A 72,089-nucleotide genomic window follows, 5' to 3' on the forward strand; every position below is an offset into this window, starting at 1 on the left:
AGTTTTTGAAAACAAGACATTATGGGACAAGAAGAGTAGACACAAGAGGGTGTCACCAGAGGAAAGGTGTCTAGGGTGACTTTTCAGTCTCTGGTCGAACACCTCTGGTTAAAAGCTGTTTTATAAGAAAAGAGTAATCACTCTCTTGGCTGTTGACAAAAAGCAGCGAAAAGCAGCAAAAAGCAGTGAATGTATGCATCAACCATATGATGGAAGATAATTTCAGCGCCAATAAAACATTTTCCATCATTGCTGCATTTGCACGAGTTATTAAATCACAAGTTAGTAGGTCAATAGTTTAATTGACCAAGTGTAACAATGATAAGTTCTGTTTTTTTGAAGTACTGCATTGATATTTTATTATCTTAAACTTTATTGTAATGTATGACAACGTGGGTAAAAAGATTGTATCTCACCATGAAAAAGTCATCACATGTATTAATCTTGAATGAAGTGCAAGACTAATACATTAGCTGCAGTAACTTTTCCTTAATTTCTCATCTTACTTGTGTAAAGGGTTCGAGTACCTCTTTCACTGATGGTGAGACAAGTAGCACGTCTAAATGCATTTACAATATGATGGCCGCAGTAAAGCCATTTTGATTTTCCAGAGTGAGAGGCCATAAAATGTAATTACAACATGTTTTACTATTGACTTCAAGACAGAGTCGCAACAGCCAAAGTAATTTCATGCTGCCTGTAAAAACAGTATCCAACAAGAAGGAAGGAAAGGCAGAGTCATGGTTGAGTGGCAGAGGAGAGAAAGTGAGGCATTGATAGCCCTCTGAGGGCTAACCATAGACCCCACACAAGCACTGTATACCAAAACCAGACAAATCTATTTCAGACACATATTAGATAAATATTTATATACCATAAACTGTATCAATAAATCCCTTGGGGAAGGGAAGCTATTCCACAGCATGTCAATAACTGATTTCACCAGCAGATAATCATTTTTCTCTCAATGGTGGAGCTTGATATGACGTCGATACATGCTGTCAGGGTTCATTTTGGCTGTAGCAGTTAGAGAGCGCGACACTGAGAGGATATGGCACCCTTCTATTCAGGTTCATTGATTGGGAGTCAGTGTGTTAGTGGGGGGAGAAGAGCTGGCTGTCATGTCTCATGTCGTGTGCTGTATTAAGCTGCAGGGAGGCTGAGGGCCGCGTGGAAGGTCTTGCAGCTCCATTTGACCGCCGTGATCCAGGGGACACAGGGGAGTCAGGCCTTTTAATTGTCTCATCGAGACTTGGCTGCATGCAAGTAGCCGTGCATACACAGGAGAGGGAGCACAGAAGAGGGTTCATGGGTCTGAAATGGCAAACGCACAACACTACTCTGATACAATGAACATATACAATCAGTCAGGATAAAGATCTCACCCTTGGCGGCATGAAAGGGGGAAGTGAGCAGCTCTCAGGAAAAATCAATACGGAACCGCTCATTTTGGAGGGACATGTGTGTCACAGTCAATAGGAGTTAATAGGCTGGGTTGTTCAGTGAAGACAGGCGGCTTGGGAGAGCAGCCCACTCTGACAGCTTTATACATACTGAATGGCAAGCTGGCTGCATGTAACAGTCACTATGGACACATCAAGTGTGGAATGGAGCCTGATGGGTGCAGGAAAAAGTTAATTATAGAGCTGAAGGTCTTACGCACAGAAGTACAGAATTACCCATCCAGTAATCAGAGCAGACTCATGCAGCTGACCCACAGTATAGCGCACGCCTTTATTCTCTGTTATTAACAATGACTCTAATATACACTGTGGAAGGAAGTATGTTTAAAGATGCCCTTCGGATTGACGTTTAAAGCGGGACCTGCATCCTACTGTGTGGATGACTGAGATGACTCTTGAACAATTCACTATGTAGGTCCTCGTGTTTGGCTGCACACATGAGGGAACAAAGGCAGCAGATAACGGCTAAATGCTATCTTGTGCTCACCTAAAAGGCTTCCCCACAGCATCATGTGTAGATCACTTCCCTGCTCTAATTAAATAGTGTTGCACCAACAGGCTCCTCACAGGTTAATTGGCTCAGAGGATGGATGTGGGACCTTGTGGCAAAACAAACAGAAGCACATTTTTACAGTGTTTTTTAACATATTTTGCATTCAATTGAACAAGATCCAGATAGCCAAACCGCTAATAATAACTTCATTAATTGGGGTCTACAGGTCATGCTGTTTGGCTCCATAAAGAAGGACTCTTTTCTTAATTAGTACCCATTAAGACCTAATTTGGATTATCATCGTCTCTTAATTTCATCCAGCTAATTAATAATTAATTACCATTTCAGTATACAGTAGGGTTCAAATGATCTGCTACATTTGTATTTTACAAATGACAGGTAAACTGAAAGTCATGGATTCAACCTAAAGAAACATCAAAGAAGCTAAACGATTACTGCTCAGTTGAGTTCCTGGGAATTCATTTTGGAGTTGGATGGGAATTGTTTTGGATTGAATGTTATGAAAGTGTAGTTGTATCCTTCTAGCAATGGTTAGGACTCAGACAGGGAAGGAAAGGTGAGGCAGTCACAGCGTACTGAGAAAGACTGAGGAGAGAAGTAAAAGGGTCTTGGCTCCAATTGACATTTCAATAAGTGGAACAGAGCGTTAGCAATCCATTCCCAACTTTTCTGAAACAATTATTGAGATGGTACCTCCAGGCGATGTATGTTCCTGGTCCCCGGAGTCCTGCTGGCTGAAACAGTAATTGACTAAATTGTAGAACACATCGGGGCCATTTACAAATTTGCCAAAAATGAATCGTTTAAAATGAAATGAGGGTGACTCTCAAATTAGCAAGGAGTATGATTGAGATGTGGCTCTGGGAATTAAGAAACATGATTTAGAGCTCTGCATAAAGGAGCATCTGTGAATAGTCCAGTATTACTCACCACCCCGCTCTGACTCGTATTTAAATATCACTGTGGTTTAACAAATGTTCAGTAAAACACGACAATTTATATTTAGATGTTCAATAGTGTGTCCTATAGACAGACAGACAGACAGACAGATAGACAGATAGAGAGAGAGAGAGAGAGACATATTTTATATATGAAATATATATATATATACAGTATATAAATATGTGTGGGTGTGTAAACTCACAAACATATCTCCTTTCTCATGCATCTGACCAACCAAAATGGAACATGGTCTTATACTCATGACATCAAATGTGTGACTGACCTGAAGTGAAAAACAGCGAACACTGAGCCACAAAGCTGTACTGAAACGTTAACATTCAACCACACAGAACATTGTGTTGTAAGAGGAAGTGACTCCAGGCTTTAAGAGGACTAATTTGAGCTCATGAAACACTTGTTTATCTAAAAATAATATTTCTTTATATGTGCACCGTCATAAATCATGTGACACAAATCTCATTGGTTCAAAAGTATTGTGCTGCAAGGTGTTTGGGAAAGTGATCTTAGCTACATTCTACAAGGTGTACTCATTTCTGAAAAACACCAGCAAATTACTCTGACTGTTAAGGGCCTGACAGCTTTGATTGATTGTTGTGCAGACACTGTGTTGATTGTTGCCTGTTGTGCCATTCCTGTGGCTCCCAGCAGCCATTGCTTTCATCTCACCCGGGCTAAACTCTTCCAACCAGTGATGAGTAATTACTAAGTTCATTAGCCACGCTAGTGGCCTAGAGATTTATTAAAACAAGATTTGTCATCAACTCCCTCCGCTGCTTTTAAATATCCGGACTGCATCTGCATGAAGTAGGTAATTATTAGCTTCTCTTTATGAGATTTTCTTTTTTTACAGGTGAAACAGACAAAATGGGAAGACAGTTAAGGTTAAACTAAAAATGCTCTGATGAGTGTTCTTGAAAATATGTGATATCACTATTTGCTTTGTCTTGTCACACAGAGGGTAGTGTCAAAATACCTGTTGTAATGTTGAAACATTTGTATTCAATGGGGCTGTAAGAAACACATTCTTATTACCAATTAATCAACTGACAAATCAGTTGAAAGATATTCAATTTAAAATGATGTAAAACACAGCAAATCAACAGATCTCTGCATCTTAGAAGCTGGAATACGTTGTTTCAGCTCTAATAATTAAAAAAGCGTCGTTGATAATGCAAAACTTTGTTCCATTTTCTCACATTGAAGCGATGATACAACTGTCAGTTGGCTCGTTAGATATGTATGTGAATTCGCTGCTGTCCATTTACAACGTAAACTGTAGGATGGATAGATAGTCAGGTACAATCAAATCAGATGAAAAATGTTTTGGTACAAATGTATGAACAGTACGTGAGATAGTGGAGGCATTCACGAGGACCATGATGTCATGTTCAGGCACCAGCTGTTGGACTGGACTGAAGAATTGTGGGTTGTGTGACTTCAGAGCATTTATGAGAAAAAAACAAATGAAAACTACAACCAGGTAAAATAATTTTAATAAATACCATGGAATCTAAGTTCAAGTTTCTTTCTGCTATTAGGATCAGGGGTGTGTGTGTGGGGGGGGGGGGTCCAGAATCGCCAAATCACCTCTTTTCATTTAAGTTATTGCCGAATACAAGAATGAAAGAAAAGCAAATAACACCTCGGTAAAGACACAATTACACAAACCGTCCTTCAACAAGATATTCCTCCTTAGCTGGTGTGAAGTGAAATAGCCACAAGCTATCTTAGTGCAATGTGTAATTTTTCTTTAATAGGAAAATTGTTACTTATTGATCTGCACTTTGTAAAGCCTTCCAGCAATGCTCCAATCACCACAGCTGTCAAAACCATTGAAATACACCCTGTTCCTTTGCGATTTGATGGCACCCTGGTTCTCATTACTGGCACATTTCCAATGTTAATTACCCTCAACATAACTGCATCTTCCTCAAAAGAGTCTCGTACAGGCCACTCGTGTCCCACCAGAGGACAGCGGGGGGTAAGAGTGATAGGGTGAGTGCGGAGATGCCGTGCTTTGCCTGTCTAGAGCTTGTGTTGAATCTGTGCACCACTGACTCTGGCCATTAGGCTGCATGATGGGCTTTTCTTTTCCAGACCATTTCCCATGGTCAAAATAGCATAAAAACACCATTTTGGTTCAATAGCAAAGACTTCAACTGAATAATCACAAGGGTGAAACTGTAACTATTACAGAGGCACCTCTGGGATAACCATACATAACAGGGGTGTCAAAAACACTGTCGGCTTTCTGGAGGGCAAAGTGTTTAAAGTGTATGCTGTTGGCTCTTGCTCCAACATCTGCTTTTAATTACTCAATTAGTGCAATCATTTAGTCTCCTTGACATTCATCCAAATGGCAAATCATAGCCGGAAGATGTTCTGTTCAAACAGAGCGTTAAGAAGAGTCATGAAAAATGCATACACGATAATGTATATGGATACTTAACTAATTGAACCAATTAAAGGGAGGGAACTGGTTTGAGTGCGAACAGCGCCGGCATTGCCCTCCGGGAAGAAGCTTTGACACTTCTGATCTACAGCCTCCCCTCTCCCTATTCACAGACCTGGGCCTGAGGTCATATTTCAGCAGACAAAAGGTTTTTGACTTCAGTCACACAGCAACAATGAACCAAAAATGTAAAAGCCATGCAGATTGAAGGCTGCACAGAGCATCAGACAGGCCAATCTAGTACAAAGTAAAAGCATATCCAGGCTCTTAAGAAAATGTACATGGTAGAGAGAAGGTAGTTAGATTGACTCTGTCCTCAGAAAACTGGAGAAAATAAATCGCAGGATTCGTTAAAAATCGTATTTTCTATGGAATTCAGTGTCATTGCTACCACTGTGAGATATCCCAAACTGTGACATGCACATTAAAGCGTAATCCCTTCTTGTTTTTCAAGACTTTTGACTATGCTTTAAGCCCCATAGAGACTCCTCTCTCAGATATATGTATATTTCAGCATAGACATACCAACAGATCAACCTGAGGGTTAAATGAATATCTGCTCGGTTTAAGACGAGCTCGCTTACCCCCCCATCCCAAAGTTAAACCGAGTCAATCCCCCCCACCACAAAAAAAAAAAAGAATGATTGTACCCCTGCGGTGGTTTATTTCCTGCATGCTATGGATGCATAAATAAACATAGGCATAAATACACAGAGGACACTGACTGGGACTAGCTGGCCAAGTGGGGCAGCTGTTATTAAAAGGGCTATTTATCACTGTCACCCCTCTCAGGTTCCATCCCTCTCTGCCCTCCAGCGATGTCACTAGGCCGCACAGGAACAATGTGGCTCATCCAACCAAACCTACCCCCTCGATCATATATACACAAACACACACGTGGTTGGAGTCACAGCTCTACACACACACACACACACAAAGTAAACATGTATAGCTTTGACCTGCTTGCATATGTATATTGTGTGAATAAACTGGGATCGACTTCTCATTTGATGACTTGGCTGAAACAAACACAAAAATACAAGAACCTCGCTCCTTTCGAATTACATCAAATATCTACAACACAGCTACACTGCGCATGCCGTTCATTTTCCGCTCTGTTACTTTATTGATTGTGGCCACAATTATCCACTTTTCTGAAGCACTGCATTAAGTGAATTCCCCGTTTGTTGGACAATAAGTACAGAAGGTTGGCTAAGTCATGCTATTCCTCAGCCTAAGGGGACAGTCTACTTCTCCAGCACCCTCATCATCATTAGCAAGCCCAGATAAAAACACACCTCAATTAGTCCACCTCTGCTGGGGGAGCCACATCAAGTGAGGCAGACGCTTCCAACTGACCAATGCCATAACTTCACTTACAGCAGCTCTTGCCGTGTCCAGACTGAGGGCAAAAGATTACATTATTGAACGATCACCATATGCTTAAAGGTTTCAGCATTCGAAGGGAGCCTTAAAGCAAATGTTCAGTCTGTGTCTTGCAGTAAAACTGAATACCCTGAGGTACAGCAGTGTACCTTATACGTACAATGCAACAACAGCATGTTATACTGTAGATATGCAGTCAGCAAGGACTTTAAAAGAACCTCTTGCTGGAGTTATATTTTCACATTGCGTATCAAAGTTACATTAGAAAATGGACACGTTAATGAGCATTTGACATAACATGTAGAGTACATTATAATATGGCTGCAACTAACGCTTATTTCATTATCGATGAACCTGGCGGATATTTGTTCGAATACCTAATTCACAGTATTGAAACTTTCAAAAAATGACTTCCCAGAGCCTGAGATCTTCAAATGTGAAGCAGAAATTTCCCATTTGAGAAGCTAGAAACTGAGAAATTGTAGCATTTCTTTTCACTACTTTTTTTTCCCTATATGACTGAAATGATTCAACCTTTATCAAAATAGTTGCAAATTATTTTTCTGTCAATTGACTAACCACTTAATCAACCAATCGTTTCAGCTCTACATTATGTTCTTTCTTTAGGAGTTCTTGTCTCCATCTTCCGAGCACCAACCAGCTTTTTAATTCTGAACTCCCTCCTTTTTCTCATCTAAGCACTACAGCACCTATAAACCTCTCACACGCAGCAATCCACTCACGATTAATGAAGTGCTTACTTAACCAATTTAAACCCTTAATTCCTATTAATTCAACATAATAGCCACCCTCTCCGCCAGAATTAACAACACTCCAGCAGAAACTTACAAATCTCTGCAGGCCAGAAAGAGTCCACCCAGCAAATCCCATATTCTTTGATAAATATGTAACAGTATGTATATCACTGTTAAAATGCATAACCCTCATGTAAGACCCCTATCAAGTCTGCTTTACACCTGTATTACATTTCTCCCTCAATCAGCAGCTTTTCTGAGACACCGGCCTCCCACGAGGAGCAGAAACCATTACAAGGGGCTGCAGCTCATTTGCAGAAAGATTGGAGATCATGCTGCATACAAAAGTATGTGAAGCATTTCCCAGAACAAAATTGATTTATTCCATTTCTATGTTTGTATGCAGCATCAGTATCAGTGTATTTAATGTAAATCCCCCGTCTGGCATCGAGTTGCTGTGTAGGTTGCTCCTTGTTGTGCAAGTAAGAAGCAGGGCAATCAAATAACACAAGGGGCCTGCTCTGGTGCAACATTTAGGCACTTGCAGTATTTTTCATATAAGATATTTTATCGGGAACCAAATGATAAAACATGCATTTAGTATAACAAATCATATCGATCAAACAAAACCATGCACAATGCCCTTTTTCTGATCCACTGATGCCGCTTGTTTAAGCTACAAAGACATTAGGTTGTTCTTTAGTGAAATAAAAAGGCAAAAGCAAATAAATAAATATTTCTGAGTATTTCAATTTTGACTTAGGAAAAACAGATCAAGCAGAGCCCGTGGCTAGAGGAGCCTGACTGCATGCTGGTGGGGGGTAAAAGACAGCCTGGGGGATGTGGAGGGCGTCTGTTTTTTAATGAGCTGAAACTTTAAATACTGCATAATATATAATAAAAATGGATAGTTCATTTAACTCTCCCGATAAGTCTTTGAAAAACTATTAAAATCCATTCCTCTCTTAATGTCAACAGAGTAAGCATTGAGTATGAATGAAGTGAACATGAAGCCACATCATCAACAAGAAAGAAAAACACAATAATCAACTTGAACTGGAAGAAAAAATGGATTTGGGCATGAAGTTAAGTGCACAAGCTCAAGGGCATCAACTAAGCAATGACAATGATTTATTAAACTATATAAATTTGGATCCACTCTAAGAATACAAAATTAGCATATTTATCATGCTTTAAATGTGAAGTAGAATATGAGCAACCTTGACAAAATTGTCCAGAATTTGTATTTACTGCAACTTAGTTGTAATGTCAGCTGGGAGTGATCTTGAGCCAGAAAAGCCAGAATAGATGACTGACAGACATTTCAGCCACCCACTGACAGTAGCTTTCGCAACGCTGATTGGCACAGCAGGCACAGCGTTTCAACACTTACCCTTCCCCCAACGCGCGCACACACACACACACACACACACACACACACACAACACCTACAAAATATCATGAAGATACAGAAGAGAGAGGGACATAAAGAAAATAATCATGGTGCCCCTCGTCATAAATACGCCATAATAGATTTTTTACAGCTTCAATGCGCTATCACTGATCCAAAAGAGAAAGCAAAAAATTGTGGTTCAAGTGTCAATGACAAAAGGTGAACAATTATTAACCAATTAAAACATCTTTTAACTATAACAAATCAAGACGTAGAGGTCTCTCACTCTGATTAAGTACTACTCTTTCAAAGCTGATCAAAGTGTGCGCATATATGCAACTGGAGAGGTTTCTAGGAGAAAAGTAATGAGCTTCATGATACCGTTGTCACATAGTAATTCAAAAAGTGCCATTTCACTATGAATATTGTGACAATGCTGGCTGACACCTCTGCATTAAGATGTAATTCCAAGTGTGGCCCTTAAAGTGATCTGAGTGATGGCTCTGGTAGAGCAAGCGCAGAGACGATGCTGGTGGCCGATCCAGAGGCTTAATAATGATAACCTCAACAATATTAGCTGCAGGGGTTTGTTCACACAATAATTGTTTCTGCCAAGCCATACATCTATGTGACAGAGAAAGAACTGCTGTGACTTCCCTGCTAAATAATTGATTTAAGAATCGGCTGCATCAACCATTTCAAGAAGATGAACATGGTTTGTGCCATTTTTTATTTTATTTTTTTTGCTTTGAAGAAACTGAGAATTTATTAGCTAATTAGAAGATAATTACAACTCTCTGCAAGTTGATTAGCAATTTCACTGTTGAACATTAACAATTTACAGCAACACTACACTCAATTTCAGCACTTGTTTTGCTTTACTTACCTAAATTCTAAACAGTACAAGTATTTAAAGATTTCACCTTGACACAACTTATTACCAGCTTTCGCATGCAATTAAACTTGCCAAACAGGCATTCATTCTTTGTTCATTACCAGATTAGATGTGTGTTGGGTAATTTAGACCCTTCAATACAGGACTAGACTACCACGGCTATTAAAAGGCATCAATCTCGCACCAAATGCGGATATATTTTGTTAATTTACAGCAGCTCATTTGCAGTCCAGATACCCTAAACCTGCACTTGTGTTGACTGAGGTTCGATGTGTAATGCTAAGCCTCTGCCGGAGCTGAAGGGGTGCCCTCCCCTGCAGTTTAGAGTGACTCAAAGGTGAAGCCCTGAAAACAAATACAATGTACTCACATGCTCCACAGTTTAGATTTCACTGACTCACAGCATCCTGTAAAAGCAGCACACAAAAGCTGCAGTCAGATGCAACCCCACGCAATTGTGTCTGGCTGTATACGGTGGTATCAATGCAGCTCGTGGGTCAAAGGGTCAATGAGTAATTAAGACATGGTTGCCTGAGCATTCCCCATGCACATCTTCAGTCCTGATGAAAGGAGGGGGATTTAAGTGCAGCCTGATACTATGGATCAGATTTCCATAAGTGTGTCTAAATGTTCCGTGTTCGAGGCAATTAGTATGATTAAGAGACAGTGTGGTGTCATCACGCTGTTTTAAGAGGATTTTGCGCATGAATTCTGCATGAGGGTTGAAATTCTTTTACACAACAACAGTTACATTGCTTAGAATACAAATATGCAAATTACTGTTCATGCAGGGATATTAAATATGTTTAATATCTCATTCAGTTATTAGTGTGCGTAATTCAGCAAAGCTAAGCAGTTTTCTTTCTTTTTTTGGAAGAGGAGGTGATGGTGGTGCTAGTATACGTGTTGGTCAGGCCTAAAACTGAATGGAGTATCCCACCATAACACCGCAGAGGAAGGAACATTCAACACATTTTGATATGTACTTTTGTTTTGGATTCAATTACCTTGTAAATGCTCTTGCATAGGACGAGCACGATTTACAAGACACTGGCGAAGAGGCGGTACATCATGGACAGCAGGTCAAAAGGTGCATTGATTTACATGTACAACAAGAAATTATGTGTTAGGTTTCATTGTTGCCAAAAATGAGGAGGCCAAGGACAGAAAATTGAGGTCCCTGATAAATGCTATTAGTAGGAGATGCTGTGGAGTGAGGAAATCAATATGGCAGTTTGTCAACCTGCCTCTCAGAGGGAGCAGGACTCTGCAGCAGAAGTAAGTGTGCCCTGTCAGCAAAGCACATTACTAGAAATCAAAGGCCAGTGAAGGCCCGAAGGAAGGGATGCAGATGTCTCTAAACACAGGCCACACTTTGGTAATTAAAACCTATTTTATCAGACCTGTCTTGTCACTGGTTTTTCTCTAACACTATTGACTATCTGTTGCATGCATAGTGATCACTAATTTACCTTTAAATAAATGAGCCAGGGTTATTTAAGACCCTGTAACACAAAATGAAGCAAAAAGATATGATCACATCAAATCAATTAAATGATTACAATTGGGATCACTTTAATATTAAAGACTTGAGCAATGAAGAAAATGATCTTATTTGAGACGCTGGCTGACTCTTATGACCCGCACAGGTGTTAAGTTCATGTGGCAGGAAAAACATTACAGCCAGTCAGTCAGTCATTTTACACCCTTTAATAGTTGTTGCAAAAAAAATATACTTTTACAATTCATCGACTCTGAAGACATGTGCAACGTTCGCCTCGGAAACATCCAGGAAAACGTGTGTCAAACAGTCCATTCTTTGAGAAATCCTAAACTTTCCATTAAATGTTAATGAAGTCAGCTTTCCGGACAACCACAAAGTATTGTGTATCAGTGTAATAACATGCATTATGGACTTCTCCACTGCAACTCTTCAATCTTAAATAATCAAACAGAAATGAACCTGTGCAATCACACAATAAGAGCACTAGTGACATAAGATGGCCCTTCAGTCAATATGTCCACCAGAACAGTTGAACTGGTTTAAGTACAGCAGCTTGGCAGTCAATAGTCTTTTGAAAATACACAAAAAAATAGTTGTATTCATAGTTTAGTACTGAGCGCCTTCTTCTTCTTTGTAGGCAAAATAGACTGTCACAGGTCCAACACTTGTCTGCACCGTTTCTGTAGCTCCCACCACCATCCAGCAACCAATGCCATAGGCCAAACAGGGGATGCCTGCAGCAAGAGGACACAGTGATTATATGGTAGTGATACATTCTGGATTTTATAGGAATAAGGAAGTGCATTAAATATAATTACTGACCCAGATTAAGAACTTTCAACATGGTGAAAAATGTGTCCTCAAAGTCCAGCTTCTCTGGAGGCGCTTTGGTGCAGTGATACTTTATAAAGGGGAAGCAGCCTGTTCTCAGTATTTGGTAGTTGGATCCCTGGACTCGCCAATTAAAGTTGGACAGTCCAAACTGGTCATTGTGAACCGAGCTGTAGCGGACACAGTAGGACGTCCACGGCGGGAGTTTACGCTGCAGCAGGTGGCAGGTCAGCACCTCTGAGGCAGCTGCCCGCGGGCCTGTCCTGCCAAATGTGCTCGGAAACAGCGCGATCTTCACAAAGACGCTGTGTATCTTCCTCAAAAAACCCTTCATGACTTGTGTGAGAAGTGGAATTATTCACCTTTTTTTTTAAATCACCTGGACTGCATGCAAACTACTCACAAACAGAGCTATGACCAGCCATAGATGAGATCTACATACATTTTAAATCAGCTGATGTACAACAGCAAAACACGCTGTTTATGCACGTCCCTAGCAGCAGTGGGAGAAGGGCACAGGGCAATTTACACGAGCAACTAACGTGAGCTAAAGTTAGCACACAGGACAGTCCCTGTTTGTACGCTACACGATGGCTATTCTGCTAATGCTAGTCCGCTACACGTCCGGATAAACATGCTGAATACACACGATTTGTTTTAACAAGCTGAGAGACCTGTGAAGAGAGCCTCTCTGTTTAACGTGCTGTAGTGTTTGCTCTGACCTGGTGCTCCTGCTAAAGTCATCCGGGTTGGAAACACAGCGCTGCGCAGCTGTTCCTCTTCAACGGAGTTAGCGTAGCTACCACAACCCTGCATTTCATTCATATACATGTACTCACCTGTTCACCGGATATTAGTCATGAGTCCAGTGTGACCTCTCAGCCCGCACTTTACTCACATCAAGACACCATATACAGCAAAACAGCTGGAAATACAATTTAGCTTATAGTTTATAATTTTAGAAATTATTGTCAACTCATTTCAATATGTGTGAATGTAATGAATAATTTGTTTGCTTCTATTCGCATTCTGTCTTCTTTTTATATTTACCATATTTATTAAGATTAGTATGATATGTTTAGTTATCAACTACCATAACCAAATAAACACATTGCAACTTTTACCACCCCTGACCCCACTTGTAATGACTGTTTTTGTTGGTCTCCTGATCACATGAACACCACCAGCACATCCCCATTTAAGTGCAAACATCCACTCAGAGACACTGAAGAACCTTCCGAAATATTTCCAAGGTTCAGTGGTCTGCTGTAGATCAGCACCACGGACAGCAGTCAGCAAACCACCACAACTAAACTAAACTGTCTCCATGTCAGCCAGAATTAATACTGAATATGGGCCACACAAAGGCAAACATGTTAAGTCAAGATGGTATGCTTACACACACACACATACACATTCACATTAAATGATACATACTGTAGACACGTTGTATAAAAGAGAAATCTGGTCATGTGGGTGATCAGTAATGTTTAACTCTTCTTGTGTGTGAATGCAAACATTAATAAAATCAACTCGTCTCAAAACAAATTCTTCTGATATTCTGATAAAGAAATATTCAACTTTATTTATTTCAGATACATATTACATATTGCCAACTAACAGAAGTAGTCTTTTGTAAATCAAGTTACATCCGGTACAAATAACGTTCTCATAAACCGACCAAAGTAGTGTGTGATCACCAGTTCACAGACAAATGAATTAAAGAACATCTCACAAAACAATAACACTAAATAATATACTCAACATACTGATCTATGTCATCTACAAACACAATCATATGCAGTCCATAAACACTACATATTCATTTGATGGCACACTAGTTTAAGCATGATTAATCTTCAATTTCCAAGACAAAATAAAATGGCTTTATATAATTTGAATGAATGAATATTTCATACATTCATGAATGAAGCCTACTCTATACCTGCATAGTTTACTGTATGTCTCTATAAGCATTTTCCAATATTTAACCATATTCAAGCAGTTAAAACGCATTACAAAAACATTTATGAGAAAGGTTCATGACAGATTCTGATGTTTTTCAGGAATTTATTCAGCTCTCTGTGTTTGATCAACGTTAATTCATCTCCAGGGTTTTCATATTCACAGTGCAATTTCACACTAAAGGTGATAAAGACGTGATGGCGTAACTCCGCTAGAGTAAGGCAAGTTTATTACTGAAGCAGCTGTCTTACGCAACCGGTTTATCCTCCGCAGCTCGCATCTTGTTCTGAACAGTCATCTGCAGAACATCTTCTATGTTCTTGATCAGCACCTCCAAAAAAAAAAGTAAGATAAAATAAGTTAAATTACTACTCATCATTATTATTCCACACGACAACAATCTTTCATTTGAAAATACACAACATTCACTTCAGCAAAATCATTCAAGCTGACCAGAGCTGAAGCGAAGATGCAAGTTTCATGATATAGATGAGGAGGAATCGTTAAGTCATTAACACGGTACCTTAAAATTGGTTTCTCCTTGCATTTTAGGGGGCGATATTTCCTGATGAATGACTGACAGATTCCGGGCAAAGGTCACCAGAGCTCCCTGGAGATCCTCAGAGACTGTTCTATTAACGACACCCCAAACAAACGAGTTTACTAACGTGCCCCATGTTGCCAGCTAAGAAACAATCACCGTGTTCATCTGACGGTGGTGGTTAAATGAAACTCTCAGCAGACAACATCTTCACTCTTTAGGGGGATGAGCACAGCTTGATTTAACTGTTACAGCTAAAGGATTTGAGTGATAAATAAGTTAAATAACCCTCTGCGTAACAACTTGTAGAGTTTGTATCAGTTACAAAGCCAGAGGTGGCATCTTAATCCTCTAAAAGAATTATCTTTACTCTCACTCTGGAGAAGTCTCTCATCCACCTTATCCTCTACTCTTTTTTTCATGTGCTTGTCTATTTGAACAGAGAGCTAAAGCAAACTTAAATGTGCTCAGAATTCCTTCTCCTGGCGATTAATACTGTATTTATATGGCTTTGATGCAATAAGGAGTACTCACATCATTCCAAGGGTGCGACGCTCACTGCTGTCGTAAACAGCAAAAAGTGTTCCTTGCTTCCTCTGAAAATGAAGAACCACAAACACACAGTCAAAAGAAAAGCTCCGTCGTCACATAGACTCGAGAAATCGGCAGAACTCGAGAAATCCTCTTTTATATTCCATACATCCTTCTTCCTTGTTAAAACCTGGATCCTGCTTTACCCACAATGCAACTTGGCCGTCAGTTCTATGTGTTGTGCTATCAGCATCACATTTAGCCTTGACCTGTTAGCCTCAAGCAGAGATGAGGAGCCGGATAAAGAGGTTTTCTTTCTGACAGCACAAACCCATAATTGTTCTTGCAAACTTGTAGTCTTTACACCCACTCGTCACTGACTCAAGTGACATCACTCGAGGCAACTATTCAGACTTTGTGTAGCTCCCTCTTTTCCCCATTTGCAGCAGAACTCCCCAAGATCTTTAAACAGACTTTGAGGTGTAAAATTGACGGAGTTACCCTTTAACTCAATCATATACTAAGCAGAAAAATGGACAAGATGTAGATGATATAAAGGTTTTTACCTTAATGTTAAATCCTGTGCCATGAGCTCTGCACACCATAAATAACACATTATGGTACAGCATGGAGAGGTTAGAGTGAAACAAGCGGCTCCCAATAACTGCATAACGATTAACCACAGGAGGCTGTGAAAAAAAAAGAAGCAAGAAAACAAGAAAGAGACAAAAATGTAAGAGGATTGTTGCCATTAGTCTTCCTGTATCTATAACAAGACAAAAGCATTTCATGTATTTACATTTGGAGTTCAAGTATAATAGGTGGTGTGCGTAAAGTGGGTGAAGTAGAGATGGCTGAACCCCATACACATGTCCTTAGGGTCACTGTTGAGGTTGGGGAGTGTGTGTGATTAGTAAACATGATGAGTGTGGGGAACATGTGGTAAACTGTTGGGCCTTTCTTAATTAACTGCGGGGAGGAACAATTAATGTTTAGAAGACATGCCAAATACAAGATGAGCTTATTTGTACGATGCCAATCAAAGAAACCACAGTTTTGGGACTGCAAATGTTTGCATTCAATTTGAGACAAAAGCACGACCAAATGCACAAAAGGACTACTCAACGCACAATACACATCACCACAATAGAGGGGTTCTGAGAATGTGAGTGTCATAAGTAACACTAGAGAGGTTGATTACTTAAAAGTGGCAGGGCTCAAGAGGATAAAAGTGTTCCTGCTATTCTAGCACCTTTGGGAGACAAAAAGAGCAGGCCTAAGCCTCTGTGAGCTCAGGAGATAGCCCATAACTCGCTGTGATGGGTGTGTACTTGTGGTTGTCAAACACAGGACCCTCACACAACAATAAAAGTGTCCAACAGGGATTTAATTGTGTTTGTAATATGCAGGCCCCTAATGATGGCCACTGGTAAAGCCATTAACCACTGCGGTGGCTCAACTGCTGTACTGAAGCACCAGGCTACCGACTAAATGAATGTTTGATAAAATAATACAAGTCGCAGATTAACAAGCGTAAACTCAGGCATACTGCTAATAAAAGGACTCTATTGTTTAAGGCCTGGCACCAGGTTGATGAGGTGTTCAAGCATGCATACACATGCATAATGAAAACGTTATGAATTATTAATGTGTTGATTATTTAGGCCCATCTATCAAAATGATAATGAATTCAGCACCTAAACACCAATTGAGCTCAGTGCGTAATTACATTATTTAGTTGTATTTAACAAAGATGAAGAGGAAACCACTGATCTATCTTTGTGATTACTGTAGTGGTACAATAATATCCTCTTAAGTCTCAGCTTGCTTTAGAACGGGTGGTTTCTTTCTTGTTGAGGACACTGCAAAAGCATACAACTTCAAATACGTAGCATTTAAAATTGACCTTTAGAAAAATGTTACATTATCAAAAATGTCGTTATAAGCAAATATAAAATGGTACTTTGGCTGCAATCTGATGTTCACAGCATTTTTCTTGGATTGGCATTGGCACTTCTAAACAGCCTGTGCGGCAATTCAGCGTTCCTCCCGTCATCATCAGAAGCATCTGGGTCATGGCCAGCTGGTCACTGTATGTGAGGTCCAGATCAATAGCCCACACCTGCAAACAAGACATCGTGAACTCCGTGTCACAGCAGAGACAAACAGACACTATAAACCTAAATTCCAATTTAATCACAAAAATGGAACATCAAAGTATTTCACCCAGCAATCCTTATAAAGAGAAGGGTCAGTACCTTTCAATCTTTACAGTGTTATCCATGTTGAGAGGCAGGGGAAAGGAAAACACGGTTAATGGTGTGTGCTCGACAGATTTAGGTAATTCAGCTGTGGAATGACACGTGCACAAAGTAGATCTTTCCCTGCGTATTTGTACTCAATCTGCCTTGGGCTAGTTTGCTTGGCACAGGTCTGATGAGAAGCTAAGTTCAGATATGTATAGTAAATGGCATCATTATAAGTATATTAAGGGGTCAGGTTTGGTCGTAGCCTTCTGCTTAAACAGGGCTAATTTTCCCAATAATAACCTAATAGCTATGCCCTCTCTTCAAAAGTGGCAAATAAATCATCAGTGAAGGAGTTGTTAATAACTAAGTGGCAGTCGGCTGCCTCCCTTTGCTGTTCCTATTTGTCAAAGTAAACGCTCCTGCCACTGAATGCAAATCGCTGCATGTCTGAACCCTGCAGTCTCTAAACCTGAGCATTTCATCACCACTAACACACGGATATCTCACCATGTACAGTGATTCTCTTATACCCCACATTACATGTTTTATTAAATTCAAATATGTTGTGAGTCATACTTCATAGTCTAGGGCTGCAACTCATTTCATCATTGATTAATCTCACAATTAGTTTCTCTATTAACCATGTTTTCTATTTTTTTTATTTTTTATTGCAAGAAAAGAGATAATACATAGACATAACAACAAGAGGACAACAAGAACAGTGGGATACAAGCCAGCAAACATCCTATAGTCAGTGTATGGGAGAACGGTGTGTGTGCGTGTGTGTGTGTGTGCATGTGCCTGAGCCTTTTGAGATGATGAAATAACCACAAGAAAGTACATAAATGAGGGCAAATTACATAAATTATAAAATAATATCGTCCGGAAAAAGAAAGTGCTTTTAACGTAAACAAAGTCAAGGGCAGTATCGCCCCGTCCACTGGCAGCAAACCACGACCAGGGCACCAGGACAGGATCAGTCAGGCCGGGTCAGCAGAGTTAGATATTATTTAGTTATTTAATTACATATTTTATTTTTTTTGTTTAAAGACTGATCGGTCCAGCTTTGGGTCGCCCCCAGACCTTTTCAGGAGGGGGCTGGCCCAGTGCGGTTTTGAGCCCATTTTTTTTTTTTTAAAGAAACAGCGCCCGTTCTTTTGAGGGGGCTTATCAGTCAGTTATATATACATGTATATAAAATATATATATTTGTGATATATTAACGGCGACCCAGCCTTCCATCCCCATACCACCCGCTCCAGCAGAGGGAACCATCAGAGTGCACCGGATTGAGCTCGAGCCACTGGGGACAGCCATGTTTTTCAACCATGTTTTCAATGAAAAGTCAGAGAATAGTGGAAAATGCTTTCACATTTTCCAAGGTTCCATTTTCTTCCAATGTCTTGTTTCGTCCAACTGACAGTCCAAAACCCAAAAATATGCAGTTTTAAGAAGAAGCCTAATAAAAATTCACAAATCTTCACTTCTGAGGAGCCGTAACCTGATATATTTGCATTTTTTGTTTGAAAAATAATCTAAATTATTAATAAATTATTATGATTGTTGCTGTAGAATAATTAATTAAAAGCTCATTTCAGGTAATTCAGTTAACAATTAATTTTAAAGGGGCCGTACAAATACAAACTAATATTTCCAATGAATCACTTGAAGAAATACTCAAAATAATAAATAATACATTTTAGTATCTAAACACTTGCAGGCTGTGTTGTTCCTGTTTATCAAAAGTTCAGCGGTCTGTTCTGCACTCAGCCACCTTCAGCTACCACTGGACAGACACTATCTCTATGCATCAGGTTCATACCTGGGCCTGAGTGACGGACACACTCCACCGCGCCATTCATTCGACTCACTAAAATCTTACTCAAATGTCTCATTGTCACTCTTAACAAAGCCGTGGGAAATGTAAGCCTGGATTGTACCTGTTTTCTATTGCCTTGCATTTTCATTAAAAACCCTGATGCTGCAGCTGGGGCCCCACCGTTCCACAATGTGAGGAAAGACTGCAAGGGCAAACATATGTGACCCACTTCTTCCCATCAAATAAAGTAGGCAGCTTTTAGCAACAGGTTTGAATCTAAATTGATGTTTAAATCCAGACAGGTTTGCCCATGTGGCTCTCCCCTGTCTGCTCTGTGTGCGGGGAGATGGTTAAGAATCTGTCTTTTAATGTTCCTGCCTCTATTGAAGCACATGCTGTTCATAGCCTGTTCTTAATTATGCTGTCAGTGAAGCCCATTCAATTTTGGGTCAACATTGAAACTGAAAATTAATTGTAAGGCTGTCATTATATTGAGTTAAAGAAAAGAGCAGGTTTGGTTCATAATACATTTGAGAAGTGGTATATTTTCTTTTAGTGTCACTAAAATTACAAATTAGGGATTAAATCAAATCCTAAAATGTAAGATATACAGCGAGATATATATTTTTACGTTTAAATTATTACAATGTGATCAAATCCACAGTCCGTGTAAAGATTACTGAGAAAGAAATCTGTATTTTAAGCCTTAAAGGAATCAATAATACTAATGCACTAAAATAAAAACGTTTTTTTTAGAATATTTGTATAGATGTAGATGTATAAATGTATGTATTTGAGATACAAATTGCATTGTCTGAACACTGCTTTGCTCACACTGTGTTAACATCTAATCCATAAGAGACTACCCTCTAGTGGCAAGCATGCCCTTAGCTAGTGTCTCCAAATCCATTTCTTATACTGAGAATACATTACGCATACAAACCAAAATAAAGGGTTAAACAGTAAAGAGAAAAAAATAGAAGAGATTTATTGAAATGTCCTGAATAAGAGGAATGTGCATTACCATCGGATGTATTTTTAATGAAAGAAAAAAACACATTCAGTGTCCTTATTTTAAAACTGTAAAGTAGCTTGAGTGCTTTCTCCACTCTTTTGCAGCTTTAGTATTTTACAGACCGCATTATAAACAAAGCATTTCATTTTACAGCTCTGGATCAATAAGCAGTCAATGTAGCCACATGTTAGGAGCAGAGGTTAAACCATCATAAACCAGACCATTTCCAATATCATAAATCAAGAAGGTTTCAACGAAACTTAATCCTGACAAATGAGATAAGGCTTCGATGGTGCCTCGCTATAATAACGAGACACATTTCAGCAGCCCACTGCAGGTAAGCAGCCAGGGGTTAAACACTGACAGGGCATCCCCGTGAAGCTGCCAAATCACTTTAGAATGACCTATTGTCTGAAAGATAGGTGCCTCTGAATTTCTCGGCACTGCGAGGTGAAAGGGCAAGCCTTAAATGGTGGAATCAGTGTATCGACACGATAAGACCTGACAGTTTATTAGTTGGCCTTGTGACACATTCGGTCCCTGTGCCCACTGTTTGCCTTGCCTGTTTTCCAAATCCCAGGGGAGCAGTAGGGGAGACACCTATCTGCTCCTTTGGATCCCTGACCCAGCTTTAAAAAGTATTTCTTCCACCAATATGGTGAAATAGAGAGCTTGGGCGCCGCATGCTGCAACAGCCCAGACCATATCTATTGTAGTAGCATGAGCTCACCTTTTGCTCCATGGTGTTGCGGTTCAGAAAGGTAGCCAGGTCCACGGAGACATAACCCACGATAAGTCGCTGTAGACAGGCCTGGCCCACATGCATGCAGAGGGATTGCAAGGTCTCTGGGTGTACAGAGGTCTGAGGAACAGTGGAGCCTATAGCTTCCAGTTGACAGGAGCCCTGAAGCTGGTCTCCACAGGACAGCATGGTCACTTCACCCCCGGGCTCCAGCAGCAGATCCACCGTCAGACAGGTGACACTTTCTGAAGGGGGGTAGGCCTCCACCACACCGCCTGGGTACACAGTGAGAGCAGAGGAATGGCTACAGTACAGACAGCAAAAAATAATACAGCATCTGAACCTCTCCGTTTAATAATCAACAAAAGTAATGTATTAAACTTGTCAGGTCACATAGGCAACATCTGGGAACTAGGGAGGACATAGGAAATGACTGTTAGCATATTACAAAAAGGTTGTATTCACAGGTAAAAAGCCTTCAGAGCCTGACAATAGGTATCTGACCTTGCCTGAGGAAGGTCTTCAGGAAGCAGGCCCAGTTGGGATAGCGGGAGGTTTTGGCAGGCTGGGCGTAACGAGCAAGCCACTCTGGGACTTCATCTAAATATCTAACCAGTACAGACTCCTGCAGAAAGAGAGTTAAGGTGCATTCATTAGGGATCTACTGAAAATGAGTTGGGGACATATCTAAGGACATTATGTTTTGTCAAATACAAGTCCTCGCTACTTTATTTCGTCCCATTATCAAAGCGTTCTAGGTGTCGATTACATCATTGGAAATGCCCTTGTGTTATCCGGATGACTCCAGTGACTGCTTGTTATCCTCGAGACCTTTGGTGGCTGCTTCAATTTCTGTGCGAGTGTCTGATGGATACTGCGGGAGGGTCTATCTGTGAGTGACAGCCTATTATCAGAAGGCCTCAGGAGTCTAATGGCTTTAACTCACAGCCACAGAGACAGCACCTGCCCTCAATAACAACTCTCTCCACTGGGCAGCTGATGAATGCCTAAGCTAACCCCATCTATCTGGGGATCAATCAGGGCTTGACTGGGATCGATATCACTCTTGTTTCTGTAACCGAGAAATGCCATAATGGTTTCACCACTTAATTATGCTGTTAATTTCTAACTTTTGTTTTAGGTGTCTCTTAAACAGTTTGGCAACTCAAGTACACTGTTTCCTCTGACAATGCTGTGATAGTCAAAGTAACAATGACTCATTTTATACCATGTATATATATATATATATATTGTGTTATAAAACTACAATTGAATGCTATGTGTTGACTGCCTGACAGGTCCAAGTGCTGAGTCTTCTTTTAAATACAGGGCTCTGTATGTAATAATGTCTGCATTTGACCATTAGACAGGAATTAAATTTGGTCATACACAATAAAATATGTGAAACCTTCCTGAAAGACAAAGTCTGAATGGAAAATAATGTCTTTGTTGTTCCATCCCGAGCGTTACTTTGTTTTGAGTATACGCTGTCTGGCTTCACTGGAGACAGGACTGGAGATTATGCTGTTGATATTCCAGTCATGTAACAGCCATCATCATATTCAAGTACTGTAAGAGGCGAGGTCAAATGCTACTCAGTGATTCCCCCTATACAAACCATAAAGCACACAATGGTGCGGCAAAAAGTGTAAAGCAACGGTTGTCATTTTCAACGGAAGAGCAAGCTCACCCCAGGACTTTGCCTATGCAGTTCACAGACACAGCAGGACAGGAAGAAAAGGAAAAAAAAGATATTTTGCAATAAATTATTCGGACTTAAACTGCGTACAGTACCCTGTGATGGGATTCATGCTTTGCTTGGTGTCCACATAAAGCCTAGCAATCTGGTCATAAATAAAATAGATGTTAACCTGCCTCTTTGATTGCTATTTCATCTTTCCATTACACGGTGAAACAAGTGAGAAGCTACAGTACGTCTCGGAATACAGCACGGAATAGAGGGATATAATCTGACTAGTGACACATTTTGTATGAATATTTATTTTCTGTAGCATTGTCCCATCTAAGCTACAACCTCAGTCTACGACAACCAACTATAAAATTAATTTGTAATACTAAATTAACATTAAGTTACTCGCTTGTTGACATTCTCCTCATCCCTATGTCTAATTTAACATCTTTGCACAAGGGGAGAAACATTTCCTCTGCTTAAAAAAAATGCACCAAAAGCACTTCTAACCTTTTATGCAGAAAAAGAAAACATAAATCAAACACTTATCAAACATGGCCCAAAAGAAAATGTTTTAAAATATCATTAAATTCAGGTTAATTTAGGCAGAACATTGTATATTTAAACTCTCCCATGCGACTGCACAATATTTAGACAGAAAACATCTGTACAAAATGTTCCTGTGCCTCTTCAGTGGTAGTGATTATCAAATGACCCATTTTGTTGACAAACTTTACCTAAATAAGGTGTAGCTCATGATCTGTTTGTACACAGCGTGGCAAAAAGAAATACTCCATCTGTTGACGCTATTAGGTGTAATTTTTACCCTCTTGTGCCTAATGATGCATGTGCAAGCTGGGTGAGAGCTTAAATGTGTGTGTGTGTGGCCCCCTTCAGGCGTTGCATGGGTGAAGATCTACATGTCTTTAACCTCTCTCTGTGTAAATGCTAAAAGAGGCCTGGGGGCTTTCTGAAGGCGGAATCACTGCGCTGGAGGCTGTGGGCCTCACAATATTCAGAGGAACACACCATCTCCTACCTAGACCTCTGTGGAAGCGAAACCCTCCTCCCTCTTGTTGTTGTTGAACCCTTTTAGGCGTTCTTTTACATAGCCAGAAGGGATCTGATTGTTGGTATTATTCTGAAAGACCACATGGCAATCTTGTGAGTCAGGCTTCTTCATGCTGAGCCCTTCAGAACAAGCAATAATTACAAAAGTATGCACACAGTCTGTGCAGACTGGGGATAAGTACACCATCTAACCTACTTTTCAGGGACAATAAAGGGTACGACACATTCCACTGAACTGTAAAACGTATTTGTATAAAATACACTTCAATCATTCCTTATTTGTTCTTTTTTGGGGTAAACAATGATCTTGGTTTTATTCTTGGTAATTATGGATTAATATTTAAAATGATTCATTTGATCATTTGTGTTGCATTAATAATTAATTAAATAGCTAATATTTTCATAAACATAGCTTTAAACATTTATTGCTTAAATGCTAGTAAATATTCAGTATCTATCCTTTTCACCAGCTGTCACTGCCATTGCAATTAGGTCTACTTCTTTTCGGCAAAGTGGCAAGTTAATAAGTGTTGCGTCTCAAAATATACTGCCATGTTTAAACATCCGTCTACAGTTTCTGCTGAGAGGAGAGGATGGCGAGGAGATACACGGATATAAAATATTCATATGTTTCTATCTAATGAACAACGTTGTTGCTATCTTCAATGTACTCAAGTACAACAGCAGAGGGGCGATGTAATACATTGAGGGGCGAATACATTTTAGAGGAAAACAGTGTCAGAAGAAAAAATCATGCAATGAGGAGCACAGGATGTGGGCTTTGCTTTGATTAAAAGAGGAAGGTGTAGAATAAAGGCCAGTTAAAGTGTTGTGTCCATATGGCCCACAAGCCCCGAGGCTCTTGGCCTACACTGGGGGCCTCGGCACTCTTCCCTCTCCATGGGACCCCAGCTGGTGAAACAAACCCCATTTACTCTCCTGTGCTGCCTCAGCCACCATTATGGACCTTGGCTGTGGCTCAGCCACTCTCTGCCATAATTAACAGCACCAATGCCACAACAATTACAACCCCGCACTGCACATACACTATGAATCAAAGGACGAGCTAATAGGAGCAAAACAGAGTGAGCCATAAGAAGCTTGAGATGACTGCTGTTCTTTCAAATGGAATAAAAAGTAAAATCGTTGTGCTCCAAGCCCACAATCATTAGCCTGTAATTAGTTTACACAAAGCTCCCAGTTAAATGGCAAAATACGGTAATTAACACATGACAGAAAATCAAAGGCTACTTTGTAAGCATATGAGAAATAAGAGCCAGGGGCTGAGAAGCTGTGTACACATTGCATCTGTACCAAATGAATGGTTTGTAAATGATTAACTGTATTATATTTGTTTGAATAGGTCTGCGATTAAATCTGAATTTATTTTTTGAGTGGAAAGCAAATGTAAGATGTAATTCATAGAATAATTACAAAGACACACTTTTAACACTACACACAGTACTTGTAGTATAATCTTCTCTTTACAAATGACCCACACCTCACCAGGGACTGTTATGGACAGGCAGAGACAGAAAGCTCAGTGTTGTGATGCTAGAAGCAAATAAAAGACACCAGTTGCAATCAAAGAATTCAAATGTTTAGAGTCATTTGTTCTTCAATGTACTTTCAAGGCCTTTGTAATAATAATTAATTTAGTTGTGAATCTGTGTGACAATAATCTGCACAAAGTTTATATAAACATGTATAGATAGAGAAGAGATCTGTTGACCAAACTGCCTGTGCTGTGATTTCATTGTGACTGCCAGGTGAGTTAGGAAATGAATACCATTGGACGGGCTGCTGTTCTCCCCAACACATCGACACGAGTTGATGCGTGTGCCTCAGAGAATGGATAATGGCTGTGTGTGTATAAACAGATATTTTATCGATTGATTTAATGTTCTGTGACTCTGGGGACGATGCTCGAAATACTGTACTACAGGGACCAGCATTGTGACTGTTCCGATAAAACGCCCACTCTGGCTAAATGATGGCATCTCTCTGACCCCACTGTGACCTCAGCTTTTATTCGTTCAAAGACAGAAGTGAATCTCACCCGTTTTTTAGCTGTCTCATCACAACAAGGATCACAATCTCCATTTTAATATCTAGCTGTTACTGTAATGTTATCTGTTAAGTATCTAGTTACCATGATAACTTTAAATGGCCGATCCCTCATTGGTATGAGTGTAATAATAAGAGCAATAAAGTTTATTTGTATTGCACTTTTCTAAAACCAGTGCTTTGGGGGGAGACATAAAAACAAGACATAATAGTAAAAAAAACATAAATTTAGGGAGAAGTAATAATGGAAATAAATAAGAACACAATCCAAAATTCAAGCAAATTCAATAAAAAATTGCATAGAATTAAGTGTATAAAAGGTCCTCTAAGAAGTGTTTCTATAGTTTATGAAAGGGAGCGAATGACGTAATCCTCTGAGTGACATCTTTACCTGAATCCCTTCTGTGTTCCATAGCTCGGGACCATAACGATGGCATTCCTGCAGAGCCCAGTTATAGCAGCTAAGATGGCACGTATCACAGAATGCTGTGCCACGGCCTCCATGTTCAGAATCCATCTTGAAGAGCCAGCGGTGCACATCAATATTCTGAGTCATGAGTCTAGCCAGTGTTTCATGAAGCTAAACCAAGAGAGAGAGACATGTGAATTACAAACAAAACAATACAGGCACAGATAAAATACCTCAAGCTGCAATGCAATCTGTGAATGCATGTGTGTTTTGATCTCTGACCTGGTTGAGCGTGTAGATATCTCCTTGACCAGGAGGCACATCAACCTCTGCCTCGGCGAAGATCCTCTTCCCTCCAGATTTGGTGCTGTAGAGCTGTGCAACAGCCGGTTCTGGAGCCAGGATTGGCACTCCTAGCTCATCAGCCACAGCCAGGTCATCCACATGGGCCACCCAACCCACTATATAGGCCTGCTTCCCCTGGATCAGGTGCTTGATGCGCTTCAGGGTGCGTGGACTGTACTTTAGCATCGTGGATAGGCACATGTTACGGGTCTGGAAGAAAAAGACGGGGAAAAAGGATTTCTGCTGCAGCTAAGAGTTCTAAGTGTGTCTTCCAAGGGTTGTTTCTTGACCTGATTTATCACTGTGTACACACAACAGATCTATTATTGTAATAGCCAGCAGGGTTTTAACCTCTCCTGTATTCCAGCAGGTTGAATTGATAAAAGCTGCCTGTGGGAGGCCTCCCCTATCCTTCACATCTTTAATGTGTGCTAGCAATGAGCTCCTTGGGAATATAACTAATTACTTCACATCTGTATTTATTTGATCCACATGGAATTATCCCTTCTGTCAGTGGCAGAATGCGCTGCCAGCCATGGGTAGCAGTGATTCATCTCAGCAACACGTCTGGCACAGTTTAACAACAAAACAGCAGGAAAATCAATAGACAGAAATGAAGAAGACCACGTCATGTTGCACATTTAATCTAGTGCCAAAGGATATAAAAAGATGGATAGAATGGCTGGATGTAAAAAGACAATACAATACAATACCTCCATTTTATTCTATTGAGGTAATCAAAACTATTCCGAATTTTTGAAAATGCAGCAGTTAGATAGAATAAACTGATAATAAAACCAATTAATATGGAATTAAATGATTTACTGAACACTAGCTAGAGACCATTACATGTTTTTTAATTAAGTGTTAATATAGCTCTAGTGTGTTTACATTGAAATAACACAGATGTATAATTTCAAAAGCTGTAAAAAGGAAGGCAACATTTTAAACACAGAGTTTAAGACAACTGTATAATAACAACCTCCTCTATTACCCTCTAGAGGAGAATTCACAAACTACAGATGCTTGATGCACCTCTACAGCACAATACAATCGACTCCTCTCAAAAATGGAATGTATCGTCGGGTTTGCTTCTTCAAAGTTGTGTGTTCACAAAATGTAAACGTGATTTATCTTACTGGGAAATAATCCACAGCCTCAGGTGTGAGGATGATGAAGCGTCTGACCGAGGAGGAGGAGGAGGAGGAGGCCGCAGTGGGCCTGGTGTCATCCTCGTTTGAGGCTCCATCACACTTCAGCAGGCTGGTGTAATAGTGCAAAAGGTCCTCTCCGAGATGTCGTGGACATACGTAGATCACCTGCACATTTTCATCTTAAAACATACAAAGACGTGTTTACATTTAAGCAGACAGAGAAAGTGAATGTGTGTATATTAAAGTGAGGTTTTAAGAAAAGCTCCTACCTCTAATCTCACACAGTCTGCTTATTTGGATGTTCTGTAGGATGTCGTATCCCTTCAATTTCATGCGCTGGCTCTGAGAGTATCCTGTCAGAACAAGGTCACAAAAGTCTGAACAAGACTTTCAAAGAGAGATTCATATCATCTCTAACTGGCTTTATTAAAATGTGTAGCTCTGTACAACTACTCTCATGTGTGCCGTACTAGACTTGGGGGAGGGGTAGTTACGTCTAATCACACAGTAGGGCAATCGGATGATTAATTTAGCCTAATAACTAGCAGATGCAGTGTGCTGGGCATCCTGTTGCACCATGTCCAGTCACCGCTGTGCTACATCCAGTGGTACCGCCAGGATTTTACTTTATGTCTGTCTGGATTTCTGCCTGAGAGAGAAATCTCAACTGAATCAAGGTAATTAAATGATTGGATTCATGCTAATTAACAACGATGGGGTTCAACTTTCTAATTATCCTTGCTCACACAGCACTCTCTGTAGCCACCCCAAGTGCAAATAAGGCATTCCATCTGCTAGTAATTAGCCTTAATAATTTCAGACAATCGCTCAATGATTTACAATGCAGATGCCTGATTACAGTCTGAATGTGAGTGCCATGGTGAAATTAGAACAAGAAGGGATCATAGCTTGCACTCTGTCTAGTGCAAAAACACAAAAGCCTCTTCCTCTTTTGTGTGTGTGTGTGTGTGTGTGTGTGTGTGTGTGTGTGTGTGTGTGTGTGTGTGTGTGTGTGTGTTTTGCACAGCAATAAAATAAGACCTCTTGCAAATATTCAACAAAATGGCTTTTCATTTGCTTAATCTGCAAATTAAATGGCGATAGAGACTAAATTGTTCAGTTCCCTGGCATGGGGACTGTCATCACCCCGTGAGTGCTTTCCTGCAGAGAGTCATTTGAATGAGACAGAGTGCCTCCACCAGGGCCACAGACTGGGGCAGCAGAGTGGTGAGACAGAGGATGGCTGCTGCTAGATCAGATATGTGTGTGTGGGTGTGTGTGTGTGTGCAGCAGGCAGAGAAAGCTACCTAATGAAGGGATGTGGATAATGGTCCTCTTGGAGGACTGGATGTGTTTCCAGTTGGCTGCCAGATGCTGGGGATGGAGAAAAGGAGTGATCAGAGAGGGGCTGCTTGGATGCGTACACACACTGACACACTTACACACTTACACACACACACACACACACAAATCATCATTGCATAGCTAAAACACATCAAGCCAATCTCTCTCTGGGCAAACAGAAGCAAACCAAGCATAAAATACCACCTTAATTAAATTAAGCGTTTACTTTAGAATTATCTTCTCACAATTAATTCAATCAGTAAGGTACATGATGCTACTGCCAGGGGAAGATTTGCAGGCTTAATTACCAGGGTATGAATGTTAAAAGAGTGAGAACATACATTTAGTGCATGTATACACGCACAGCGATGTTAAAACTGAATGAACTTGTAGGCACTAATTAATATTGTGTCAGCAGTCCAAAAGATGTTCATCCCAGATGACAGCACAGACATGACATCTATGCTGAATGGGGAAAAAGATGCAGAACGTTATCTCGAAAAACTGTGCTGTCATACTGCTCTCTTGAAGAGCTAAATAGAAGAAGATCTTTCTCTTTTGAGCTTATGTTTGCAAAGTTCTTCTATGGCAGAAAGAAGTCAGACATTTCTGCAGTAATCTAATGTAGTAAATTGGTCTTTTACAATCTGTTTTGATTTCAAAACCTAAAATCACTAAAAACACATTTTTTGATTTGAATAGTGAAACCATCTATAATATTTACAGCATGTTATTATATATTTAGTTACTGTTATATGTACTGTTCACCATTTTAATGCATTGGTATCTTTTTGCCATTGATCTCTAGCCCTCATAATCACTGTTTCTACATGTTTATTCTTGCGGAAAATACACAAGCTCAAAGTTACATTCAAATATTATGCAGATAATCTAATTTAAATAATAAATGATAATACCTCAGATGGAGGTGCCATGTACTTCAACATTTTGAATTTGTCTTAATCAATTTGATTTAGAAGTCATACATTAAAGTTTAAGTCTAGTTTTGAGAAACAAAGGTGAGCTTTGAAAAGGTAAGCAAGCAATATTAAGCAAGAGAGAGAAATCACACAATGACTATAAGCAACATCACCTGGGCTCTGCTGCGAAAATTCTCCAGTTGTCTGAAACGGCGGGCCTGCAGGGCCTTCCTGACACGACGCTTCTGTGTGTGCATCAACCATGAGACAGCGATGGTTTCTACCGCCAACTTGCGCTGGCAGTGGCGCAGGTAGACTGTCCGGGCTAAGTAGCGCCTCCAGCAGGACTGGATGTGGATGGCGGCCACCTCAGTGCCTCCCTCTCCCTTGTAGCGCTGACCTGGGCGTAAGACCAGACCCGATACCTCCTCCGTGTTTTCAAGCACTGAGAGGAGGCCGGTCACTGGAGGAGCCTTTAACCAACCACCTTCCCAAACATGGCTTAACTCCACTAGCCGTTCCCCGCTCACTTTGGCTAGAGGCACAGCAAAGTCCCTGAGCAGCTTTTCCAGGGCCTCCAGAGCATCTGCCACTCTGCTCCAGCACAAGCTAAAGCTCTGCTTGAAGTGAAAGAAATCTGTCGCCATTGGGTTGGTCCGTCCCATTAAGATGGTAAAGTTGTAGTTGCTGATATTTACTGGAACTTGCACAGGTAGATTCTACAGAACACAGGGAAACCTAGACTTTAATAATACAGGTAAATTAATTGAAATATTATCTTTGTTCACCGTCTCTTTCTCTATTCAATTTAACATATATTTAAAACTATTACAGTGATCTTACATGAGGGCTTTTAGGGATAAGACCGTTGGTGCCTTGCATCATACCCCATTGGTCCATGCTGCTGGAGGTTGCGGAGGGAGGCGGAGTCTTGGTGGTCCAGATGGGTGTGCATTCCCTGTCTATTCTTTCGCAGGTCGATCCAGGTTCTGTTTCACATTTTAGCTGCTTGTGACACCTGGACTTCAAGCCTATCAGACCAAAAGTCACAAAGAGAGAAAGGCTCAGCTCTATCAGGGATCAGTCAGTGGCAAACAGTCATCAATGTCAAATCAAGTGGCAGCTGTCCCTACTACACCAGAGTCACTGAGCAGACCTGTCTTAGAAGAGTAGAAATCCTCTCTGGAGTGAAGAGAGGCAGACTTGTGCTGGATCAACATTTGAACCAAACTTGTTTTTGGCACTGTTGAAAACAGAAAATAGAAGATCAACTTTCAAAACATTGGGCTTGTCCTTGTTCATGAAAGTTTCAGACTAGGCAAGATTAAACAAAATAAGAGACAATAATTCGGAAAACAGAATGTTAATATTCCACAAATATCGGACAAACAGCAGCTGACCTGACATGCGCACTCAATGAGCATTTGTCTGTAACAGAGGTGTGGTGTTGATGCTGAGGTGATAAAATGTCTTTTTACCTGTCCCCATGTCCTCTTGAGGCATTGCCAGGCTATTATGGCCCTTTGTGACTGGAAGACTCGCCACAGGGCCAGTGATTATTCTGCGATGTTTTTCCTTAACAGAACAGTTTTATAAGATCAGAAGTTGTACATCTTGGAATAATGAAATCAAAGCAATACTACCAGACCCTGGGCCCTAGCTTCATCTAACTGAATGAAACAGTTACAGGTTGAGAGCTTGAGCATGTTTAAATGAAATGAGAGTTTCTTTCTTTTTGAGAGATGTTGTTGAAAAGTGACGGAGGTAACCAACCATTAATCAGACTCTTGCCAGCTTGGTGATGTAGGAATAAAAATCACTTTCTATCAGAATAATTTTAAAGGAGAGAAGTGGGATAGCTACATGTGTACAAACAATATATTTTCTGTATTCATTAGGAATATAAGACAGCCATAGCTGGAACTGGCAAAGTTGTAAACCGCCCTGTAACCCATCCAACCCGACATCAATTAATCATAAAGTATCTAAGACTAAAGGTTATCTTCACCTTTAAGCAATTCTGTTCTGCTAAAGTTAAATATTTGAATACATAGTATTGTATCATAATAAAACCAGAAGGTGATTTGATGGCCTAGTTTAATATAAACAGATTCAAATGTGTCATTACTCATAAAACACAAAGTTTGTGCTGTGCTGATCCTCCAGACGTGTCACCTAAATGTCCTCTCCTTCGTTCTCCTCAGACCACTGAGCTCTCTGACAGACCACAGGTACTAGCCAGGTGCTGGGAAAATATCCCCTCAAAGGCACACATCTGTTTCAGATGGGGTTGGGAAAAGGTGGCACCTTTTTGTGAAATTGCTAAAATGCAAAAGCTCATTTCCTGGCATGGGTAGGGAGTGGAGAAGAGCTGGCCTGAGTTGCAGAAGGAGGCAGCAGGCAGAGAGCCAGTAGTTAGCAGTTGGGGAAGCTACGGCTGTCTTATTGGCATGCTGGACCAGGTACCCACTACTGTCCTGAGACAGCTGTAAACCAGTAGCCCATAGCACAGCAATCAGGCGCCTGTTTCTTTAGAAGAATGCTGATGTGCTGCAATCTGCTGCTTTCTGCTGTCTGCAGCCAGCACTTCCATCCCTCTTATATCAGAGTGACAGTCTTGGCCGTTATGTCTCATGTCAGGTATAGATTACTAAAAACATATTGGAAAATAAAGTGTGTAAAACATATCTAAAACTAATGCCGACCTTTGCAAAGACTAATTTGTTTGCTGTGACAAGTGCTAGCTGTCATCATTGAGCCAAGTGACCTTTATGTCGCTGCTACTTGAAGCATCTATTAATGCAGACCTGTGCCATCACTCTTTACTCCAGCATAAAGGGTCTGTTATGGGGATTAAGGGAGTAAGCATCAGGGAATAAGGAGCAATGATATCCAATTCATCTTAGTTGTGGCAAAACCTTTTGTAATGCCTCCTAATCAAATCTTTCCCGAGGCATGTGCTGTATGTTACAATTAATATCAACAAAGACTCAAGGCACATGGAATCAATTCTGCTCTAGATCAATCTCACTCTGCAAAGCAAATAGCTGGAGGACATGATATTATTCTGATTATAGTTTGTTATTGTAGTTGATTATAGTCCTTTCCAGCAGTAAGACTGAAGCAGGATGAGGAAATCTGCTCCATAACTAAGAAAACCAAAATAGATCGATAGATGGATGGATGGATGGATGGATAGATGGATAGATGGATGGATAGATGGATAGATACAGTAAAAAACACCCTGTATTTTGAAACTACTTAATCAAACGTCTCTGTAAAGTGTTGTGTTCCTATGGCTAATATGCATGTCACAGAACATATTATACTCCTAATTTACAGCTAAAATGATATTAATCTAGATTTATAGTCAGATTACTTACTGTATTTGTCCTCCTCTTGTGGACATCAGGGAGTGATATCCCACATTTCTGGTGCATAACAGCTCTGTTGTTTGGATGAGCAGGATTACTCAACAAACACTTGGTTAATGCTGACTTGTGCTGATCAAGACAGATAAAGGAAACGTTTCAAAACTTGAGTTAGTTAATATCAACAATTTAAATGTATGTATATTTCTGCTGAGCAGAAAAGTATAATGTGTTTTATTTTTGTCTCATGTGCTGCTCTACCACACCATGTCTACTTCTGTTTGTCTTGTCTGCATTAATGTGTAATACAATAGAATAGTTGCATTTCTAACTGACCTAAGTACAGTATATACTGTAGCTTGTACTCTATACTATTCAGTAAATAAATACATTTCTGTTTCTGAACAAAATGAATAACAATCTACCTTTTCCCCATGTGAAGCCCCTGGAATGTCTTTCCTTTGTGGACGCACATCTTGGATACTCTCCAGGGCAGGTTGCCTGTGTGATGTCATATTTCAGTCTCACAATACACATCATATATAACGTATGCAATTCTGAAGATACTTCTTAAGAGTTCTAGCAACGAGATGGTGGAGAAAAAAAAGTCCTACCGCTGTAAACTATTATACAGTAAACAACACATGTGAGCTTCTCCTTCCTTACCATTTGGGAATCTGTTTCTTCTTTTGCAAGTCTTCAATTCTTGGAAGGACCGGCAGCTGCGTATTCACTGTTTTCAGATAATCATCTGCATGCTTCTATAGTAGTAATATATAAGTATATAAAATAATGTAAAAAATATACGTATAATACTAAATACGTATATAAAACTGTGTATATAATGTATACTATATATATAGCACTGATACATAACATTGAATATATAATATATGTTGAATATATACATCTACACATACACACACATACATATGTGTATATATATATAGTGCTTATTCTGCATGAAGCATCCTCACCCAAATGTTTCTCTCTGTCTTGCCGATGGCAGCGTCCAAGCTCTGAATGTCCAGTGTGTTCCCCCTCTCACTGACAAGAGTACATCTGAGTTTTCTCAAATCCTCTTGAACCTGTAAAATAAGGTTCTGTGATGTTAACCTACATAATGTAGAAATCTGGCCTAAAAATAGACAAGCTTGACACTTGTTATTGCGTATTGGTAGTTTATCTAAATGTAACGAGGTTTAAAAGAAATATAAATGTTAACAGTTTATGAAATATCAGTCAACTTGTTTACCCTAACATATCCGCAAAATCTAGCTAGCTAGTTAGCCTAACCCAGCTAACCTAAATATATATAATTAATACTATATTAAGTAAATAGCTATTAGCTGAGATAGACAACATTACCTGAAATAAAACTGCTCCCAACTTATCTTCATTTTTAAGTTCGTCGGACATGGTATATTGGGTTAATGATAATCCAAAATAATATAATAATATGAAAACATGTGTCACAATATCAAATAGCTAACGTGAACTCCTTTAACCAGTTAGCTACTAACGTCAATCAAACACACAGTACTCGCAACCATGACAACGAGAAGCTAATTTCCGGTGTTAACTTTACCCCGAGTACGAACTGTCGGACAGTACGTCCGTCTGTGGTTAAAACCAACACCACCACTGTCCAACTTTCGTTTAAATAGTCAGGGGGGGAAATCCAACCATGTCACAAATATAATCTTACACTAGCCATTAACGTTAACATATACTCATAATTTATTGGGGAGACGCTTTGCCATTTGCCTGAAAGAGAAATTCAGGGTTTAAAATGTCCTATTACTCTGAAAGGGTTCAGTACAGGAAGCGCATTGAATGTCAATGTTGACGTATTTACACAGTCTATGCATATACACAAAGTAGATTTTAGTATCTATATTGCGAGAATATATTACCTAGTGTAAATGCACATACATGTATCGAAAGGAGTTATTAAATAAGCTCTGTGCCCTGTTTCTTCAGCTTCATACTAACTAATGCTGCACCGGAAGAGACTGTCGCAGCGACTCAGAGTTGAAAGGTCATCAACGTCACGTCAAGCTAGCAGGTGAAGAAGCTTGTCCTATTTATTGTAGAAAATGTCAAATACAGAAGAAGACACGGAGCTGCCTACTCCATGTGTGCTCATCACGAGCTGTGACGGTGGTTTTAAAGAAGAAGAGCTGATAAAACGTAAGTTTAGCTGAACACAACGTCCATGATTTTGAAAACAGGCTAACGCTGAACGAAGCTAACTTACTCTTAGCACAACAGGTGACATTTGGTAGCGCATGCATATTGTTAATACAGGTCGACATCTACGCTGTCCGAGGTTGTCAAGCTAGGATGCATTTTTTTTTGTGGGGCAGGTATAAAAACGACAAAGGTAAGGCTGAAGGAGGTCACGTGCTTCTTATTTCAGCAGCTAGCGTTGATTAACTTAGTGTAACGTAATGTCTCTCTTTGTATGCGTGGTTTATAACGAACGTATTCTTGCCTCTAGAGATCCTCAGTTCGAAGACTTTGCCTGAGCCGATCAAACAAGAAGAAACAGTAGCCTGGTATCCATGGACCATCAACAACAAATATTATACAGCGGACGTCAGGCTATGCGTTGTGCCGAGCACTTTTCACATGTCATCAGAGATTGCCCAGTCCATGCAGGCTTTCATCGCTTATTTTGACAGCACAGTGGTACGTGACCTAAGAATATGCTGCGGTTTGAGAATCTCAACAGTGATGCACTGTGATTAATGTGTATTGCATGTGCATGGTGTTTGCAGAAGGATGGTCTGGAAAAAATACTTCCTTGGATATCAGTGGTGGAAGATCTTGCTCCAGAGGTGCTCATTCTGGTGTGTGAAAGAGTCAGTGAAAATGGTTAGTTCCCCCCTGCTCTTAATGGTGTCTGTTAGCTTGCACAAAGCACTTGAATACGACATTGAAGAGTACAATATGGCGTCTGAAATTCTATTTTGTTTTCAAGGGGTCAGCAGACATGAAGCACAACAGTGGTGTTTGGCTCATGCCTTCGAGCTGGTGGAGCTCAATCCTCAGGAGTTGCCAGATGAGGATGGTGAGTTTTACAGACGGCAGACATTCAAATGACACGGCGTACAGTTATATTTTCATTCTTTATAGTATGCATTGTTTTGTAGTCATTCACACTGTCTTTGTTGCCTTATCAGATGACTTTCCAGAATCCACAGGAGTAAAGAGAATTGTCCAGGCTCTCAATGCCAACGTGTGGACAAGTGTGGAGATGAAGGATGGTGAGATGGCATCACTGATAGTTACCTCCTGCACTTTCCCCTGACTTATTTCATTCAGCTCTGTGCATGAACGGTATGTGACAGAGTATATCTCTATCTGATAGGGCACAATCAGGGCTTCGGTCTGATGAGCAGTTTGGTTGCCGCCAGACACAACAACCCACACAGCTGTCAAGATCCACAGGTCAGTGGCAATTTTGTTGTGATCATTTTCACTTACTTACATCGTACTTTAATTTATAGTTGTGTTTTTTTGATGTGTTGTTACTTCTTTCTTGTGTATCATCAATCCGTTTTCATTTAAACGTGCCAGTTGTTTGACGAGGCATGCTAACGCTAGCTCCTTTTCTGTGGCAGTCTTCCAGCGTGCCAGTAGAGGGTTCACGTGTGAGTGAGGAGACTAACAATACAGGGAGTAGCGCAAACACAGACACACAGGGAGACCAAGTTGTTGGTAAGTGAACAACCCTTGATTCAAAATCTGTTTTTGCTAACCATAACGGATTAAGTATGTTCACCCAAAACATGAATGTCTTGATGATTGGAGGCGACATTTAATGCTCACTTGTGTTCATTCCCTCAGATGCAATGACTGATTTGGACATTCAGGAACTCGCCAACCTCACGGCTGGAGATGCAGATGTGGATAACTTTGAACGTCTCTTTACCAAATTAAAAGAGATGAAAGGTAATTGAGGAATGAAAAGGGAACGCACAACTTTGTCGGCAAAAACTGTTTCAGCCATTTTTTACTTTTACAGCTGATGGCATTTATGATGTTTTTGGTTTTTTTGATTTTCAACCTGCAGACAAAGCTTCTTCATTACCTCATGAGCAGAGAAAGGTTCATGCAGAGAAGGTAAGCGACTGTATTTACCCCTGGTTACAAGACACCAAGGACCTGTATGAACAGTGCATCACAAACCAATAACATTATCTTCACAACCTCGCCTCCTTGTTAGTCAATAAGTTGTGTGGGTGAAACATGTTTAAAGTCTAGTATCGAGGATTTACACTAAATCTACTTTCCAGGTAGCAAAAGCGTTTTGGATGGCCATTGGTGGTGACGATGATGAGATAGACGGGTTGTCATCGGGAGAGGAAAGCTAAAAGCATATACCTGTGACTCAAGTCTTTTCTCCTGGCCCTCCTCCTTTTCCTGGGGCTCCCACAAGATCCGGCGCCCTTGGACATGCTTCGTTCACCTGGAAAGTGGAGATGCTTACAGATGGTACTGTAGGCATAGTCATATTTAGAAACTTTTGATTTTTAAAATGAAATGATTGCAATACTGGCGTCTAGTGAGAAGCCGTTGAGCATTTTGATTGGGGAGATTAGTGATCCCCGGGGTCCCTCTCTCTCTATGAGCCCAGAGTGAACCGCAACACATGGTGTTGCAGGTGGAAAAACTAAAGTTATGTGGGCTTTAATTTAATTTGATGTCCCTTAGGTACAAGTGTCACATATATTTGAAAGTGACATAATGTGCCTTATCCCTGTAAGAGTTGTAAGACGTTTAATGCACATTCTGTTGAATCAACATAAAGACTTGTGATTTCATTTTTTTATGCTCCTTTGTGTGTTTGTGGTGCATTTGTTGTAAACACAAGACTGTTGCACTAGACGGGTACGTACAGGTCATCTAGTGCTTATTAAGAAAAGTATGCAGACAAAAAGATACACACCTGTATGCAGAATAAAATGATCAGTCGCAGTGCTGTATTGGACATTCTGATGTTTTTGAAATATTTTGTCTCCTTTACATTTGTGGAGCAGAAATAAAACATAACAGCTTACAATATGCCATCAAACAAAATACCATAAAGTACGGCCACGTTAGCTTTACAACGGTAGCATTAATTACAGGACAGTAATATTTGACTGCATTCCTGTAAAGGCATTTCTATTTTTCCTGTCGCTGTGTATTGAGTCATGGTTTAAAAGAAATGACTTGAAATCATTTTACTCAGTTGAAATTCCTTAAATCTTCACAGATAAAACAATGGTCATTTGAGAACAAATATTAGGCTACATGGGGAAAAAAAACATGTACATAAGACTTGGAACAGAAAACTAAGAACATCAAGGAACTCAAGTACTGATACAGAACTAGCAACTATACCTAACGCACTGTAGTACACAGTATTTCAGTTTAGCACCTTGTAAATGTTTTAAATAGATTACATGGTGACTTAGTCTTAAGTGCAGGATAAACACGGCTTCATCGGCAATGACAGCGAGCATATTACACATGCCTTATACTGTAGCAATGTACATGTACTATACAGTATTTACTAGACAAGCAATTACCACTAGAACTAAAGCATTACACTGATCAACACAGTCAGTTGGAAGTGCATCATTTACCCACAAGGAGCAGAGTGTACTATTGGGCTACCAGTTGGTAATATGTGACAAGACTTGCATTTATGTTTTTACCCTTTAAGCCATCGATGGTTGAGCCACTGGCGCACCCTTCACACAGAAATCACATGGGTGCCTGAATTCAACCAGTTCACTATGATCACTCACACTGTACGTCGTACTCTTTGTCCCTGTAACAGTAATAGCTGGTGCAGTAATTCTATGCGTCACACTTAAGTTGACCCGCGTTAGAAAAGCCTGCATTGAAGCCCGGCCACGTCTTTCTGTGAATCTACTCATGCCAGAGGTCAGTTGGGTCCACTGTTTCAAGCACTGCATGACTACGAGAAATCACAAGCTATAAATATTTATGTACAATCATATCGAGGCAATAAAAAAAATATATTCCCATGCAGGACAGTATGCAAAAATAACTTAGAAAATGTCTTTCACTGAGCAAAATAGTTCTCATACAAGGGTGCTAATGTCTATATTTTGTTTAAAATAGATAAAATACCAATTATATGATCAATCAGATAATTGACACTTATGGGAAAAGTACGTTGTACTTAAGATATTAATTAAATATATTCTATTTAATCACTACTCAGAATGACATTTTTCATGTTAATTCATGGTTCAATTGATAAATAAGCCTAATTCAGTGATCACACAGAGTGGTACTGGGACACTGAAACAGCAGTGATGACAGCACGTTTGAGCTAATTCATAGAATCTCAAATGTTTTGAAACATGTTAAAAAGGTGACCAAGCTGAAACTGTGCCGTAACTTCAACTTGGGAAGCAAACATTTCAATCAATGACAACACTTGAGCATAGACATGATGTCTGAATGAATAATGAAGAAAATGTGGTTCGTCCCATTGCAAATACCCTGTGGCTGACCGTTGAACACAAAATGTAAAAGTCCTAAAATAACCATCGAATGGAGACATTAAATGGTACTGAGGAAAGTGCTATACATGTGAGGTGAAATGTTAACAGACAGCGAGGGAGGAGAGTGATCTTTTGATTTGATGAATAGTGTCTCCTTCCTTATTATGCTCGACGTTTCCTATGTGGTTTGTGGATACGCGTTTGTGTTTGTGTGGAGGGGAAGCGTGTGCTGCTCCTAGGACACACTGGAGCAGTGGATGCTGGGAGAGCCCATCTGTGTGAGAACCTTGTCCAGCCACTGCAAAGGGCCGTTGAGATGCAGTTCTATCCAGCAGGGGGTGCTGGTCACTGTCTGACGTCTGCAGGGTACAGAGGAGTCTTGATTATAATCAATGCAAAGATACCGCCTGCTTGTCTTAGTTGAATTAGCACCGACACTGAAGCAAACTCGACAGACTATTTCTGAAGTCATTCAAATTTCTATCAAAAATGTTTGGTGCCAGAAATATAACACCAGTGGGATTCCCCTTTGCTAAAAGGGTGTCTGAAATGCATTCACCTCCCACTCCATGTCCCCCTCACGAATGCATGCCTGCTGCATTCTTCCTCTGTTACTCAACCCTCTCTTGCCGACTCACAGCAGCACCCTCCCCCAATCTCCCTCTTTCTCCTCTCCAAGTCTGCTACCGTCTTTGCACAACACCCCTTCATTTGTTTCACCCCTAAAGCTGACGTACATTATCCTGAGCATAAACAGAAAAGCCCTCTCACATTTTCTGAAGCACAACAGTAAATGAAATGTTGACTGATAACTTTAAACCGACAGGGACCATGGCAACAGCACCACCTTGGAAAGCTGAAATACGAGCAGCTAATTGAACACTTAACCATTGATGGGCTTTGTACACAAGTGATGAAAAACAACAACGCAGCAGGTAAAGTATCGCTGTGAGAAGGGAAAAGTACACAGCGTGTCTGGTCTTGGCTGTAAACAGCTTTATTTTTTTATGTGTCTGCAGAATGACGTCTTCTGTTGCTGCCTTTGCTTGTACTGGAAACTAGCTCACTGAAAAATGGCTCCGACATGGCATCTCAAGCACATCATGATATATATTTGTCTTAGTAACTTACGCTGGCACAAACATTTAAACATTAACTGGTTGACCAACGCCTTATACCCTTTGTCACTTAAATACAAATTGTGTTCATGTCAGAAACAAATATAATGCATTGATATAATTTAAGTGTCTTAATTAGTTTGAAATGTATTCATTTACCTGTACTCAGCTCCCCAACCCTTGACAAAACTCATGCGAATGGTGCACATTCTGGTGAGCTGGTAGACGGCCTCAAAGCCCTGGTTGACCGACTGGGCCAGCAGAGCAGCAAACTCCTGGTTGTTGAAGATCTTCAGGTTGCAGCCTGCAAAAAAAAAAAAAGATGACGAGGAGGAGGAGCAGTGAGAACTCAATAGATTTCAGTATCGATGGAGCATTAGATCTCAGTTGTGTGCTGGTCATTTTACCCCTGAAGGCTTCATGTGTTTTGTGTGCATCCTCTCATGCTCACCTGGAGGTATTTTGCAGACAGTGGCGGGATGCCAGCCGTAGCGCTGGTTGCAGTTAGGACTCTGGACAAAGATGGCGCTGTCACTGAGACACTCTGCGAACACCTCTCCTCCAATGTAGTACAACCTCACGCCCCGTCCTGGAGAAGGGAGGGGAAAAAGGGAGACGATTGTCACTCAGCTACCTGCTGATTCTGGCGAGTGCAAATATAAAAAGGTCAAGTTAGATCAGAGCTTATGAAGTCCCTGTGGAATACAATGAGTACCTATGTGTCTGCGTGTGAGCTCTACTGCGGAGTTGCGGTTGACGTTGGACAGCAAGCCCAAACAGAAGCGCTCAGAGTTGGATGGGTCTGTAAATCCATCCACAGTGAGGGAGGGCTGGGAGGCATGGAAGGTCTCTCCTACACGCTGGTTCAGCTCATAGTAGGAGATCGAGCACCAGAAGGCAGACTCGCAGTACGTCACAGGTTGTAGGTCTGTGTGAGCACAGGGTGGGGGTTAGCTGGAGACACATTAGCTGAGATACAAGTTTCAGTGAGGTCCATGAGGAAACCATTAAAGAAATCAAGGGAACAGGTACTGCTTTGTTGTCAAACAAACCATTTGATTGTGAAGATGCACTCCGCTGATAAAAGTTCCCCTTTGATTTCTCTTCAAAAGCTCTTTCCCACGACCCCCAGCCAGGAATGGCTGAGACACGACGTACATATTTATGTTTTTAACAATGACCTCCTGGTGGCTTTCCACATAGATAGAATAACCTGGCAACCGGATATTATTATTATTGCATTACCTTGAGCTGTCTGATACTGGCCTTTCCGCACATGTCGTATGTTGTACAGATTGTAAAAACCCCTGAGGCAGATTTGTAATATTGAGCTATACAAATTGAATTGAATTGACGAAAATGTAATAAGACAGTCATTTTTGGATTACCGACTTGTTCATGTCCATGAGCAAAGACAGAGGAGAGAAATTATACAGATAACATGTCTAATACAGTGCAGCTGCAGAGGAAAGCCATCCTCCTATCAGAGAGCGAGTGAATGAGTAAACAAGGAAGTAAGTTCGGACACTATATTTACAATTAGTAAAATAATTAATTAATGACAGATATTTAAATTTGATATCATATGCCAGTTTGGTGGGTAAAGGCCAGGCTATAAGCAGTATTATACCTTACATATCGTCATTGCTACCAACCAGATAAGTGCACATTATATACCATTTGCTTTTGCTTACCAAGACTACTGTTTGCGGGTGACACAGGATTGGGTGACAGGCTGGGTGAACCTGAAACAGAGCGGTGATAGAAGTTTGGTTCATGATCCAGATACGGCATCATTAGAAGAGTATGGGCTTGAATTGTGTTTGCTTTTATGTGACTCACCTGTGTCCATGCTGAGCTGGTGATCATTTGTCTCACCATCCTCACTCAGATACCCCGGTGGTGGAGTTTCTATAACGTACAAACACAGATTAAGAACACACTCTTAGTCTCATCCTTTCAAAAGGTTTGACATGTTTTTGTAAAGTAATGAATGCTTTACAGCCATTTGTTGTGAGTAAATTTAAGGCCAATCTTGAACTTTACAGGCAGAAATATCAACTCAACCAGCATTTTCATCCAGTCAAGTTCCCCTTTGTTTGAAATGATCCGACAATAACCAAATCGTGAGAATAAAAGTTGACAGACTTTTTACCTCTGTATTCAGAAATAGTGTTTCTCACCAGGAATATAGTTACTCTGGGGCTCAATGCCAGCGGGAAAGTTGGTGTTCTCCGGGATGGATGGACTGTAGTCATCCAGTGGTGGAAACTCTGCAGGGATATCTGTATGGCGTGGGACCAGGACAGGAGGCAAGACTGGAGAGACACACAGATACTTTCATGAAGGACCAGTTCAGTCCTGTATGAAGTACGGAAAAAGCATTATTCTAAACACAGTCATTTGGATCACGTAGCAATTAACGGCACTCACTTGGCGTCTCCACCCTCTGGTAGTGGTAGGGGTTGACGCAGACTTCATCCTTCTTGGTGTGGAAGGCATATTCACAGTGGTCGACAGCCCTCAGCTCATGGTGGGACTGCAGGTCTGGCCAGCGCCACAAGCGACAGTAGATGACATGAGGAAGACCTTTTCTGTGAGAGACCTGGAGACGCCCATCTAAAGATCTGATGGTAGTGGTACATAAAGATTCAATTTCATCAATCACTGTGTTGACCTGCTCTATGCTTCGACTATTACGTTTTTGAATCATAAGATACAACCTGTAACAGGTTATCTTGTTCCATGTGGATCAACATTTACTAAGGGCAGAAACCCAAAGCATTTGACTAACGTCAGACCAGAAAAAAAAATGCGCTTTTTAATGCTTTTTCATTTACCGTTTCAAAATAATGTAAGCATGAAAGAACGTATTTTATGCCAACCTATCGCTCAGCCCACACAGGAGCACCGGTTAGAGAAATATCAGCTGGCTAAACCATCATGACCCCAAACGCCAAATACTCATTTAGGAAAAGAAACAAAATGCTAGCTACAACGTCTTCGGTCTCAGCGATGTCAAAGGCAAAAGTTGTCGAATCGAACCCGCAAAGTGGAGATTTAATTATGATGTGATACAGTCAAACTATGAAGTTAAAATTGTGATTGTATAAAAAGAGAGCGGTGAGACCTTTGCACAAAAAGAGTACGTTACTGTGAAGTGTAAGATCTTATATAATGCATATATATTGGGACTGTAACAGATCCTGGATCGCTCCCCTCACATGGAGTCCAGTGTGGTGATGGCATTTTTCCCCCTTGAACTCCACAACAGTTAAGCTCATTGTTGAGCTGTCAGATTAGAAACATATGGTTCTCATTCTCTACCACGGCTTGGCCTCCTGTGAAGTACGTCACAGAGGACTTGGCTTTCAAGAAAGAAGTTAAAGCTAGCTTGGTGCTAGTTTCAAGGTGACCAACAATGCAACTTACAGTATCAAACCTAAATATCATAATTTCTAATAACAATATACAGTACTAGGCGGATGACATCTCGAAATCTCAACATTACAATTAGACTTATTTTAGCCTCAGAGGGAATACGGTGCATGGCAATCACATTCGAAATTAAATTTTTTTGTTTACTGGGCATGATTAAACTTTAAAAAAAGAATAGATAACCTATTCACTTTTAGATCATTTCATATATAAACAGGCTTTGACAGAGTTTTCATCATAATTTAAAAAGAAGGCATAGCTACCTTAATGCAAAGAAGTTAAATGGGACCGAGAAAAGACACAGTACCAGTGAAGCAGGGTGATACTTAGAATAGTTGAAAACAACATCCAAACACACAGCACAGACCAGCGCGCTTTCAGACTACAGCAGTGACCAACACAAAAGAGATGGGTGGAGACTCATCATCCAGCATTGCCTCTTGTCTCTTTCTTTGAGTCAGCCGTCCCGTGCTTGTGCTGAGATTGGCCTGGACTATGTCCTGACCTGTCTCCCCCGAATTTGCCACGCTGACCATTCTAACACCCAGCTGGACTGAGGCAACACTCTTATTCACCAGAGGAAACAACAACTGTACATCAGCTAGCCAGGGATTCACCGGCATCTCAACACCAACGCAGTACCTCTTATCATGCGACGGTCCTGAGTGAGAGAGAAACCACCAACGGTTAAAGAGTTTGGTCTCAGAGCCAACGTCAGCCAGCACTTTGCATGACGTTACAGAATTAACAAGTGTGTATTGCCCAGTGCACTGATAAAACACTGTGTAAGGGGGGGATCTGGTAGGCTAACATTTTCACTATGCATACCACACACACACTGACAGCTGTTATTCTGTAAACCTACAGTCTCTAAACCCACGGAGATTGAACCACAATCCTAACAGTGGCCCACACCCTCCCTAGAGCCCGGAGCGAATTCTTAAGAATTGAGAAAAGGTTTTTAATGTTGGTTAACATCCACACTCTGACTTCTATACACACACCATGATGAAGGACTCCCAGTTTCATTTGCTGATTTAATATTCCTTGGGAAAAATTAAAACTTTAAAAGGATGCTTAACAATTAAAGAAGTCACTGAGGGTGTATTCTCGCTTCTTCTACACTATTACCAGTAGATCCAAGATCTGTACCTGCCTTATTCACACACACACACAAAAAAAGACTGAATTGCACATTATTTTGGTTCAACATCCAACCAAGTGAAAACATTTGATCGACATTTGTGACTTATTCAGACCACTGAGAATACAACAGTATGTGTGCACAGTTCTGCAGCACACCCCAAAAACTCGACCTCATACAGCAGTAACGTTACTGGTCTCGAGGGATGGGTATCCCACATGGAGAATCCCAAACCGAGCCCTTATTCCAGCTCTCCCAGAGTACACACACACACTCTAGTCTAAACATCCTCTGTGAGTCAGAAAACTGCTTCGCCAAACCACCCCTTCTGCTACTCATCACACGTGTGAACTGTGGACACACTTGTTTATGTAGCACTGACTGTACCGCAGGCGGCTACCATGTCAGCAGGAGAAACGTGCTTAGACAGTCTTTTAAAAGTTGCCCAGGCATTCGAGAAACACTGACTACACAATTATGTTGCTTACATTGCAGTTATAGGTTAACAGTCATGCTAGCTGTGCAAACTAACATCATGTGACACAACCTACTTCAATATAACGCGATGTGTTGATGGGCAGAATCGCATCAAATCTACTTACAATGTCGTTAACTTACATTAATAACACGAACTCAACTACCAAAGACACAACATAGTTTGCTATGTAACGTTTTCGGTATTTGAGACTGATAAAATGCAAATTGTCTGTTACCTATTTACACAACATAATGAAACATGTAAGGTGAAATGCAGGTTAAGTTTGCTTGTTAATGTTAGCCTTACTGTGTAGGATTGTGTTAGCTTAAATGTAGCAGCTAAAGCTACCTATAAATGCAATTAAACCCCTGCATCACACCTTTTATGTCCCCATTAATGCATTTGGTAATGAACCTGTCAATGTTGACAAGCCAACAAAGAAAATTGCTTCACTAACAAAACGCTTTTAATATTAGCTCAATTAACTAGCAAGCTACTTCGCTAACGTTAGCTATCGTTAGCTTGCCGTTTAACTAGCTAACTACGAGGCAGCTAGTTAGCTGTGTTGTTACCTGAGTATGGTTATGCATTTCGTGTTGATATTCTGTGTTGTGATGGCTTTTTCCAACTCCTCCAGCTGTCCCGTCTTTTTCAACTTCTTCACCAGACTCTTGACAGCCTTCTCGCACCATTTCTCCTCTTGCCCGTTCTGCTCTCCCTTCTTCCAGCCAAGGAGCCTCTTCACGATTGGAGGAGTGAACGGCAATATAGACATTTTTTTAAATTCAGCTTAGCGGTTAACAATTAGCTACAGTACACTGATTTAATTCCCAGAATTGCTAACATTACAGTGCTGCCGTTCCTATAACAACAACTGAGTTAGCTAGTTAGCTTAGCTAGATACACTCCCAGACAGACGAGTGGCTGGTCGCTGCCTGGGGGACTTAGCAGCAGCGGCTTGCGTCGCAGGTTAACTCCGACCGGAGTGGAGCAGCTCCTCCGCCAGCCAGGCTGTTTTTCTGCCCCTCCTCCTGCTCCTCGGTCAGCTGGTCTGTCTTCCACCTGTATCAACTGAGTGTGTCAAGAAGACATATCTCTATGTTTCTACACAATGCAATACCACCAGTAATTTAAACATTGTTAAATAGGGGGTAACACACAGCTAATTTCCAAGGCTTTAAGGGTTTTAAAGTCAAGGTAAAACAATTGAACAGTAAATCAACTAAACTATAATGCAGTAATAAAAGTAAACTACATTTACACCACTGGGTTTTGGTAATTTGCTTTTATTATTAATTCAGATGCAGTAGGCCTATGTTTACATTTACAGGTGTATTCATGCTGGCGGGTTATCAGTGATTCAAACCCTGTTTTATGCATCAACTAACTTGTGTCAAACTCAAGAGGCAATATATGGAGAGACATTTTTTTGTAATCAGAGATATGCCATCACTGAAAAGTGATCCAACACTTGCATTTACTGTGTCCATGAATAGAAGACCCCTTAGGAGTAATCCCTTTCATCCCCTCATAAAAGTGATTTGATTTCACCACTGATGCATCTTTCCAGAAATGGACGAGGGAGGTGACTTTGCATTCAGTTGTAGCCTATTTGGGGTTTAATGGTGTTATTGATAAGTGCACCCCATGGCTGCGGCCTCCAGTAAACAGCAGTGTGCCTGTGCTATAAATATCCCCACCCAGAACCAGCCCCCTTTCCTTCTCTCTATTTATAACCTCCATCAATGACTGCTGCCTATTTTTAACCAAGTATTTGGCATGGCCTCCTACTTCCTCCTTAAATAAATAGTATAGCTATCTTGGCAGTGGCCCCTGAAATTAATATTAAAGGACACTTCATGGCTCTTTGTTGAACAGTCAGTTGGTATGTGTGTCCAAAAGTATGCCCTATTCATAGGAATAATCATTGATGAACAGTGAAGGGCTTACGAGTGGGGCAGCAGCTAACGATTATTTTATAATGGATTAATCTGCTGATTGTTTTCTTGATTAATCAATTAATCATTTTGTCTCTAAAATGTCAGAAGATAATATAACTGACAAATAAGGTTGCCTGAAGCCAAGGAGCAGAATTTTCAGTCAGGCATGATTAAATTCAACTGAATGCACTTTACTGATATAATACATTTAATTTATTAATCGGGCTTAATAATGCTGACACATATTGATACATATGGACCAATAAAATGCTGTGTTTGTCAGTCAAATGACAGTGGAGGGTCGAAGTTGTTGCATATGACTCTTTACCAAGAGATTTGTTTAGTGTTTATCTTGAAAATACTGTTTAAGTAATATTGAAGCTGAAATGTCAATGGTAAAGTATTTGGTTTAGGAATAAGGCTGGAGAGCTTTCTTTCTTGTGTACTGAGGATCTGCTTCAGGGCCCGCACCTTTTACTGCTGGGGGACCCGAGCTGGACAGCTGGCGTGAAGAATTTCTGCATGTCTTTGTGTGTGTATGTGTGTAAGTGTGTGTGTGTGAGAGAGCGAGAGCGAGAGAGAGAGAGAGAGAGAGAGAGAGAGAGAGAGAGAGAGAGAGAGAGAGAGAGAGAGAGAGATTGAGAGAGAGAGAGAGAAATGGGGGGCTTGTAGTATGTGTCAGACACCGGGGCAGATGGGCCGCAGCAGGCAGGAGAAGGTCTTAGGGAAAGAGTGAAGAATAATTTTGGACAAAAGGCACGACGGCTGTGAATAAGTAATGACTGCAGACAATCTGATGGATAACAATGGCATTGTGATTGACCACTCAGGGGCTACGTGGGAAACAGGCAGGATGTGGTGCAGGGGCCTGATCAGCTGGGCTGCTGTCACAACAATACTTAGACAAGGATGGAGTAGCAATTAGAATAAATATGCCTTTTGTGTGTCCATATGGGCAAATTGTAGTGCCATTTTAAGTGTTATAAGACCACTGAATTCTTATATAAAGCTTTAAAATGACTAAGAATTGCAATGCAAGTATTCATCCAGTTGTGATCAGAGTTCTGCTAAACACCATTTTTATAGGATAAATGACAGCTTACAGAATTGTATGATTTAAAAAAAGAAAATCGGAGCTCCACAAACCTGTAATTGCCTCAGCAGCTAATTGCAGTGTGTTAGAATCAGACGTGGCTGTTCTGCACAGCCCAGAACGGGTGGGGTCAGGTTCTCCCTGCAATCTCTGCCTCCTTTTTAATCGTTCTTCACACTGCAAGCTGTTATCTGTTACTCGCAGCCATCAATCTCTCCCCAGACGGTGGCACCTCCAAATCTGGGGCAGTAGTGACCTCGCTTCTTTCTCCCTCCTTCTGGCTTGAACCAAAGCACCCTCAAAACCTCTTCCCTTTGGCTTCAGACCCGTGGAGGCGATACACTTTCACGTCCTCCTGTCTTTTTCTCTTGCGTTTGTCTCAAAGGTGCCGGCATGTGTGATCCTTTACTCTTCTCACCTGCAGATATTGGTTGTGGCTGATGGCTTTATCAGGAGAATCCCTCCAGTGAACCATACGACCACATAACGTCTGGGAAATATTGTCAGAGCATCTGGAATAAAGGCCATTTATTGACAACATAACAGTAACATTTACACATGCCGACATGGCAGCTTTTTAATTGGTGAGAACCAATGTATTATTACATTTTATTGTTAGATTACCAACATTTCCAAATGTATTATTACAAGATAATGGTCATCACTAACCAAATACATTTGTCACAACCTGGCATCCCAAAAGTTTTCCTTATTATTGGCTTCTAAAGGATCTATAAAGCATTAGTTCATTATTTATTAACCAATAACATGCCTCATTGTTATTGCCTTATGCCTTATTAGAAAGTGGAACAGAGCATTACCATTAACATTTAGATCCTGTGACCATGCAGTGTTGTTCCCAATTATTCTTTAGAATATTCCTGATATATTTTGCAAAGTTGCAAGTACATTTGTAGCATGTAGGTTGATTTATCACATCAATCCATGACATTCACAAGATGTTACACTGGCTGAAATACAAGTATCAGCAAGATAGATAACATATCACCACCTAGTGGCTAAATGTTATTACTACACCATTTAACTGTCGTACACCAAAACACCAGACTGGGTCTTAAGGACTTTTTATGGCATATCCTTCCTTCCTTCCTTCCTTCCTTCCTTCCTTCCTTCCTTCCTTCCTACCTACCTACCTATCTACCTATCTATCTATCTATCTATTTATCCATCCATCCATCCATCCATCCATCCATCTATCCTGCAGTGGTGGAAGAAGTAGTCAGATCTTTTGCTTGAGTAAAAGTAGCAATGCCACAGTGTAGTGAAAGCGCTAAAGCATAAAAATATACTCAAAGTGACAGAACTAAACAGAATAGATACTTTGAGAATAATGTATATTATATTATTAAATTGTATAGTTATTGATGCATCACGTTACTGTTGCAGCTTGTGGAGCTAATTTCTTCTCCCAATCTATAATAACATATTTATTATATGAATCTGCAAAGTAAAGTACCCAAATAGAGTAAAAAAACGACACTATTTCTTTCTGAGATGTGATGAAGTAGAGGGAAAAAACAGCAGAAAATGTAAATACTCAGTACGAGTACCTCAAAACTGTACTTACAACAGTGCTTGGGCAGATGTACGCAGTTACTTTCAACTAGTTTATTGGGACACTTGAATAGAACAGAGTAATCGATAACGGTATCAGTAACACCTCTGCTTTCATCACCACGACAAGTCAAAATGTGAAAAAGACTTATTATAGAATTAATAGATATTTTCTGAGTTTGGATTATGTGCAAGATGACATTCCGTGAGTGTGTGTGTGTGTGTGTGTGTGTGTGTGTGTGTGTGTGTGTGTGTGTGTGTGTGTGTGTGTGTGTGTGTGTGTGTTGCATTTTTTAGGACTCACTGTGATTATAATTTATTTGTGAATCAGCGCAATTGATTTATATGCTATTCCATAAACACAATTTACAAGATTATTGTGAACAATGGCCCATAACAGCATTAAGTTGATTCAGAGGCTTTGCAAATATATCTCCTCATCTTACATATGGATGGAATGCAGCACTTAGCCATGATTCATTAATTTCACCTCCAGGCTAAAATGGCTTTCTGTTTGGCCTGAACCTCAAGCACTTGGCCCTTAATTTACAAAGGATCTCCTTTTCTGTGACTATTTTATGGGTGGACATTGATATCATAAGTGATAAACACTAGATACCTATTTATCATTTGTTTGTAATTTTTTTGTATTTGGAAAAGAAAGTTTTGGAAATCAAAGCAGATTCCTTTTAACTGACAACAGTGCAGTCACTGTGCAGTTTAAACACAGAGCTTCACAATGATCAGACTTTCATTTTTACAACTTCGTCACCAAAGCTTGTGGAACTTGTCATTTTCTGAGATCTAAATACACTCTGTCACTCACACCAACACCAAAACTAATGATTGTGAAATTAGTTTCAGAGCAATCAGGAGCTCCCCTGCTAAGCCCCACTGTATCCATATGCATGAAATTGCTTGCGTTAATACATGCTATGAATCGTGGGTAATGCAGTGAATAATTCTGACTGCACGCAATAATGCTATCTTCTATTAGATTGGGGAATGTTGTGAAACCGGAGCCCTGTGGCAATATGCTTGTAAATGGCCATGTATGGATAATTAAGCATTACTCTTGAACATTAAAACTTGCTTATTTCAGAGAGCTGCAGGCAATGTTGAGCTCTTATTGGACTCATCACTATTTTTGGTGTTTCCCTATAATGTGTTCTCATTAGTATTAGTATGCGAGCAATTGCAAACTTTCTGATCTCTCTTACTGTATCCTGAAAATGGGTTTTCACTAGTAAAAGTTTATTAACAATACTTTGTTTTCCATTATATACAAAGGCAGGTTCGTTTTTTTTAAACCTCACTAAAATGAGTGATTCTGGGATAGTCAATAGTGCATGAAAATGCATTACACTTATTGCTTTTTATTGTGTACTCTTCTATGTTTTTCTGATCTTCCAAGAGATATAATGGAATATTTAGACAGAAGTATTTGTTTCATAAGGAAAGGGCTGTACATACTGACATGCATCTTAATACGATACTGCATTTGTGTTGCAGAGATGCATTTTACACTTCCAACACGTACCCCTGATATTGTGACCTTCCAACAAGCGACCAACCTTCAGTCCTTTCTGAGCAGAATGACCTGCATTAGCAACAGGAGGCCATGCTTTAAGGAAGTAGATAAACACATTCCTCAGGATTGGACGATGACAGGAGAGACCCGTCCTGTCCCTCAGCTGTTGTGTTTAGGTAAACCTTGTTTGCATCATCTGTGTCCTTTGCTGCAGCCAACCCCATTGTGTCCACACACCATCCAATCCACATGGGGTTTGTTAGAACATGGCAGTGTATCTGAAGGCCCGAACAACTGGGCCTTAATGTGTGTGATGTAGTGAGGTCAGTGACATGACATTAAGATTTGGATAAAAGGCAGCAGCTGAGGCAATAGTTGTTTGTCTTCTTTACTTCTTTTTTTTTTTTAATGAGCATTTGGACTGTTTCTTAGACTCAAAAACGGATGCATACTAGAAGTCACAGATGTGCGGGATAAAAGGGGACGTCTGAAGGGGGGATTAAGACCAAACTGCCTTAATTATGTGTCTAATAAAATTGTGTCTTTAAAAAATCTCCCACACACAACCAGATCACCTCTTCAGTTTTAATTCAGTGGTCAAAATGAAGAATGTCTGTGACACAGAGGGGGGTGCCAGTAAAACGTAATTACACAAAAACAACACTTAAGGCACTTGATCTTGATCAAGTGCCTGAGAAGATACTTTTATGAGAACATCTTTCCCCTGCCTGACTGTAAAATAAAGCTCAAGACATTCACAAGAGGTTATCAAGTCACTGTGAATGTTACAAGAAATATGTCAATTGAATTAAAATAATTTGTGTGAGGCAGTTTTATTTGTATCTTTTAAAATGATTGATACATGGTAGTAAAATGAAATCTTTATAAACCACAAAAAAAGTCTAAAACAGAACAAAGACAAACTTGTCTTTAGAATACAGTTTTCCAGCCACAAGACATTGTGACGTCTCCATCATAGCCCAACTTAATTACTGTCAAAATGCTCTTCAGCAACACCCTGAGGATACCTCAGTACCACCAACATATAGGTATTATATATTATTATTCTAGAACTCCAGGCAGCTTTAGCTTTTCATTCAACTATGAAAATCAGTTGGCATACCTGTGAAACGTTTTGGATTTGTGCAATGTTTCACAGTGAACAACAAGCCTGCATTCATTTTTGTCGTAATGTTACATTATCCATACACGTTAATGCAGCTTAAGTGCAGATTGAGTTAAAAGTAGTACAGTTTTAACAGTAATTTAACAAAATTGAATGCAGACTTAATGTTCACTATGTTCATTGTGATCGATGTATGCTGCTTATTGTTTGCAACAGTGAAAAAGTACATTCAAAAATCTAAGATTTGAAAAGATTTGCAAAATGTTTAACTGTGATGTTAGTACATGAGACCTACAGTAAATGGCCTATTAAAATCAAATCCACTAGTATGGTCTTTTAATGTAATGAATGTCATATATCTGATTTAAGGAGATTGGCCAAAAGCTTACAACTTTGAAGGTTATTCTGAATGGGCTTGAAATATCTACAATATCTTTGGGTTTTGTCTTCATCTCGGTACTACAGTACCTATCACTAAATAAAACAACAGTCTTATTATCCTTGTAATGGGATCGAAGTTTAATGGTGCTGAGAAGATGATTTAATGTGGCCTCAGGAAAAGAAAACAATCAGTCTTGTTGTCATCCCCAGCAATCACCTATTTATCTATTATGCATTTTCACATTGCCTCTGGTCAATCCATTCTTTGCTAAGCTTATGAAGCAGCTTAGTCACACAACATATTTGTTTTAGTGCTGAGGAAAGGGAGATACTTGTTCTAAGTGAGATACAGTCTAATTGTTGGAACATTATTAATGCCAACAAACTGTCAAAAGCACAATCACAGTGTGCCTTAATACAATTCTTTCAAAGTGTATCTAACCTACTTTTTTGCAACAAATGAATGTGTGTATAAAGTTTCAAAAACAGAAGTGAGTGCCGAAGAAAAGTGGTAGAGCAGCAGCGGCAGGGAGAGAGACATGTGCGCCAGGATTACTTTGCTTCATTAAATACACAACATAGCTGTGATGCCTGTGCTCTTTCAAATCCATATGTAAACCATTTCCTCCCGCCTCCTCCTCCTCTCCCTCTCTTAAAACCTCCGGCTCATTAGTGCTGCCTTTATGACATGGCTTTACCTAAATGCCGTGGATTTTTCCATTCCCTCTCTGGCCTATTCTCAGGCAGCACAGGCTCTGCTCGGTAGCTGAAAGAGAGACCGGGAAGACATTTTCCTGTTTCAGCAGCATTCCTCTGTGATTGCTCCTTACTGTGGTTAGCACAAAGACTTGGTTTTACGCGTTTAATGCACTTACAGTAACTGATGAATTTACACCACATAGACTAGAAGTGATGGGGTTCTTTGGTTAGACCTTTGGTCTTTGCTGCATAGGACCCTCACTGTTTGCACACTGACAACTGTAGCAGAAATGGCTCAATACAAATACAGTTATTTTGCTACATGTTTAATCTGCAGTTCCTTAAATGCAGACTTGCAGAAATATTACGTGAACAATGTTGTGAAACAGCTACCAGTCACCTTTGTTACACCAGAACTGGTGTTCCAGACCCAAAAAGACTACAGAAAACTTACCCAAAAATGCAAAAAAACTAATTTGTGTAACAGACAAAACATTTATTTTGTGACCCATTGGAAGAAGCCTGACTCTAGTTCGGACCATTGGACTAAACTACCAAACTGTATGTAAAGTAGATAAAACTCGCTCCATCTCCACCAGTTTCAACAGTAAAATGCTGTGTGCACCTTGATACATCAGTATTAACCCTCTAATAATGTCATATATGATAAAAACAACACTCACTTTTACTTTGATATTCTAAATACATTTCTTCCAATACTACTTCTGTACTTTTACTCAAGTAGGATTTTGAATGAATGACATTTACTCACAATGGAGTATTACACAATGCTGTACTGGTTTTTAGTAAAGGATCTGAGTACTTGTTCCACCACTGCACATGTTGGGCTGAGTGCTCAAACACACCAATAGATAAAGCGTGCACAAACAACACACAGCTTTAGTGGATGTTTGGATGTTTGAAGTGTTTTGGTTTGAAAATAGTTCATTTTGAAAATTCACACTAAAATCTTATTGTACGTTTGTGGCCTCAATACAATAAGAATCCACAAGGTGGCAATGTAACACGGGTTTGAATGGTCTCCAAAAAAGTGAATTTAAAGTGTCCTTTCCTGCAATGGCTGCCTCACTATTGTCACATATTGACATTGATCTGATGAGACATTTACAATCAGCAGACTGCACAATCCATGAGGACATCCTGATTATGTTGCATCTTTTCTGACATTTACTGGCACTGTTTTAGGGTGATCGTCCATGATCATATATGATGATCCCAACATGTCATGTCTCTGATGTTATTATATAAAGTCAAACACATAAAGAGTTTTTAGAGCGAGACAGAGGGCAGGAGAGTAAGAGGCTAAACGCCTGGGCGCCTGAGAGGGGGGTGAATGATCCAGGTTTCCAACTGGCTCCTGTATTTTACAGAGTGGTTTTAGGGTGAGAAGTTTTTTCCTGTTTATCCATTCAATGGAAATAATATCCTGTAAAAAGCCAATAAGTTTCTGTCTTTGAACTCGCTGAGAGTTTTTCTTCCCCACTGGCTTAGGCTCTTTGGTAGAAATGAGGGTGAGCCGCTTGACGAAGGACTTCCCATCAGCCTCCTCCAACCCTCCACACATGTTTCTGATAGACCTCCAAAAGCCCCAGTAATCTAAGGGCAGCTCATTCAGAGAGAAAGACGGAGTGATAAAAACAGCGGTGGGTGAGAAGGAAGAGAAGGAGATATAGGAGAGAAGGAAGGACAAGAAAGCAGGGTGGGATCACTAAAAGGGGAGGGAGGATAAAAAGGTAACATTTTAGAGCATGAAGCTGTTATTTGCTTCAGTAGAACCGGCATAGACTTCCAAAATTAAAATGACAGGGTTGTTTGTTCCACTTGGTCCAATAATGTGCCTTATGTTCATACAGTATATGTTCTTCATAAACTATACACATTGTCAGACTCATGCGTTTTTAATTGCCACGGTTTCTTTTTTGTTGCTCTGAGATGCCAGAGTGCCTCTCACAAACAAAGAGAAACTTTGGAAGCCCAAAAAGTACAAGAGATAGAAAATCTCTAAGTCTGACAAATCCAAACATTCTTTTAACTACAAAATTCCCAAATTTTCTGCAAATAAAATAAAACATTCTCTTTATATTAAAGTGATCCTTTACAAACATCTTTGTGTGCTTCACTGCTTTTTGTAACTTTCTTTAATAAAGGTGCATGTCACCATGTGTTTATACAAGTGTTTATTTGTACAGTATCCCTAATTGTCAAGGGTGAATCAGTCTGTCGGAGGACTCACACCGCCTTATACACCACACACTCTGTAGGTCTTGCTAGTGTCTCAAACACAATGTAATCCTTCATGCTTAATTTCCTCTCGTCCCACATGAATCACCCTGAAACCTGTGTGGACAGACAAGCGAGTGTAAACACCTGTTGTGGTGCGTGTCGCTATTCTAACATGAGAGTAAATGTGAGTGAGTATCAGTGAGTAGTATAGGGGTGGTAATGGAGGGAGGGAGTTTGAAGGGGGAGCTGCTGGCTTGGAGAGAGGAGGGGGATGGACTGTGAAATCAAAAACAGCTGCAGCAGGCTACAAAGAAGCCTCAGCTGGAATAACTCACTCACAAAAGTTACTCTGCTCTCCTGAGTGCAGGCAGATTGGCGCATCCCCAAACTCAAAAGACCAGATCCATCCAGCATCCCTTCTCTCCTGACCGTCTAGCCCTTCTGACAGAAAGGAGCGTACTGCTATAAACACAGTGGCAACAAAGTTGCTTGCACCTAACTTTCTATTTTACATTTTACTGGAAGTTCAGATACCAAATTTGTCTGGCAGAATTTTAGGAAAATATATAGAAATTGCCAAAAAACATCTAGAATATGTCCATGTGATGGAACAGTGCAGCCATACAAAGACATGGAGTCTTATGTTTAAATGTTTCACAAAGTGAAAACATCATATGAAGTCAATGAAGAGCTGGAACAATCTGATACAGGATATTAATGATACGGTCAGACATGATAGATATCGATACTGCAATATAATATCATGCACACCATGAGAGAAGAGGCCAAGTACGTTAAGGGGTTAATCACAAATGTATAACCTTAAATGTTTTGGATCATTTGAGAAAGACTGGCCTCATGTGGAGAATAATTTAAGAATTAAAATGGATCTGCATGCAATCACAACTCACTTGCACTGTGTGCAGATAATAATGTGTGTAATCCAGCACAACAATGCCATAAATATGGATAATTGAAAAATGTCTATTATGGTGTATGAGTTAAACTGCAGTTTTGTTTTGTTTTTGCAACAAAGTGACCCCTCACAGTGTTGCATGATTATACATATTGGATTATAAATTCTGCTGTTATTACTGTGCAAGCAGCATATTTATGTTGTAGCTTGTGGCAATTGAAGCAAATAATTATATAACAGGGCATCGTATTTTATAAACTGCTTTTATTTATTTTTTTGTATGTAAATTCTTAATTTGTAAAGTAATAACTATACTGTAGCTGTCAGAGGAATGCAGTGTTTAAAATAGTTGGGATATACATGTTAATAGGGTGGACAGAACACCATCAATACTAGCTACATGTTCTCACATCTGATACATGCCACAAGGTGTAATATCAGTCACTGCAGCTCACTCTGAGAGTTGCTGGTGACGTCGTGTTAAATGTGAAATAACGTACAGCGCTAATTAAAATACAGTGAGGAGGTGAGAGAGAAATGGCGGCTTAAGTTTGAGAAGGAGAGCGTGCTCATCGAATGCAGGAAAGAGTGAGATTGCAAACACCGATGCACACAAAGCAAACAATAGAGTGACATGGTTGCCTATAGGTAAGAAATGAAGTACGTTATCTTGAGTGTGTTCAGATGTGCATGTGTGCACGAGGACGGAAGTGTGCGTGTGCACATGGCTGTGTTTAGGGCCTAGAGGCTTGTTTAGCTGACCTCAGTGAAAGCAAACCTCATGACAGAAGGTCTGGCATTGTCTGTGTGCCCGGGCTGCTCTGGAGCCAGACGGTCTGCCGGCCGCTAGCTTTGCTTGCTTATAACGGCTGAGAACATCCGATCCCCTTGGGGAGGACAGGAGGGGAGGAGGGAGGAGGGGGAAGGGGGGGGGGGGGCTCTACAGCACCACTCGCCACTTTCCTCTCTGTCTTTATCTCTGCTCTTTAGACAAGGAACAAGCATTAGCCAGGTCATCAACTGGTATGTTTATTATATATGTGCGTGAGTGCAGGCTTGTGTGTGAAAGGGAAGGAAACAACAAGGGGGGTAGATTGAAAAAAGGGGACAAGTTTGGATACAAAGGCTTGAAATGCGAATGGAAAATTTGGTCCGTGAGAGCACAGAACACACACACAGGGAGGAGAAACAGATTTTTCTTGAATTTCATCTGGCCGATCGCAGAAACACATTCCTGTGCAGGTAATCACCGAACGTCTCAGTGTCAAAGTATTTCATTGATGAGCGTGTCCCTCTTTTTTTTCCTTTTATCCAGTTCACTTCCACTAATTCATCTATCACGCAGAGAGAAGGCTGAAGCTTTGTGCTCTGACAGAAACAAATGGTCTTTAATCACCACCAGACGTCCATGTTCAACCATGACAGAACACTTCCACTCCCTCCCCGAGCTGTGTGTTCTCCGTGCCCGTCCAACAAACCCTTCATGGACTCCACACGTGGCCCTCGGGGAGTGTTGGCCATTCTTGAAAAGCCCATGAAGGAAATATGGAAAACAAATTTATGTTTTTAAATTACATAACTTCTGGGTGGAGTATTTTCCCCCCTGAAGTTTCTCAAAATACGTAGTAAGGTCTCATTCTCCGTGCATAGCGTAAGGTGGAATGCAAAAGTGTTGGTTGGGAAGGTAGACGAGCATTACCTCCGCTGCTGCTTCTCTCTGTTCACATGTCAGTGTGGGAACAGGTAGCCATCTCCATGCATGGAAAAATGGAAAACCGAGGCAAGAGGAGGACAAACTCAGATTGGTGGGAGACAGAAAAGAAAAACCTGAAAATAACGAAGGAGGAGATACATGGAACAGTGTAATAGTCACAATATTACAGATATGAACCCACAATCAGGATCAAAGCCTTAGCCAGGTGCACTTTACAAGATGTCAAAAGAGGATCGACCACTTCAAAGGAGACAACTAGAGATTAATTCATTTTTGCTGACAAAGAGACATTAGAAGGAACATGAGAAAAAAAAACACTTTACACTGTCTGCTCAGCACCAAACAGCAGGCGGACAAGTTAGCAACTAGCTGGTGAACATGGTGGAGAATTTAGTTGCTAATGAGAAAGTTATTTCCCTCAGGAGCTGGCGGAGTCCTAAAACAGAGCTAAATTGAATATTGGACTTAAATTCAACACTACTCCAAATGAATGATGTCCCCAATAAATGATTAATGTGGGTGGCACATGATATATTTACTTGCCCTTGTACACTTTATTATGGGGTAAAATAGTGATGGTGTGATGACATTTCTCTACAGCAAAGCTATCTTCTGATCATCTTAAGGAAACAATCATGTTTACCTTGAAATCACAGGCAAAGATATTCAGTCGAAAATTAAATGCTATTATCAAAACCTTATCAAATGGAAGCTGAAATCAATATGTTACTCATTTCTTTTTAAAAAGGGCAGTTCATTTCCCACATTATCGTTTTACTGTATGTCTTTCTTAACGCACACATTTTTCTTTCTCACGAACCAATGATTTATTTTTGTTAACATTTTCATATTGTAAATCCTTAATAGCCAGCAGTTTATCTTACACGCTGGGAACAGCGAGCCCTCATCTGCTGCCCAGATCCCTCAGTGTGTGTCCGGTAGCCGACTCCACACTACACACTTACAACACAGGACAAGGCCCAAACAACACTGCACATCTGGGGCCTCAGCTGGCCACCAGCCACAAGCACTCCCTCCTCCTTCTCCCCTGGTGTACATTACAGCTCACTGTAAACGTACATTTTCATACCTACAACCTGAACCACAACTCATAGGGACGTTCTTTGTGGACAGAGGTCAAACAAAGTTTACACATAACATGTGAAGAAGAACATCATGGCTCAGTGCAAATCCTGGTTTGTTTGAAGGTCATTTCCAAGCAAGAATAGCACTGATATCCAGCTCATCTCAATTCTCACAGGACCCATGTTACTGACATGAACTCAATGCATTCCGGTATGGTGACATGGCAGGTCAATGATCAGATAGCGAGTGACTTCAAAGAGTGCACCAATTCACCACAGACTGTTCATCCTCCAGATCAAATGATCACCCTCACAGCCGTGATTTCATCTGTGGGAACAAACTAAATATCAGTTCTTAAATCAGCATGACGATCTGCAGGCGGCTCATCAAAGTCGCGACGAGGTTGTTCACATCAAACAGAAGCATAAAAGTACTGTATCACATGAGGTGAAGGCCTTTCATTTATTCCAAAGCAAGTGCACCAAATTCTTTGGAGGATGTTTGTTAAGTTAATTCACAAGTAGGACGAGGTAGCCAATAAGGTGGAATTAAACAGATCCTTCACTTAAAGCTGGGGTAGGCAGTTTATTTTTGGCATCATTGGGCAAAAAATACCATAAATACCTTTCATCATATTGTAATTCTAGTGGTCTGAGAGAAAACTAGACTTCTGCGCCTCCTCTTGGCTCTGTTTTAAGGGTTTGTCAAGGAGACTTCCATTTACAGCTTATTTCAGAGAGAAGGCGTTCCTATTGGCTGTTCTATAAATTCAGATGCATGTCCTTGCAGATGGTGAAGCCTGATTCAACGACAAAATATCCTGCAGGAAAAGTTGCTCTTGGCATTGGCAAAAACTGCCTGCACTGCAAAGGAAGACGGATTCCTGACAATATCGGCAAAGTGTTTCAGCAGAGATAGAGAGCATTTGTTGCTAATAGTTTAGCCTTCTGCTAACCATAGCCAGAGGCTCGAGAATTAGAAGAAGGCTAAACTATTGGCAATATTCTCCCCATTTTTTTATTCTTTATTGTAACTAGAGCCAGGAATCACAGTATATCATCTCAAAAGGGTGCACAGGTAGTAATGTGGTTTAATTAGCACTGAGCCTTTCAGCTCTACCAGCTATTGACAGGCTGCAACATAAACGTAGTACCTTGATTGTCAAAAACGTTTCTCAAAATTGTACTTGAGAAAATTTACTTTTCTCTCCACCACTGCAAACATATATAGCCTCAGTATCAGATGACAAGACATTAGGGTAAATACCAGGCAAACTGATTACTGATACAAAGAATTCTTCCTGGCTGTGGTTTTCATTCTGTTTGCTGGCAAAGTCACAACAGTCGTCCCCCTCTTCACAGATACAGACGGAGAGATTGTGTCCCTATTATGTGTGATGATATTAAATATATGGGGAATCTGAAAAATGAATAGTGTTTTCATATCTACAGTATGTCTGCTTCTTAATAAGCTGAAATTAAGTTATTCAGTTTCATACCCAATGCCAGACGCCGAAATAATCTCTTTTGTACATTGTAGAAGAGCCAATTCTGTCCCGACGCTTTTTCCCCTCTCTTCATCTTCCTTTCTAACTGAACAAGGGTTGACAAGTTCTTGTCGTTCCTGGCCGGTTGGAGGGAGACCCAACAAAAGAGCTCTTGTTTGAGACTTACCCCTGTCAGACAGCGCACTTTGATATTAAAAACTCTGCTGAGAGGGGAGAGTTTGAGTAGGGCGGGAAGAGGGGGAGCCGCGAGGGGAAGATGAAAAGGATGAAAACAAACTCCTACTGTCTCCTAAGCCCATGTCTGTAGGTGTAACCTCATAATGGACACACAAATATTTGTCCAGTCAAAACAAAATAAAACAGCTTTTTGACTCCTCATGTAGTAGGTGCGATCAGCCTCAGTCTCTGGTTTGTCCCGCTATAACAACCACCTGCCTATTCTCTTGTATTCTCACACAGCATTCACATTGACACAGCGGGCCTCTCTTTAGACGTGGACAGGCCTCTTAGCCTGGACTGGAGCCATCGCCAGAGGGAAGAAATCCCCTGATACTGTACCTCACCGACTGAGGACGTGCCAAAGACCTGAAATACTATAGCAGATGCCCGGTTGTGCCCAAAAACGTGCGCATGCCAGCAAAAATAAACCAACACCGAGGACCAAATTTACCATGCCCTTAGTTTTACCCTATACCTGACAGTGAGAGCTTGGCATGAGATTTTAAGTCTGTGGCTTTGGATTCATGAATAAAGGACTGATCATTCACATCAGAGCCCTGTGGGACATGAAACACATTACAAAAAAAATATGAATTTCATTACATCTCTCACAAACACATAATTCAAACAGATTCAGGCCTCGTTCAATCAGCAGCCTGTTCTGGGGCGCAGGAGGAATGAACGACGGCAAAGCAGATCAGTCTGAACACTTTCCAAGCTGAAGGGACAAGTTGCAGCATGTCGGCCATTCAGGAAGAAAGCAGAAGCAAGTGTAATGAGGATTTTATTTTTCTTTCTGCTTGCAAGGCGCCTGCTATTATCCTGATTTTGAGAAGCCCTGAGGGCAGTTATTACAGCATTTAAATAAATTCCCCTAAATTGCTTCATTTTGTTCATACAGGCCAAAGAAAAAAAGACTGAATCAATTAGAGGAATGCCAGCGGAGAGAGATGTGCTCAGTGACTGCATTGGTCTGTGTGCTGTTTCATGTTAGACATCCTAACGACAACAACATCCCCGGGTGTCTGATACGGCGGGGCCTACTGTACTGCAGCTGACCTGGCTCTTGTAGCTGGGGGCTCATTTCTGTTAGCAATTCTTTGCCATGTTAATGGTTGTAAGAACATCATCAGACCCGTCAGCTCTGACAGGCTGCCGCCACGCGTACCTGCTGCCACAGGCGAGGGGATGGGCGTTCACATAAATCTGCAGAGGAATCTGTGCGAACCACGCCATCCTGCACAGCAACAAGCTGACAAGAGCAGCAGAGATAACAAAGCAGGCAAGCAGGCAAGCCTTCATCTTAACAGGTAGCAGCCGGAGCGATGGCAGCACAGAGGGAAGAGATGTCAGAAAATGAAAGCATGTCATACATTCAAGTATTTGATCTATATGACGAATTACAGCAGGAGGAACATAAACATCCATGTAGGGGCTCATGCAGCACTAACTAACAGAAGATGTGTACAGCACAGTAACTGGAATAATGACAACAGTACAATGTGAGGTATTTATACCGAATATATCTGTTTTATTCTACTTTGTACTACTCCACTAAATTACAGACATAAATATGGCACTTTTAACCCCAATATATTTATTTGACTGCTGTTGTAGTTACTCGATGCTTCTCAGATTAAGATTTTACATAAAAACACACAACAATCTTATATGATACAGTGCATTTAATAGATTTAACCATTGGTTCATAGCCATGTGAGCCCATCCAGATGACTATGTTAGTTGTTAAAACTTCAACCAGAGAGAGTGATTTTCTCCCCAAACTCATCAGATGATTTGATTTAAATAGCCAGGTCATTTCAGAAAATTTCCCACAAGTTTCAATGGAGGACTTGCTCTTGTAACGCAGTATTTTTAAATGTTGTTTGACTTTTTTATATTAGTAAATGATCTGAATACTCCTTCCACCACTGAGTCAATGTGTGCACTCTCTCCACACTTTCCTAAGTCCTCCATTCCCCGTCTGCCTCCTGTCTGTCTCCTCTCTCTCTCCACCTCTCCCCTGCTCTCTTACAGCCAGGTGCTGACAGTAGTTAGCATTCACAATCTTTCTGTTAAGGCTTTAACAGGAGCCAGATGAAAGACAGCAGCAGATTAAGATGTTAAACAGCCTCATATGGGATGGCACGGGACGAGTGAAGCAGTAGTGGCTGGAGCGCAGTGGAAAGGGAGACAAACAAAAGCCCAGGAATGTCAGATGGAGATCATGTTGCACAGCCCTCGAGGAATAAGACATGTTATTAACACTGGCTGCTCTTGATGACTGCAAAGCCCTCTGGGGATGCTTCTGTTCTCAAGGGACCCCACTAAAGCACAGAGTATCGGGATCGAACATCCATCCGCTGTGCCAAGTTTCTGTATTTCTGTGAAGTTTGATGCAGTCTAATTTGTTGTTCGATAACTCTCGTCCTGGACAAACTCAAAAATGAGTTAAAAATTCAAACGCACTACAAAATTGACTATACTGTTACCATGAAACAACTAATGAATTACTGCTGAGAGGTATTGTGTTGCTGATCCATAGTATGGAGGAGATGAGCCAGCAATTCCTGGCCAGATGTCGCCTCGGTTACTGCAACCATATTGGCAAAGAGGTGAGTATTGAGTGTAAAGTTTCAATGTTCTGGGGTTGCCAAGCCTGACATAAATTCTGTATTGAGATAGCATCATAAATTCTGCTTTTAACATCCAAGACGATGTCATAGCCCATAAAACATTTATGCAGGGTTGGACGTATCTAAGCTTGAGTGTATTTGTAGTTTGATTATTGAAAAAATGTGTCCTTACAGCTAAAGCCTGAGGATGAAGAAACAATCCATGAAGCTCTGAACTCTGAGGTTTATACCAAAGATGTCTTGTAAAGTATATTTGTAAAAAAGAAAGCAACACTTAAATCTAATTAGTGATTCACTTTCCCCCATGGGGCCCAGTTCAGAGTCTGTGAAATAAACACTATTGTTAAGTTAATGAAAACCATTGTATGCGGCTGGATCGGAATTCATATCCCTCTTTCCATTAAAATCACAACAAAATGATTGAAACATTACAAAGACAAGTCACTTTTGTTTAGCAAGGCTTTTGCATTGAAATAAAATGCTGCAGGACAGCAGCCCAGCAGGCACCATGAACAGCTAAAAGCTGCAGCGGTTTCCCCTCTCTGGATTCCTCTGAGTTTCAAGGGCATCCGCTCTGTTCAAATGAGACTAGAAGGAGCCCTGCTTTTTTAATGCTTTTTTGGACTCCCACCCACCCTCTGAGCTGATTGTGAATGGCGTGCGTGGAGTAATGAGTGCTTGGTTTGATTTGGTGAGCCAACTCCTCGCTACATCTGTGTGTTTTTCCCCCTCTATCACACAACGAAACAGCTCACTCCTTTGTTTGCTATGATACGTTTGTGTGTACGTTTGATGATCTGCAATGGAATGCAATATGTTCATTTTGACACATTTAGTTGAAACGAGAAAAAAAAAACAGTCCACCACGTGCATGTGTGCGCACATACACACACACACACACACACACACACACACACACACACATTCCTGGCCCCTCGCTGGCACTCATACACTCAGCAGGTATGTCAGTGTGGAGACAGGCGGTGGTGTGTGCCCCAGGAATGCGAAACCTGACCTCTGTGCTGGAATTTGAGCCTCCTCACTCATCTTCACTCTTCTCAGAGATACGCTCTCATAGCTGGGCCTCACACTGCCCAGCAGAGTACTTAAACTGCTACATAAAGTCATCTCCAACAACTGAAGGGTCGGTTTAAAGTGCTGGCACCGGCTTAATGAAGATCTCACAACACACTGGGGACAAAATAAGCATCAATAGGTCAGCATTAGCAATTCCTGTTTAAAGTATAAAGAACAATTGAAAGGAATAGTTTCACATTTTACGAAAGATGCTTATTTGTTTTCTTACAGATATTTGGATGAGAAAATGATTACCACTTTCATGTCTGTGTATTAAATATGGAGCTACAGCCAGCAGCCATTATCTTAGCTTAGCATAAAGACTGGAAACGAGGGTAAACAGCTAGTCTGGCTCTGTCCAAAGGTAACGAGAGCTGCCTAACACGTTACATTTTGTTTGTCCAATCTGTACAAAAAACTAAGTGGAAAAACTAATTGTGATTATTCGAGGGGTTATATGCTGGACTATTTATTGGCTGCAAGCTTTAACTTCTTGAATTCACAGCTAGTTGCATGGCAACCTCATACTGAATGCACTTCAGGAGCTACAACATGTCAATTTGTGAGCTTTAGAGGTGCTGGTAGGTGGATTATATTTCTTCAGACAGTTTTCAGGCAGTCTTTCCAGTCTTTATGCTTAGCTAAGCTAACTGGTTGTAGCTTCATATATACCGCACCAACAAAACAATGGGAACAATCCTAATTTATTCCTTTAAGCAATTCTGCAAAATAAACAAGACTGATGCAGCTTTGAGAAAGTTGCAGTGGGCAGACAAAGTGTGTGTGAGAGCCATTTATGTGCAGTCTGCATGAGATGGGGCTCTACTGCAGGCAGTAAAACAGAACAAAACAGAACCAGCGACGTGGACATCTCGGCTCCTGAGGAGAGGAGGAAGAAAGCCCACATGGCTAAGCCTAACCGCCTCGGCTGCTCCAACCGCCCAATCAGCCCCAGTCCACAGAACCACCGGCACTGCTGGCCAAACCTCAGACTGGAAGCTTGGAAGGCAAAGCAGTGTGACTGCATTTCCTGAGTCCACCCCATTTAAACTCACAATATGGAACATATTAGGAGCCCTGTAGAAAAAAAAGGGGGCAGCGTTCCTTGGTCTTCTCTTTTACAGCCCCTCGGAAAAAAAAAAAGAAACTCTGTCAGACTTCTAAAAGGACAAACTGGGCCTGTGGAAAAAAGTTGTTGAGTTCTTGGCAAGATCAATGAGCATGACATACTTTAATATATAGGATTACTTCTCAAAACATGTGAGACTCAGTGTTAAGTGAATGTATTTTGTATTACTTAGCAGAAAGTGTAAAACTGATTTGTGATTGGTTCACTCAAAGAGTCACTTAAAAAAGAAAAGAAAACACAGGCAGGCACAACCACAACTAGCACCACTGCATTCATGAGCTATTGCCTCACAATGTAGATAGAAGGAGCTGGAGGGACTTCATTATAGCCCATATAGCCCTCGATTAAAGGACTGTATAAATTATAAACATTTTTCAGACAATATCACACAGAACTCAGCAAACACATATTTTCTTCTCACCAGAGAAATAACGCATGCAGGAAACTTGGTCTCTCCAACAAAAAGGAATATTAAATAATGTAATTCTAGCTGCTTCTGCAGTGAATGAAGTCTCGTCCCTTGGTGCGGGTTAACTGAAAGAGGAATTCTAATTTTCGGCGGAAAAACATCCTAGTTCAGTTTGAGAAACTGAGCGGTGTCACTTGTCACTTGCTTGTGTGCACTTAAAAAAGAGACGCCTCTGTTAAGTCCGTTATGTGCTACAGTGAAGATGGAGTGAGACTTCACTCTGCTGCCCGCTTCAGCCTTTTGCAACAACAAATGCCAATTTGACAACATTTATCAGGGAACTTCTTAAAGTCACGTAAATCAATGAGAAACTGATTTCTTTTTTTTAATTGAACAGGCTAATTCAGATCATCCAGATAATTCAAACAGCCCTAAAACATCTTTAATATCACAGGATGCAACAATAAGGACCACTGTGCTCTCATGATTTGAGTTGGACAAGGGGAGGCAGCAATAGGCTGTTGATAAATGCTGTCAGAATTTAGCCTGAGGGTGTGTGTGTGTGTGTGTGTGTGTGTGTGTGCTCACACTGTGGCATTATTTTAACCTCTGTGGAAACTCACTAAAATAAATCCTTTTCGTACGTCAGAGAGGCCCCTGTGCACCCTGTAATTACCAAAGGGAGGGTGGGAGAGCATCAGGAGGAGGAGCATCAGGACCAGGCTGCTTTTGGCCTCTGAAAAACCACCTAAATGCTTACTCAGTGGTCTGTTCCAGGCTAAGTTAGAGGCCTGCAGCACAGTAGCAGAATTGGGGAGATACAAAACAAAAATGTCACTTAGGAAGCAAGATATATCCACACAGCAAAGCATTTATGAAGTGCTTGTGATGGCTGCAGAGACACAACACACACCTGTGCAGGCAAAGACACATGCAACCCACACCAAAGCACAGACACATCAGTCACGTCGCTTCTCATCCGTCTGTCTTACATTCAGCTTATTAAAGTGGAAAAACACCCAAAAGGAAAAGTCTCCCTTTCTTGGCTTGCTCTGCGTGCCGGCCCATAATCCCCTCTGAGAGCGTGGATCCCCTGTGCGCTGGCAAGTGTCAGCAGGCCCAATAAGTGGCGAGCATGGCAGCTGCAAGGAGCCGTAATTAACACCCTCAGCCAAGGTGAGAAGACTTCCGTAGGACAGTGTTCATGAGAGAGAGAGAGAGAGGAGGGGGGGGGGGGCAGGAAGTGTTTCGGGCACTCTGTGTAATCTCCTTTTGTTTCAAAAGGTGCTATTACCTCACTGTTTTTTACTGGGGCCAGATGTGCAGGACAGGGTCATCAAATGGAGTGAATAGTAACGAGTTGCGGTAGTTCAACATCTGTCCGGCTTAAATGACCTACTAACTCTTTCATACTGTTCGTTTTAACAGGAGAGGCTGAAATCTCTTTTGGTTGAGATTATTGCATTCATTTACTCTCACATTGAACCAAGGGATGCTTTTGCAGGTGTGCACAGCTTTTGTTAAAAGGGAACAGGTGAGTTTAGTAACTTGATTGTAATTATCAGAGAGACCTCAATCCTTTGTAGCCGACTGTGAACATGGAGAAGCAGGCTTTAGGAGAGGCTTACAGACAAGAATCTACAGTCAGAGGAATGTACTGAGGCTTTGGCAGGACAGAAGCCATAATAACAGGGTTTTGAAACTCAGAGCTTTAAAAAGCAGTTGTCCACATACAAAGCTCAGAGAGACTCCTCTGTGCACAGAAACACAAATGCAGATATATCCACATGTAGCATTTCTGTATCCTTTAAAGAGAGTGCGTTGTGTTTGTGTTGTTGTGAAAAGCAGCTACTATGTTTGTTTTCTCTCTAACATCCATTTCTAATCAATGCAGCGCTGCAACTACAGCTCGGTGAAACGGGGAAAAAAAATGGAACAAAATGGCGGCTGTTATTTTTCTGGGGCTGAGAGAAACACAGACGTCTCCAGAAAATGATTGAGGGCTGCAGCCTGCTAATCAATACCATTCCTGAGCTTGTGGAGCGCACAAAGCTGCTTACATGGCTTTTCTTTTTCTCTCCTTCATTTTGCTCCGAGTCAAAGTCCTCCTGCCGCAACTATTCCAGCTCTGGAGCAGAGCAGGCGCCTCTCAAGAGATGCAGCTTCAGTAGATGTAGATGTGTGTTGTCGCTTGGCCCCTCCCCAGCCCTGTCTAATTAGGCCCCGTCTCATACCCTCTGTGGTGGCTTGTGTAATCTGCCCACTATGTGTCTTAGCTCCTCGCCACCCCATATAATTGTCTGCCAGTTCCTCTCCAGTGGTGATGTGGGCCCTTTTCCCATAACAGAGACACAAAGGAGCAGGATAATGGCCCCCAGTTGTAGGGAAGAGGTAGAGACAGAGGCGGAGTGGAGCCACTCCTCTCTGCTGTTTGAACTCTACACAGTCTTGGCTCCAGACAGTCAGCAGGCCTGGAGGAGGCTGTCTGAGCCTTTATGGAGGAGGCGAAGGACGCTGCACTCAGCAGAGCACGATTGGAAAGTAGTATTTTCGACATAAAATATGACAACCTGTCACAAAAGAAATCGCCCCCTCTGCATTGTGTCTCTCTGCTGAAAGAACATTCCTCTAAAACTTTAAAAAAAAGCTCATCCAACAGTTTTGATTTCTCTTCGAGCCCACTTAAAAAAACACATTTCCTTGTAACTGCACAGTTCAGCACTCATTAAATCAGAGTGTGTTACTGAATGCCTCTATTGCTGAATGTTGGCAGAGACCTCTGCACCCCCCCTCCCTCCTCACTACCACTACCGCCAATCTGACAACCCTACACCAGCAATTATGAAGGAAGCCAGCTAAACCACATCCACCTTGGCTGAAGTATTTAAGATTCCAGTAGGCTTGTAAAACTTCTTGGTTTCTCTGCATACATTCCAGTATCACTGTGGCGGTTTCAGGGTGGCGCATCCCCCGGTCAGTGACAACAACGTCCATTGTGAGACGAGCTGGCTGCGGGGACCTGCGGCCACGGGACAACGACAATGTGCTGAAGTAGAAACACCTTCGCAGTGATCGCCTAACTGCTGAGACCGAGTAGTTTCATCATTTCCTCCTAAACTGTCCACTACTGCACCATCTCTTCTTGGTCCTCACTACGGGGGCTCCTTAGGACCTCAAGGATATGTGGATCAGTTTTGAAAACTAGCTATGAACATGTTGCTATAAATGCTACTGAAATATAAATATAATCAGTTAACGGCTTTGGTTTTTCACCCACCAGTGGAGACGTCACACTACTCTTCTCAATAGCCATTCTGAATAAACCGTGAAATGACCGCTCTCATCATTTTCTGCTTGGCAAAGATGAGTACAAGTTCACCTCTGATCTTTATATTATCTGCTCCCTGGCTAACCCTGGATCTAAATGTCAAATGCCACACAAGGACATGTACCTTATTTCAGTAGAATACATGAGTAGAATACATGATGGTGTACCGAGATGTGTAAAGGTTGGCATTTTAGACAAAGCACAACAGATCGGGTTAAGTTTACTGGCGACCTGGTGGTATCAATACACTTGTTAAGATATCATGAAAATAAATCAGAAAGGAATATTGAAAGTGTCAATCAAAGAGCTAATGATGCAGACCAAACAAAGATAATTATTATGCGAATCCTTTATTATCAATGTGTGAATGGTGTTAGCTTTTTGTCTGGATATTAATAGTATATGAAAACTATACACCGAATCCAGGCTCATCCTAATTTTGCTGTATAATTTCTCAAATTGGTATTGAAAGATTCTTTATCTTTATATATATTTATATATATAATATATATAAGCCAAAGTGCATTTCCGTTTTTTTCCTCTTGTCCATATACACATTGCACCATACATAAATAATTACATTGTAAAAATGACTCCGTATTTACAAGTATAATATATATTTCATATAATATATAAAAACTTTATATTAAATCTAGGTAGATGATATTTGGGATAGTTTGTGGGGTCCGTCTGTGTTATCTATGGTTGTTGAGGAGAATCTCCAGCCAGCAGGGGCAGGAGGTGATGAACTGTCTTGAGTAGCAGGGGCCCCAGCCCTTAGCAAAGCTGATGCGCACACTGTTGGGGTCATAGGGTCCGTCCAAGAGGTCAGCCTCCGTGGTGTGCCTCAGGAGGCACGAACGCTCATAGTCAAACACCTTGATGGAGTAGCCCGGCATCACCTTCCGCACCACCAGAGTTCTGCTGTTAGGCACGTCCAGGGTTGGGGAGTTGACAAATATGGGGTGCTCACTGCGGTTATACGCCCAAACACCATCCGGCTCTTTGCTGAGTAGGATGCCGTAGCCGATTTTGCCTCGTGTGCGCTGAACTGTGCTGCTGCGGTGTTCCAGGTTGAGCTGGCCCAGGCAGAAGCCCGTGCCCTGAGGTAGATCATAGAAGATGCTGACGGAGTGCTCGTACACTGTGTAGAGGCGACCCACGCGTGTGCGGTGCTCCCAGTACGCCACGTTACACCAGTGGCTCTGCTTCGGGGCGTCAGGCGACATACTGGCATCTAGAAGCGACAGGGACAGTCATTAAACACAACATAAACAAAAGCAAACAGGCCTAGTAAAAACGAAGGCTGAAGTTTTAGGGGATTAACTATCTCTTTTTATTGTTCAGAGCAGATGGCCACACTATAAATACTGAAGGAG

The 72,089-nt window shown here is 40.9% G+C and overlaps 5 protein-coding genes across 6 annotated transcripts in view; 1 reads left to right on the forward strand and 4 right to left on the reverse strand.

Moving 5' to 3' along the window:
• Nucleotides 1-11,519: 11,519 nt before the first annotated feature.
• cUnh15orf61 (chromosome Un C15orf61 homolog) lies at nucleotides 11,520-12,829 on the reverse strand. Its single transcript, XM_079162530.1, has 2 exons — nucleotides 12,148-12,829; nucleotides 11,520-12,059 (listed from the first exon to the last, which is right to left on the reverse strand). The coding sequence occupies exons 1-2, from the start codon at nucleotides 12,488-12,490 to the stop codon at nucleotides 11,932-11,934; spliced, it is 471 nt and encodes a 156-aa protein (XP_079018656.1). The 5' UTR covers nucleotides 12,491-12,829; the 3' UTR covers nucleotides 11,520-11,931.
• Nucleotides 12,830-14,200: 1,371 nt separating this feature from the next.
• iqch (IQ motif containing H) lies at nucleotides 14,201-34,652 on the reverse strand (the record flags this gene model as incomplete). Its single annotated transcript, XM_079163501.1, has 21 exons — nucleotides 14,201-14,452; nucleotides 14,645-14,753; nucleotides 15,197-15,258; nucleotides 15,760-15,882; nucleotides 17,157-17,315; nucleotides 21,007-21,293; nucleotides 21,523-21,643; nucleotides 26,238-26,426; nucleotides 26,538-26,810; nucleotides 27,740-27,933; nucleotides 28,024-28,107; nucleotides 29,062-29,128; nucleotides 30,192-30,737; nucleotides 30,862-31,049; nucleotides 31,175-31,261; nucleotides 31,497-31,593; nucleotides 33,402-33,521; nucleotides 33,815-33,890; nucleotides 34,056-34,111; nucleotides 34,367-34,436; nucleotides 34,645-34,652. 21 exons carry the CDS (start codon nucleotides 34,650-34,652, stop codon nucleotides 14,369-14,371), a joined length of 3,000 nt encoding a protein of 999 aa, XP_079019627.1. The 3' UTR covers nucleotides 14,201-14,368.
• Nucleotides 34,653-35,423: 771 nt separating this feature from the next.
• On the forward strand, nucleotides 35,424-38,234 carry aagab (alpha and gamma adaptin binding protein). 2 transcript variants are annotated; one of them, XM_079163328.1, is made up of 10 exons: nucleotides 35,424-35,582; nucleotides 35,893-36,083; nucleotides 36,173-36,269; nucleotides 36,376-36,465; nucleotides 36,578-36,661; nucleotides 36,766-36,845; nucleotides 37,019-37,115; nucleotides 37,245-37,349; nucleotides 37,471-37,520; nucleotides 37,694-38,234. In XM_079163328.1, the coding sequence occupies exons 1-10, from the start codon at nucleotides 35,489-35,491 to the stop codon at nucleotides 37,769-37,771; spliced, it is 966 nt and encodes a 321-aa protein (XP_079019454.1). In that variant the 5' UTR covers nucleotides 35,424-35,488; the 3' UTR covers nucleotides 37,772-38,234. The 2 variants fall into 2 exon arrangements, with proteins under 2 accessions (XP_079019454.1, XP_079019453.1); XM_079163327.1 differs by having other exon boundaries at nucleotides 37,245-37,348; nucleotides 37,455-37,520.
• On the reverse strand, nucleotides 37,996-47,056 carry smad3b (SMAD family member 3b). The gene is made up of 9 exons (XM_079163326.1): nucleotides 46,673-47,056; nucleotides 43,474-43,667; nucleotides 43,224-43,358; nucleotides 42,883-42,951; nucleotides 42,735-42,785; nucleotides 41,756-41,968; nucleotides 41,492-41,629; nucleotides 41,200-41,344; nucleotides 37,996-40,281 (listed from the first exon to the last, which is right to left on the reverse strand). The coding sequence occupies exons 1-9, from the start codon at nucleotides 46,873-46,875 to the stop codon at nucleotides 40,158-40,160; spliced, it is 1,272 nt and encodes a 423-aa protein (XP_079019452.1). The 5' UTR covers nucleotides 46,876-47,056; the 3' UTR covers nucleotides 37,996-40,157.
• A 23,994-nt stretch (nucleotides 47,057-71,050) lies between these two features.
• Nucleotides 71,051-72,089, reverse strand: part of smad6b (SMAD family member 6b) — a 19,468-nt gene continuing 18,429 nt past the window's right edge. The window contains exon 4 of the mRNA XM_079162402.1: nucleotides 71,051-71,947. Coding sequence (XP_079018528.1) covers nucleotides 71,406-71,947 — 542 coding nt within the window. The 3' untranslated portion in view covers nucleotides 71,051-71,405. The remainder of the gene's footprint in view (nucleotides 71,948-72,089) is intronic.

The sequence above is a fragment of the Pholis gunnellus genome (assembly GCF_910591455.1).
Source record: "Pholis gunnellus genome assembly, chromosome: 7".
NCBI lineage: Eukaryota > Metazoa > Chordata > Actinopteri > Perciformes > Pholidae > Pholis > Pholis gunnellus.

Coding starts and splice junctions, on each gene's coding strand:
- cUnh15orf61 (XM_079162530.1), bottom strand. CDS start 12,490: ATGAAGGGTTTTTTGAGGAAGATACACAGCGTCTTTGTGAAGATCGCG. Junction 12,060..12,147: donor GTTGAAAGTTCTTAATCTGG/GTCAGTAATTAT, acceptor CTCTTGCTGCAG/GCATCCCCTGTTTGGCCTAT.
- aagab (XM_079163327.1), top strand. CDS start 35,489: ATGTCAAATACAGAAGAAGACACGGAGCTGCCTACTCCATGTGTGCTC. Junction 36,270..36,375: donor TGAAAGAGTCAGTGAAAATG/GTTAGTTCCCCC, acceptor TTTGTTTTCAAG/GGGTCAGCAGACATGAAGCA. Junction 36,662..36,765: donor AAGTGTGGAGATGAAGGATG/GTGAGATGGCAT, acceptor TCTATCTGATAG/GGCACAATCAGGGCTTCGGT.
- smad3b (XM_079163326.1), bottom strand. CDS start 46,875: ATGTCTATATTGCCGTTCACTCCTCCAATCGTGAAGAGGCTCCTTGGC. Junction 41,969..42,734: donor ACCCGCAAACAGTAGTCTTG/GTAAGCAAAAGC, acceptor GTGCTCACACAG/ACCTACAACCTGTGACGTAC. Junction 40,282..41,199: donor GGTTGGGGAGCTGAGTACAG/GTAAATGAATAC, acceptor TGTACCCTGCAG/ACGTCAGACAGTGACCAGCA.